Source organism: Chiloscyllium plagiosum, chromosome 19, assembly GCF_004010195.1.
Source record: "Chiloscyllium plagiosum isolate BGI_BamShark_2017 chromosome 19, ASM401019v2, whole genome shotgun sequence".
Classification (NCBI taxonomy): Eukaryota; Metazoa; Chordata; class Chondrichthyes; order Orectolobiformes; family Hemiscylliidae; genus Chiloscyllium; species Chiloscyllium plagiosum.
In genome coordinates, this window is record NC_057728.1 from 63,971,640 (window position 1) to 64,043,728 (window position 72,089).

The 72,089-nt window shown below is 41.4% G+C and overlaps 2 protein-coding genes across 4 annotated transcripts in view; one reads left to right on the top strand and one right to left on the bottom strand.

Annotated features, from left to right (window-relative positions):
- The first annotated feature begins 5,329 nt into the window (after positions 1-5,329).
- LOC122559338 (cholinephosphotransferase 1-like) lies at positions 5,330-33,147 on the top strand. Of its 2 annotated transcripts, none has more exons than XM_043708743.1 (9): positions 5,330-5,688; positions 18,689-18,836; positions 19,257-19,398; positions 21,135-21,219; positions 23,678-23,809; positions 24,140-24,298; positions 27,178-27,303; positions 29,342-29,449; positions 32,598-33,147. In XM_043708743.1, exons 1-9 carry the CDS (start codon positions 5,455-5,457, stop codon positions 32,640-32,642), a joined length of 1,179 nt encoding a protein of 392 aa, XP_043564678.1. In that variant the 5' UTR covers positions 5,330-5,454; the 3' UTR covers positions 32,643-33,147. The 2 variants fall into 2 exon arrangements, with proteins under 2 accessions (XP_043564678.1, XP_043564680.1); XM_043708745.1 differs by having other exon boundaries at positions 32,602-33,147.
- Positions 33,148-38,458: 5,311 nt separating this feature from the next.
- The window catches only part of gnptab (N-acetylglucosamine-1-phosphate transferase subunits alpha and beta), an 88,272-nt gene continuing 54,641 nt past the window's right edge, over positions 38,459-72,089 (bottom strand). For both annotated transcript variants that reach the window (XM_043708746.1, XM_043708747.1), the window contains 9 exons: positions 68,789-69,954; positions 67,768-67,967; positions 66,871-67,090; positions 62,937-63,050; positions 61,774-61,859; positions 60,900-60,998; positions 53,505-53,672; positions 45,841-45,931; positions 38,459-40,494 (listed from right to left, as the gene is read on the bottom strand). In XM_043708746.1, the coding sequence (XP_043564681.1) occupies positions 40,417-40,494; positions 45,841-45,931; positions 53,505-53,672; positions 60,900-60,998; positions 61,774-61,859; positions 62,937-63,050; positions 66,871-67,090; positions 67,768-67,967; positions 68,789-69,954 (2,222 nt within the window). In that variant the 3' untranslated portion in view covers positions 38,459-40,416. The remainder of the gene's footprint in view (positions 40,495-45,840; positions 45,932-53,504; positions 53,673-60,899; positions 60,999-61,773; positions 61,860-62,936; positions 63,051-66,870; positions 67,091-67,767; positions 67,968-68,788; positions 69,955-72,089) is intronic.

Sequence of the window (72,089 nt, forward strand, 5' to 3'; positions counted from 1 at the left end):
CATGGACTTCAGTAATGCCCTTGATAAGGTTCCATATGGTAGGCTTTTGGAGAAAATGCAGAGGCATGGGATGGAGGGTGATTTAGCAGTTTGAATTAGAAACTGGCTTTCTGTAAGAAGGCAGTGAGTGGTGATTGATGGAAAATATTCAGCCTGGAGTCCGGTTACTAGTGTTGCGCCACAAGGATCTGTTTTGGGACCACTGCTGTTTGTCATTTTTATAAGTGACTTGGACACAGGCATAAGTGGATGGGTTAGTAAGTTTGTAGATGACACTAAAGTCGGTGGAGTGGTGCACAGTGTGGAAGAATGTTGCAGGTTGCAGGGAGACTTGGATAAACTGCAGAATTGGGCTGAGAGGTGGCAAATGGAGTTCAATGCAGCTAAATGTGAGGTGATTCACTTTGGGAAGAATAACAGAAAGGCAGAGTACTGGGTCAATGGAAAGATTCTTGGCAGTGTGGATGTGCAGAGGGATCTTGTGTTCCACGTACATAGATCCCTGAAAGTTGCCACCCAGGTTGATAGTACTATTAAGAAGGCATACGGTGTGTTAGGTTTTATTGGTAGAGGGATTGAGTTCCAGAGCCATTGATGTCATGCTGCAACTATATAAAATGCTAGTGCGGCCTCAGTTGGAATATTATTTACAGTTCTGGTCGCCCCATTACAGGAAGGATGTGGAAGTATTAGAAAAGGTTTAGAGGAGATTTACCAGGAATGTTGTCTGGTCTGGAGGGAGGGTCTTATGAGGAAAGGCTGAGGGACTTCAGTCTGTTCTCGTTGGAGAGAAGAAGGCTAAGAGGGGATTTGATAGGGACACACAAGATGATCAGAGGGATTAGATAGGGTGGACAGTGAGAGTCTTTTTCCCAGGATGATGACATTGGCTTGTATGAGGGGCATTGCTGCAAATTGAGGGGTGATAGATTTAAGACAGGAGTCAGAGGCAGGTTCTTTAGTCAGAAAGTGGTAAGAACGTGGAATGCCCTACCTGCCAATGTAGTTAACTCAGCCACATTCAGGGCATTTAAACAGTCCTTGGATAAGCACATGGATGATGACAGGGTGTAGGGTGATGGGCTTAGATTAGTCACAGGTCTGCACAACATCGAGCTTTGAAGAGCCTGTTCTGCGCTCTATTGTTCGTGAGAGGAGAGAGATTTAAACAAGACATTGGGGCAATTTTATTACACAGAGATGGTTCGCATTTGGAATGAACTTCCTGAGGAAGTGGTGGATGTAGGTACAGTTACAATATTTAAAAGACATTTGGAGTAGTCCATGAAAAGGAAATGTTTGGAGGAATATTGGCCAGGAGCAGGAGTGGAACTAGTTTAGTTTGGGAACATGGTCAGCATGGACTGGTTTGGACCTGGTCTGTTTCCCTGCTGTATGACTCTGTGACCCAGCCCCCAGGGGCCTGTCTCTTCCCAAGCAGTGCCCTCACTCCAGGCACCGCCCCCTCCGACTAGCCCCACCCATCACACCTGGACCTGTCCTCTCCACCTCAGAGCCCCGCCACATGACACCTGGCCCCCCCCACTCCTTCTGGGCCACGCCCCATCACACCAGGTCCCGCCCTCTCCCACAGCACACCCCTTCACACCAGGCCCCCCCACTCATTCCCAGGACACGCCCATTTCCCCAGACACAGCCCTTCACACCTATCGGGTAAAAACAATGACTGCGGATGCTGGAAACCAGATTCTGGATTAGAGGTGCTGGAAGAGCACAGCAGTTCAGGCAGCATCCGAGGAGCATTAAAATCGACGTTTTGGGCAAAAGCCCTTCATCAGGAATACAGGCAGAGAGCCCGAAGCGTGGAGAGATAAGTGAGAGGAGGGTGGGGGTGGGGAGAAAGTAGCATGGAGTACAATTGGTGAGTGGGGGTGGGGATGAAGGTGAAAGATCGGGGGGAGGGTGGAGTGGCTAGGTGGGAAAGAAGATAGGCAGGTAGGACAAGTCATGGGGACAGTGCTGAGCTGGAAGTTTGGAACTAGGGTGAGGTGGAGGAAGGGGAAATGAGGAAACTGTTGAAGTCCACATTGATGCCCTGGGGTTGAAGTGTTCCGAGGCGGAAGATGAGGCATTCTTCCTCCAGGTGGCTGGTGGTGAGGGAGCGGCAGTGAAGGAGGCTCAGGACCTCCATGTCCTCGGCAGAGTGGGAGGGGGAGTTGAAATGTTGGGCCACAGGGCGGTGTGGTTGATTGGTGCGGGTGTCCCGGAGATGTTCCCTAAAGCGCTCTGCTAGGAGGCGCCCAGTCTCCCCAATGTAGAGGAGACCGCATCGGGAGCAACAGGAGCGCTGGTTATGGAGGTGGGTGGATAAAAGTTTGTTGTACTTACAGTTTTTGATGTTTGAGATGGAGTTGAAATTCTGTTTGTTGAGAGTATGAATTCTCCTTAGGATGTAGTACAGAGTGGGTCCTTTGCAATTCTGAGAGAGTGTGTCCCTCAGCTGAGGCAGGGCTGACTGTAGAGAGGTTAGGTGCCGGCGCATTGCTGCGAGCGTGGAGCGGAGGATCTTGAAGGAGAACTGTTGCTGGTGTTTTTGAATCTGTAGTCTGTACTGTTTGTCCTGTTCAGTTCCGAACTCTGCTGGTTTAAAGGTGGTCCGGAGTCCGTGTGGGGTGAGTTGGTTACGGAGACAGGCACTGAGGAAGCAAATGTGGCTGTAGTAGCGGGTTTGTTTCAGGACATGGTTGAAGAGCTTCAGGGCAGAGGAAATGATCTGGGAGTTGCAGTGGGAGAGGGACTCCCTGAGATTCTTGTAGAGAGAGGAGGAAAACTTCTTCAAGGCAGGCATCCTTGCAAGAGGATTCGCAGTAGGGTTAAAATCAATGAGGTAAAAACAAGGACTGCAGATGCTGGAAACCAGAGTTTAGATCAGAGTGGTGCTGGAAAAGCACAGCAGTTCAGGCAGCATCCAAAGAGCAGGAAATTGACGTTTTGGGCAAAAGCCCTTCATCAGGAATAAAGGCAGAGAGCCTGAAGGGTGGAGTCTGCCTTTATTCCTGATGAATTGGAGATGCCGGTGTTACACACTGGGTGTACAAGTTAAAAATCACACAACACCAGGTTATAGTCCAACAGGTGATCACCATTGCACTACACACACACAGATATTCCTACACACACACACTCTCATATACACACGGACACAGGTACACACAGACACACACACACACCCACACACACACATGCATCCCCTCACAGACTTAAGACACTCTGCACTCACTACACACACACACACTTTCTCACACTTACAACCCCCACCCCAGACAGACACACAGACAAAGACCCACATGCACACATATATTTTGTGTGGTGAATTTGTACTTGCAGAGTTACATTGCATTTTGCTCAAAAACTGCACGCATTCATGTAGAACTCTGAGCCCAAAAACTGCATAAATTTATGTAAAACTCTGTTATCTTACTTTTTCGATTAGAATCAATCTAAACATCAGGTCATAGACAGAGAACACAGGGGGCCAGCACCTTCAACATATTGTCTAGCGATCACCGTTGTTAACAGCTAACCCGAGAATGCAACTTTTAAAAAAAAGGGTTTTGTGATTTACACATGAAAGGAGTGAAACTATGAGAACACAGGGGGCCAGCACCTTCAACATATTGTCTAGCTATCACCGTTGAGTATTGGTGGTTATTTGGCTCATCATGATATGCAGAGGTATGGGAAAAGACAGAGGATAATGGAACCACCATGGAAATTGATTAGCTCAGTTGGCTGGATGGCTAGAGTGATTCCAACAGCATGGGTTCAATTCCCACATCAGCTGAGGTAACCGTGAAGGACTCTCCTCCTTAACTTCTCCCCTCGCCTGATGCATGCTGACCCTCAGGTTAAACCATCACCAATGTGTCTCTCTCTAATGAGAGAGCAGCATGACGATGGGAACTTTGCCTTTCTATTGGAGCCAGTGCCCAGTGCAGACACAATGGGCTCAATGGCCTGCTTCTACAACAGAATGAGTCTGTAAAGAGATGCTGAGAAACATGAAACAGAAGTTTAGCCAAAGAGGTAGTTTTTCAAATATAACTTAAAAAAGGGAACGTGGGGAGAGGTTTAAGGAGGGAATTCCAGAATTGAGGTTCTTTTCAGCTGATGGTACAGCCAGCAGGAATGTGCAAGGGGCCAGAGAGACAGGAGATGGCACAGAACCATGGGACTGAAAGGCGATCAGGATAGAGAGAGGGCGAGGTCATACAGGGATCAGAAACTGAATTTGGAACTTTTCCATCTCGGTGAGGGATCAGTGACCAGGGAGCACAGATTGAAGGGGAAAGGGCAGGAGGGTGCGAGGGGATGTGAGGGAAAACATTTTCACTCAGAGGGGAATCTGGAACCCGCTGCCTGTGAGGGTGGGAAAAGCAGGAACCCTCATCACATTGAAGAAAGATTTCAATGTGTAGTTGTAATGTCAAGGCAATGGGCCAAGTGCTGGGAAATGGGATGAGAATAGGGAGGTGGCTGTTTTTGACCAGCATGAATGAGATTGGCCAAATAGCCTTTGTGTCTGTGCTGTAGCAGTCTGTGACTCAATGAGTGTAATGAAGTGACCTTATCCATAACACAGTGCGCACACAGGAGACATGGTCAATTATTACACTCAAAATGGATGAAATTCGGATTGGTTTTAGACACTGATGCATTTGGAGATTCTACCAGTGTCACCCTGACCCAGCCTGAGAGGCAGCATTCGATGGACTTAAGAAAGTAACTTATCGTTTTATAGATTCTGTTATAACAGGTTAAACTTCAACACTTCCTGAATTCTCAGCTTTCCACGTGCAGTGGATTTGGAAATCCTTTAGAAGGTTCTGGAATCACAAAACAAGACAGTTGTCCAATGCCTGTACTTATGTATGGGGACGGCAAACACGAGGGGACACAACTCTAAAGTGAGGGGGGATAGGTATAAGACAGATGTCAGAGGTAGTTTCTTTACTCAGAGAGTAGTAAGGGTATGGAATACTTTGCCTGCAATGGTAGTAGATTCGCCAAGTTTAAGTGCATTTAAAGTCGTCATTGGACAGGCAAATGGGCATACATGGAATAGTGTAGGTGGGATGGATTTCAGATTAGTATGACAGGGCGGCGCAACATCGAGGGCCGAAGGGGCTGCTCGCTCCAGGCCTCGCCCATTCCCCAGGCCTCGCCCCTGGCCTCTGCCCACTCAGGCCCCGCTCTTCAGCCCAGAACCCGCCCCTTCGTCATAGTCCCGCCCATTCCCTAGGCCCCGCCCCTGGCCTCCGCCCACTCAGGTCCCGGCCTTCAGCCCAGGCCCCGCCCCCGCCCCGCCCGCCTCCTCCCCCCACCCCGGGCCTAACCGCTCCCCTGGGCCGTGCCTATCGGAGCCCGGAGCCGGGAGCCGGGAGCCGGGATTGGCGGGCGGTGGGGCCGGGAGCCGGGAGCCGGGTCCGGGCGATGGCGCGGCTGCTGCAGCCGCTGAGCGAGGCGCAGTTGAAGCGGTTGTCGGATCACCGGTACCGGGCGGCGGGCCGTTCCCTGCTCGAGCCGCCCCTGCAGCGGTACTGGGCCTGGCTCCTGGACAGAGTACCGCCCTGGGTGGCCCCGAACAGCATCACCCTCCTCGGGCTCGCCTGTAACATCCTGAGCTGCCTCCTGCTGATCTCCTACTGCCCCCGGGCAACCGAGCAGGTCAGAGCGGGGCGGGGCTGGGGGGGTGTCTGATCCCGGTCTGATCCCGGTCCCTGGGTTTGATCCCGGTCTGATCTCGGTCCCAGAGTCTGATCCCGGTCCCAGAGTCTGATCCCGGTCCCAGAGTCTGATCCCGGTCCCTAGTCTGATCCCGGTCCCAGAGTCTGATCCCGGTCCCTGAGTCTAATCCCGGTCCCAGAGTCTGATCCCGGTCTGATCCCGGTCCCTGAGTCTGATCCCGGTCTGATCTCGGTCCCAGAGTCTGATCCCGGTCCCTGGGTCTGATCCCGGTCCCAGAGTCTGATCCCGGTCCCAGAGTCTGATCCCGGTCCCTGAGTCTAATCCCGGTCTGATCCCGGTCCCAGAGTCTAATCCCGGTCCCAGAATCTGATCCCGGTCTAAACCCGGTCCCTGAGTCTGATCCCGGTTTGATCCCGGTCCCTGGCTCTGATCCCGGTCTAAACCCGGTCCCTGAGTCTGATCCCGGTTTGATCCCGGTCCCTGGGTCTGATCCCGGTCTAAACCCAGTCCCTGAGTCTGATCCCGGTCTAAACCCGGTCCCTGGGTCTGATCCCGGTCCCTGGGTCTGATCCCGGTCCCTGAGTCTGATCCCGGTCCCTGGGTCTGATCCCGGTCCCTGGGTCTGATCCCGGTCCCTGGGTCTGTCCCGATCTGATCCCGGTCCCTGGGTCTGATCCCGGTCCCAGGGTCTGATCCCGGTCCCTGAGTCTGATCCCGGTCCCAGGGTCTGATCCCGGTCCCTGAGTCTGATCTCCGTCCCTGGATCTGATCCCGGTCTAAACCCGGTCCCTGAGTCTGATCCAGGTCCCTGAGTCTGATCCCAGTCTAATCCCGGTCCCTGGGTCTGAACCCGGTCCCTGGGTCTGATCCCGGTCCCTGGGTCTGATCCCGGTCCCTGAGTCTGATCTCGGTCCCTGGGTCTGATCCCGGTCTAAACCCGGTCCCTGAGTCTGATCCAGGTCCCTGAGTCTGATCCCAGTCTAATCCCGGTCCCTGAGTCTGATCCCGGTCTCTGGGTCTGATCCCGATGTGATCCCAGTCTGATTGATGTATCTAATGATGTTTAATATCCAGTGGGAGAAAGTGAGGACTGCACATGCTGGAGATCAGAGTTGAGAGTGTAATGCTGGAAAAGCACAGCAGGTCAGGCAGCATCCAAGGAGCAGGAGAATCAACACATTCCTGATGAAGGGTTTATGCTCGAAACATTGAATTTCCTGCTCCTCGGATTCTGCCTGACCTGCTGTACTTTTGACTTTAATATCCAGTGTCCAAGCTGCTCAATTGGCTGGGCTCTGAATTTATTTTAATCTCACTCATCCATTTGTTTTCAGTTGTTGAAGCCTGAGTCTCTTTATTTGGTGTGCTTTTTGAGCATTCAGTCCATTTCCTGTGAAATTTGTCTTGGTCGCTCAGTCCTGCCTGACTCCATCACTAAGCTGCCCTCCATCAGGAGCAATGGGAGTGGGTCAGAGACAGTGTAATGTTTGGACCTAGTTTGAAATTGGGGATTTGATTATGTTGACGTGAAGTGCTTTAGGATATCTTTGGGTGTTAAATGTTCCTTAAAAATGCATGTTGTTGTTTCTAGATTGACAGTGTTTTTCCCTTGGGTGGAGGCACAGTCAGAATTACCAGACAGGGAGTAGTGGGTTCTGTTTCTCGTGCAGTTTGTTTGGAAAATCTCTGTGTTTGTTAGCTAGTTGATATTTATGCAGACGGTGATTTGTCAAGTGCAGTCAATATTCTGAGAATGTCATTGACAGGAGCTTGTAATCCTGCCCCATCACTCCATGTTTGATGAAAGGATATAACCAGTGGGTCAGGGTAATTTTCTACAGGTAGTCTGGTGCAAGGGATAAGTAGTTACCCCTGGGGAAGAAGCGCATGGTTTAATTGCCACTCCAGGGTTTGTTGGGCCATAGAAAGTACATTCATAAGTGGCCAACCAAGTTGTTGATCAATCATAGACAGCATTGCTACAGTGTGGAAGCAGGCCATTCAGCCCATCGAGTCCAGACCAAGCCTCCAAAGGGCATCCCACCCAGACCACCACCCCATCCTCCAATCTAACCCTGTATTTCCTATGGCTAATCCACCTAAACCACATATCCATGGACACGCTGGGCAATTTAGCATGGCCAATCCAGCTAACCTCCGCATCTTTGGACTGTGGGAGGAAATCCATGCAGACACAGGGAGAATGTGTGCAAACTCCACCCAGTCAGTCACCCAAGGGTGGAATCAAACCCGGGTCCCTGGCGCTGTGTGGCAGCAATTCTCACCACTGAGCCACCGTGCCACCCCTCCTGGCAGTCAGAGCAGGAGAGTCTACTCATCAGCCATCCAGACAACATCAAATCCCCTGCAGTATTTTATCTATAAAGGTGGGTCAGTTCAAGTCCATGGCTGAACACTGTGAAATGAGAACAGGAGGAAACACATACAATTGACATGTTCACACAGATCTTGGTGGCAGGCTTGGGGGTGAGGGACTGACAGAGGAGTGACTATGCAGCAGTTTGGTCTTGGGTAGTGGCCCATTCTGTGGTAAGTTTGGTTGAAGTAAGATTTTGCATGGAAAAATGTAATACTTTGTCTCGTAGGAGAACGCTAAAGGACTAACAGAATGATTAAACATTTACGCAGATTATGTACAGTGGTGGGGTGTATTTATTACTCTTCTGTGATCACTCATGTGTCTTTCATTCGAGCAGGGATTGACTTTTTCAAATCTCTAATCCCACCCTTCTTTCTGAATGGGGTAGAAGGTTCAGAAACCAGATAGCTTCACGTGCTTTATGGTAATAATTGGCCAGTCATAGATAAGATTGAATGTTATCTACACTCTGCTAACTGGAAAAGGTTTAAAAATATCTGCAGGTCAGGTTGTAAGGGAGCATTTTAGCTGTAATCAGCAGGTTACTGGACTGGGAATCACATCTTCACGTGATATGAGACCAAGCTGACTTTGTTCATTAACACTCTCTCAATCTAACTACATGCAATAGCAACTTTGCTCTAACATCATAAGAAATAGGAACAGGAGAAGGCCACTCGGCCCATTCAATAGGAACGTGGCTGATCTGACACTTCTCACATCCACTTTCCTGCTCTTTCCCTGTAACCCTTGATTTCCCGACTGAACAAGAATCTATCGATCTCGGCCTTAAATCTACACCTGGACTCTACCCCCACAGCTCTCTGTGGCAAGGAGTTCCAAAAATTCCAAACTCCAGTCTTCAGTTGGTGTCCCTTAATTCTGAGACTGCGATGTGCTCCCACACAAGTGCATTCCTCTTGCTGTTTGATCTTTTTTATGAAATCAGTTGTGTATGAACTGGATTGCAGAATTTTAAAATCAGACCAAAAGCTGATTAACTCCAGGTGCACACCCCGATTCTAGAACTTTCTTTGTTACATGCCAGCTGTTCAGTAAAGTCAACACCTATTTCCTGCAGTGGTTTTTCTGTCACACCTTAATCCTGTCCTGTCTGTCAGCAAACGTACCTCTTGTCAAAGTCTACCCAGTTCTCTCTCCCAGATAACTCACATTCTGCTATCTTGTGCAGACCTGATTATAATTTCTACACCCAAAGTCTGGGAGTCTCTTGCTAAATCTCTCCAACTCTCTCCACCATTCAGACTCTCCTTAAAATTTGCTTCTTTGACCAAACATTTGGCCATTTTAAATAAAAAAAGTTTGTAAATGGTGTATGTTGGATGGACCAGCAGCTCTTATCCATCCCTAGTTGCCCCTTGAGAAGGTGGGGGTGAGCTGCCTTCTTGAACCGCTGCAGTCCATGTGCTGTGGGTAGACCCACAATGTCCTTAGGGAGGGAATTCCAGGATTGTTGCGCAGTGAAGGAATGCTGATACATTTCTGCCCTGGTCTTACTAACCTACCCCATCCAGTTCAGTTTCTGGTCAATAAAAGTATCAGTAAGAGCTCAGCAAGGAGGAGGGCAAGGCAGGAAGATTGAGATGTCTCTTTTTTGAGATGTTAGTTAGATATCATGTTTTCTAGATCCCGGTCAGTCTGGTAGGAGCAGCGAATGGTGCTGAACGTTATGAAATCAGTCTCATTCCTGACTTCTTTATTCACTCATGGGATGTGGACATTAGTCAACTTTCAAGCCGACCATGTCCTCGAAGGTGGTGCTGAGCTGTCTTTTTGAACTGCTGCAGTCCATGTGGGGTCGATAGGCCAACAATGCCTTCACAGAGGGAGTTTCAGTATATTGACCCAGCAACACTAAAGGAGTGGCGATATATTTCCAAGTCAGGATGGTGAGTGGCTTGTGGGGGAGCTTGAAGGGGCTGGTGGTCCCATGTCTGCCCTGGTCGTTCTAGATGGAAATGATCATGGGTTTGGAAGATGCTGTCTGAGGATCTTTGGTGAACTTTTGCCTTGCATCTTGTAGACAGTATTTATTGCTGCTACTGAGCGTCGGTGGTGGAGGGAGTGGATGTTTGTGGGTGTGGAGCTAATCAAGTGGCTGCTTTGTCCTGAATGGTATCAAGCTTCTTGAGTGTTGTTGGAGCTGCACCCATCCAGGCAAGTGGGGAGTATTCCATCACACTCCTGACTTGTGCCTTGTAGATGAGGGACAGGCTTTGAGGAGGTGGAATGCTGGGTTGCTGTAAGATCCCTAGTCTCTGACCTGCTCTTGTAGTCACAGTATCTATATGACTAGTCCAGTTCAGTTTCTGATCAATGGTAACCCTGAGAAGATTGATGGAAGTGTCAGGAATGAAAACACCATTGAATGTCAAAGGATGATGGTTAAGTTCTTTCTCATTCAAAATTGACATGGCTGGCATGTATTTTATTTATCACCTGTCAGCCCAAACCTGGATATTGTCCAGATAATGTTGCATTTGAATATGGACTGCTTCAGTACCAGAGGAGTCGCGAATGGTGATGAGCATTGTGCAGTCATCCCCACTTCTGTGCTTATGATGGAGGGAAGGTCGTTGATGAAGTAGCTGAAGGGGTTTGGGTCTAGGTCCATGCCCTGAGGGACTCCTGCAGAGATGTCCTGAAGCTGAGATGACTGACATCCAACAACCACACCATCTTCCTATGTGCCAGATATGATCCAGCAACAAGTATTTCCCTGATTCCCAGTGATTCCAGTTTTGCTAGGACTCTTCGATGCCACACTTGGTCAAATGCAGCAACTATGTCAGGGACAGTCACTCTCAGCTCACCTCTGGAATTCAGCTCTTTTGTCCATATTGGCTGTAACCATGCCTTGGTTTCTCATCCTTTAACCTTCTTATCCTTTTCGTTCATATCGCTGCATGAACCTGACACTGGATCAGGATCCTTACTTTGGGAATGTTCTGGGAGACGTCTGGAAGAATCCAGAGCGCTTGCTGTTTATATTTAACAGTTTGGATGAATTCAAAGACAGTATGGACTCTTCCTGACCATCAGAAATACAGAATCTTACTTCATGTGCACTGATCCTGAATACTGGTGTGAAGTATCTGACATTGTGTACTGTTTAATCCAACACAAACTGCTCCCAGGATGTTCAGTGCTAGTGACCAGCTGCCCTGCTCCATTCCATTTATTGGAAATGGCTGAGATCAGTGTCTGGGCAGAAATCCTGGGATTTGTTGGGAGAGGCAAAAATTGATTAAGGATAGTCCCCATAGTTTTGTGCGAGGAAAATTATCTCTCTGAAACTTGATTGAGTTTTTTGAGCAAATTACCAAAAAGATTGATGAGGGCAGAGCAATAGACATTGTTTATTTGAATTTTAGTAAAGCCTTTGTCAAGATTCTGCATGGCAGACTAATTAGTAAAGTTAGGTCACATGGGATTCAGGGTGAGTTTGTCAATTGAATACATAATTGGCTTAACAGCAGGAGACAGAGAGTGGTGGTGGAGGGTTGCTTTCCAGGCTGGAGGCCTGTGGCCAGCGATGTTCCACAGGGATCGGTGCTGGATCCTCTTTTGTTGGTCATTGATGTAAATGATTTGGATGTGAACATAGAAAGCATGGTTAGTACGTTTGCGGATGTCACCAGAATTCATGGCATAGCAGACAGTGAAGCAGGTTTTCAAAGATGACAAAGGGATCTTGATCAAATGGATCAATGGGCTGAAAAATGGCAGATGGAGTTTTTAGATTAGATTAGATTAGATTCCCGACAGTGTGGAAACAGGCCCTTCAGCCCAACATGTCCACACCGGCCCTCCGAAGAGTAACCCACCCAGTCCCACTTCCCTCTGGCTAATGCACCTAACACTAAGGGAAATTTAGCACAGCCAATTTATCTGACCTGCACACCTTTGGACTGTGGGAGGAAACTGGAGCACCTGGAGGAAACCCACGCAAACACGGGGAGAATGTGCAAACTCCACACAGACAGTCGCCCGAGGCTGGAATTGAAATTCAATCTGGATAAATTGATCAGCATGGACTAGTTGGATGAAGAGTCTGTTTCCGTGCTGTATTACTGTATGATCGTAACCCTGATTTTCAGTATTCCCCTTCTGTCATCAGAGAGCTTGCTGAGCTTCCAATTCTGGCCTTTTGGACCACTCAAGCTTTCCCCATCTCAGCACTGCCTCTGTAACCCTCTCTCTACCTCCCTTTGCTGCTTAAAGCCTGCCTCTTTGACCACGTTTTTGTCGTCAGCTATCTACAATATCTCATTATGTGATCTGCTGTTTAATTTTAAGTTACCCTGAGTGAAATACCTTGGAATGCTTTACTACGTTAAGAACAAAGAACCTTACAGCACAGGAACAGGCCCTTCGTCCTTCCAGGCCTGGGTCGATCCAGATCCTCTATCTAAACCTGCTGCCTGTTTTCTGAGGATCTGTATCCCCATGCCCATTCATGTATCTGTCTAGATACATCTTAAATGACGCTAACATTCCTGCCTCTACCACCTCCGCTGGCAAAGCGTTCCATGCACCCAGCACCCTCTGCGTAAAGAACTTTCCACGCATATCTCCCCTAAACATTTCCCCTCTCACTTTGAACTCGTGACCCCTAGTAATTGAGTCCTCCATTCTGGGAAAAAGTTTCTTGCTATCCACTCTGTCTAACTCTATCATGATTTTGATCAATTAGGTTTCCCCCCTCAACTGCCTTCTTTCCAATGAAAATAATCCTAATCTACTCAACCTCTCTTCATAGCTAGTGCCCTCCATACATCCTCAGGAACTGCCACTGCACGCAGTATTCCAAATGTGGCTGAACCAAAGTCTTATACATGTTACAATATGACCTGCCAACTCTTGTACCCCGTCTGATGAAGAAAAGCATGCCGTATGCATGCTTGACCACTCTACTGACCTGCATTGCTAATCTGAAAACTTGCTAATGAGGCAAACTACACCTTCGTCCAAATCATTTACGTCTATCACAAGATGTAAAGGTAATGAATATGATGCCAGGTCATAATATTATGACAAAGTAAATTAGGAATTGTAAGGAACAAAAATAGAAATTGCTGGAAAAGCTCAGCAGTCTGGCAGCATCTTTGGAGAGAAATCATAGTTAATGTTTTGGGTCCAGTGGCCCTTCCTCAGAGCTGGTAAGGAATTGTAAGGCATAGGTAGACTGTAATTTGCGTAAGCCATGGGTAGACTAATTGAAAGGTGGCATAGAGTAAACACTGAGCTCTGAGAAAGACTTCACTTAGTGGTACCGATACATAGTTTTAAATATTTAACCACAATGCCTTGGACGTAAAACTCCATTAGTAAATGAAACTTGCAAAGAAATATTAGCTATTTGCTTTGTGTGTAATTCTTTTCAACGCTAATGGATTATGTGTGAACAAATTCACATCAGTAAGCAAATTGAGGTCAATGTAGCAATTTGTAATCAGCTTAGATCAGCGATAAGACAATTGCTGTGTGAAACCGAAATCCTTGTCTGCCTTGACAGGTGGGCACTGGGTTTTACCAGCTGATGCTGACCAGTCGGTAGCTGCTGATCAGTAAAGCTAAGCATGAACAAACAAATAATGTGGCTATGCAATTTCCCATTACTGTCAATATTTATCCCTCAAAAACATTACCTTAAGCAGATTGTCTGGTCACTAATATATCATTGCTTTGTGATCTTACAAATTGACAAGCTGCCATTGCTACTTTACAACAGTAACAACACAACAGAAGTGCTTCATACCACTTGGAGTTGTGAAAGGTGATGTATCAATGCACGTCTTGCTTGGAGGTGCAGGCTCTAGCATAGTGATTGTAATATTCCTCCATATGTGAAACTTTATTGCTGGAACAGCACAGCAGGTCAGGCAGCATCCAGGGAACAGGAGATTCGACGTTTCGGGCACAGGCCCTTAGGGCCTGTGCCCGAAACGTCGAATCTCCTGTTCCCTGGATGCTGCCTGACCTGCTGTGCTGTTCCAGCAATAAAGTTTCAACTTTGATCTCCAGCATCTGCAGACCTCACTTTCTCCTCCATATGTGAACCTTTTATTGCAATCTGCATGCTTACGAAGCAATTCAGTTTAAAGATAAGTGTCCTATTTCAGATCACTGATCCATCAATCAGACGCTTAAGTTTGTTAATGGTACTCAAAGGGTTAATGGTATAACTGGTCAATCTCTTGAGATCATGACTGAGACCGGGGTTCAATTCCCGACTCAGGCGACTCTCTGTGTGGAGTTTGCACATTCCCCCCGTGTCTGCGTGGGTTTCCTCCGGGTGCTCCGGTTTCCTCCCACAGTCCAAAAATGTGCAGGTTAGGTGAATTGGCCATGCTAAATTGCCCAAAGTGTTAGGTGAAGGGGTAAATGTAGGAGAATGGGTCTGGGTGGGTTATGCTTCGGCGGGTCAGTGTGGACTTGTTGGGCCGAAGGGCCTGTTTCCACACTGTAAGTAATCTAATCTAATCTAAATAACTAAGGAAGGCGAGGCAGGCTTAGAGGGTGTGGAAGTAATTGTACAAGGGCATACAGACGTTATTGAAATTGGTCATCAAACTAATGAAGGAAGTGATACAGTACTGGAGCAGACCTTCATGCCTCTACTAGGTCTGAATGAATCAAACAATTGGCCCCAAGTAACCACTCTTCCCTGTAGTCTTTCAGATTTTCTCACCAAAAAGTGTTTCATAAACTATCTTCTGAAAGTCAGTTTAAAACCTGCTGCTGTCACTACCATCAACAGTGGGGTCTGATCATGTAACTCACTGCATTAAAACACAATATCACCTCTCTCTCTGGGTCTTTTGTCATTTGTCCAATATCTGACTCCCTCTGGTTACTGACCTCCTGCCACCGTAAACAGTTCCTCACAATTTACTCTTAGCAGTGCTCTTCAGATATTAATTGCTGTAGACTCCAACCTTCCCACATTTTGATGATAGATTTATATTTAGCTTCCATATCTCAGTACATTCCTTGCTGATAATATTCCTTCCATGTCCATCTGAAATTTCAAGATATTTTCAAAAAATCTCTTTCAAGAGCTGTGGATGTTACTAACTAGGCTGGCTTTAATTATCCAGGGGGCAGTTAAGAGTCAGTCACATTACTGTGGGTCTGGAGTCAGATGTAGGCCATACCAGGTAAGGATGGCAGATTTCCTTCCCTATAAACAACAATTGATGACAGTTTTGTGTATTTTATTAAGACCAGCTTTCATTTCACTTCCAGACTGCTTTATTCATGGAAAAAGAAATAACAGCACAAAGCAAAAGGGGATGGGAATAGGACAAGTAAAGAAATGAAAGAAGGGTGGTGAGGAAGTGGGAGTGGCAGCAACAGAATTGTTGCTAACTGTTGTTTGGAACATGGGGCCCTCTAACTACATTCATGCCTTTCTCCCTATCCCTTAACACCTTTGATTAACAAAATACCTTTCAGTCTCAACATTTTGAAATTGACATTTGATCCAGCATCAATCACTTTTCTCAGAAGAAAGTTCCAAACTTTGACCCACCCTTTGTGAGTGGATGTGTTTCCTCGTTTCACTTCTGCAATATTAGGCCATCTCTCCAGTCCGACCTTCCTGAACCAGTAGAAATATCTTCAGTCCGTTGTCTGAGAAACTGGGAGTGGTGACTCAGAGAGGAAGTTTTGAACAGTGTTGAGACCGAGAGGTTGTATACTGCTGAAGAGGAGGTGCTGTTCCTTGAGTTGAGCTTCATGAAAGGATGAGTTGTCCAACAGGAATTAAAAATAATACACGCTGGTTTCAGGAAGGGGAGTGCCAGACTAGCCCAGTTTAATACTGTAATATTGAAACAGATACACTGAGAACCTCTGCAAGAGTCCTGGCCCAAGAGTAGACTGTCCAGGTCAGAGTATGGTTTGATTTGATGCGTAATTCAGAATGCAGGGAGACCTTGCATTTGTTATTTCCCCAAATATTCAGCAAGCTCTGTCAATAGGTCTTGCAAAACAGGCTGTTGTTTGCTGTTTTGAGCTTTTCATTACTTTGTTGAAAGCCACGCCCATACCCCTGTTAACTTCTATGGCTCAATGTTTCCAAATCTCTCCTGTTTCCTATTCTCAACCATCTGAACATATTCAAAACTTTGCCTGATTCTAACATGCTCTGAGTCGGGGGTTCCGCAGGGATCGGTTGGGTCCACTTTTGTCATTTATGTAAATGATTTGAATGCGAATTTAGCAGTAATGGTGGATAAGTTTGCAGATGACACCAAAATTGGTGGTGTAGTGGACAGTGAAGAAGGTTGTCTAAGATTATAACAGGATTGTGATCAATTGGGTCAATGGGCGAAGGAGAGGCCAATGGCGTTTAATTTGGATAAATGTAAGGTGTTGCATTTTGTTAAAACAAAATAAAAAAACTTATATGATTAATAGATAGGGCCCTGGGTAGAGTTATAGAACAGAGAGACGTAGGGGTTCAGGTACATAATTCCTTGAAATTTGCATCACGGGTAAACTAGGGGGTTAAGAAGATGTTTAGCAAGCTTGCCTTCATTGCTCAGATCTCTGAGTAAAGAGGTTGGGACATCATGTTGAGGTTGTACAGGACATTGGTGAGGCTTCTTCTGGAGAACTGTGTGCACTTCTGATCACCCTGCTACAGGAGAAATACTACTAATTTGAAGAGGGTTCAGAAAAGATATACCAGGATGTTGCTGGGAATGGAGAGTTTGAGTTGTAAAGACAGGCTGGGGCTTTTTTTCACTGGAGTATAGGAGGTTTATAAAAGCATAAAGGGCATTGATAACAGGTGATGTGGAGGTGCCAGTGTTGGACTGGGATGGACAAAGTTAAAAATCACACAACACCAGGTTATAGTCCAACAGGTTTCAAATAAACTTTGACAAGGTGAATAGCAAGGATCTTTTCCCTAGAAAGGGGGGGGGGGGCAGTTCAACACTAGGGGGCATACTTTGAAGGTGAGCAAAAAGGACATGAGGGGCAACTCTTTTACACAGAGAGTGGGTCTTCTATTGAATGAACTGCCAGAGGAAGTTGCCTGACCTCAGTCATTGGTAAGATTTTAGAGTCCATTATTATTGGTGGAATTGCAGCGTACTTGGAAGCGCATGGTCAAATAGGGCTGAGTCAGCACAGTTTTGTTGGGGGAGGGCATGCCTGACAAATCTGTTAGAATTCTTTTGAGGAGGTGATGAGCAATTAGACAAAGAGCGAGTGGATTTTATCTGTGTAGATTTCCAGAAGACCTTTGACAGGGTGCGGCACAGGGGGCTGCTAAATAAGGTATGAGCCCATGGTGTTAGGGGGAAGGTATGAGCCCATGGTGTTAGGGGGAAGGTATGAGCCCATGGTGTTAGGGGGAAGGTATGAGCCCTTGGTGATAGGGGGAAGGTATGAGCCCTTGGTGATAGGGGGAAGGTATTGGCATAGATAGTCGATTGGCAGAAGGTAGAGTACGGATAAAGGAATCTTTCTCAGGTTGGCACACGGTGACTAGTGGAGTTCCATACAGATCAATGTTGGGTCCACAACTATTCATAGTATACATTAACAGTCTGGCATTTCTGCTACGTTTGCAGATGACACAAAGATAGGTGGAGGGACAGGTATTGTTGAGGACATGGGGAGGCTGCGGAAGGACTTGGGACAGTGAGCAGATGGAATACAATGTAGGAGAGTGTGAGATTACACACTTTGGTAGGAAGAATAGAGACGTAGACTGTTTTCTAAATGGGGAAAGGTTTTGGAAATCTGAGGCACAAAGGGACTTGGGAAACCTAGTTCAAAATTCTCTTCAGGTCGACATGCAGGTTCAGTTGACAGTTAGAAAGACAAATGCAGTGTTAGCATTTATTTCGAGACGGCTAGAATACAAGAGCGGAAATGTACTGCTGAGGCTGTAGAAGCTCTGGTCAGACCGCATTTGAAATATTGTGAGCAATTTTGGGCTCTGTTTCTAAGGAAAGATGTGTTGGCGTTGGAAAGGGTCGAGCTGGGATATATAAGAATGATCCTGGGATGAAGGGCTTGTCATAGGAGGAGTCGTTGAGGACTCTGGGTCTGTACTCGATGGAATTTTGAAAGATGAGGAGGGGATTGGATTGAAACTTACAGCAGCCTCGGTAGAGTGGACATGAAGATGTTTCCATTGGTAGGAGAGACAAGGACCTGAGGACACCACCTCGGAGTGAAGGGATGACCCTATGGAACTGAGATGAGGAGGCATTTCTTCAGCCAGAGGGTGGGGACTCTGTGGAACTCATTGCTGCAGAGGACTGTGGTGGCCAAGTCACTGAGTGTCTTTGAGACAAAGATAGATTTTTGATTAGTAAGGGGATCGAGGATTGTGTGGAGAAGGTGGGTGAATTGAGTTTGGAAACCTATTAGCCATGGTGGAGCAGACTTGATGGGCCGAACGGCCTAATGCTGCTCTGATGCCTTATGGTCTATTTCTATAGTCAGGAGATAATTCGATCTGATCAGTGCTATTCACTGTATTTAAAAAGACAAGTCAGTTTGTGCTGGACCATTTAATCTATGACCTGGTCTCCTTTCTTTTGACAGGCACCAGCCTATGTCTATGTTCTGTGTGCTGTAGGATTATTTATATATCAATCTTTGGATGCGATTGATGGGAAACAGGCTCGAAGGACCAACAGCAGCTCTCCCCTTGGGGAACTTTTTGACCACGGCTGTGATTCCTTTTCCACAGGTATGAGAGAGAGAGAAACCTGAGGTGGTACATATCAGCAGATGTCATGTCGCAGGTTAACACATCCATCAGAATAGCAAACCGACAACTGGGGGAGAATTGATCCGTGGCTGGATTACACTTGAGATTTGTGTGAAGCTTTGGTTAGATCACACACGGAGGACTGAGCAGAGTTCTGCTCTCGACATGGTACAGAAATTAAAGCAGCACTGATGAACGTGCAATAAATTATTGTCTAGAAGCAAGAGCTGAGAATTCCTAATGATCAGGGAAGATTGAACAGACTAGGGCTGATCAAAACCTTTAAAATTATGGTAGCATTTACTAAGGCAGACATTGAACACTTAACACTAACATTAGAGAGATGTTTATCTCTGTCTTGTGTTTTAACTCTGTTGCTCTTTTACTTTATTTGTGTAGTTGTGGTTGGCTTGGGTACCTGCCTGGCCGTTCACCTGGGAACAGACCCCGACCTGATGTTTTTCTGTTGTTTCATTGGCATCTTCATGTTCTATTGTGCACACTGGCAAACCTACGTTTCAGGGTCTCTTCGATTTGGCAAGTAAGTCCTTGTGCTTTGTTCCATCACCCCACTTCTTCCCCCCGTCCCCGACCTTTATTCCTCATGCAGGATCTGGTCCTTCGTTGTGTCTTGTCTCTGAAATTTGGGGAAGGCTGCATTTTAAGAATGTAGAACCGTGGCCAACCACGCATAATGAGAGCTGAGCGTGAGAATGCAGCGCTAGTCATTACTGACAGATCCACTCAGTGGAAAACAGAAGTGAAGTTCTGTGTTGGTCCCAGTCTCCCGATGGAAACACAACTTTTCTGGTTCAGTCCTGGAATATGTCCTCTGCCAGTCCAAAAGGTTCACATTGCACGCGTGGAAAATGCACATCGACAATCATGGTGCACAGTCAATATGAACATTGATTGAAATGACATCACTGGCAAGGTGTTGCACGTGCACATTTTGCACATTTGGCAGTGCTTTGGGCTGACATTGTTTACTGGTTCAAAAACATTACCACTGTGCGTGTGTTTTCCAAACCTTCTCCAATGTGACCCCATTTTGAGACTCGAAAATTGTCAGAACCTACCAAATGAGAACTGTGAAGGGATGGGAGGAGGGAGGTCTGTGAGAGTGAGGGGCAGTCCTGCGTAAGTTGGGATATTGTCTTTTAGGATAGGGCACAGCTCAGATAGAGGCCCATGGTGGGTATTTCTGCTCTCAACATCAACATTTCAGCTCACAACACCATCCAGTGGGGAAGCTCTTCATTGGTATTGTATGATAGCGTGCTTTCATGACCTCAGTTTTCAATATTATACAGTCCAAAAGTGGAAATATGAAATTGGGTTAATTTTGTAAGGCAAGTTATTGCAGATTTTTGGGGAAGGAACAGGGAGTGGGACTAATTGGATAACTCTTTCAAAGTGGGGTAGTCAATCTGTGGAATTGTATACTGTAGAGGGCTGTCGAGGCTGGATCATTAACTATACCCAAGGCTGAGAAAGACAGATTTTGAAATAATAACAGAATCAAGGGTCATGGGGAAAAGTCAGCAAGTAGGAGTTGAGGAGGATCAAATCAGCCATGATCTCATTGAATGGTGGAACAGACACGATGGGCTGAATGGCCTACTGTTCCTATGTCTTATGCCTTGCTATGGTCAAAGAGGCATTGCAGCTTTGTTTGGTTAACTCATTTAAATGTGTTGATAAAGCCTACTTAAAAATAAGACAAATTGAGAATTTAGTGCATGTGTGTGAATGGAATTGCTACTCTGCTTTCTAACTGTGAACTCCCAACTGGGTACAAGATCAGTTTCAAGGCAGACTGTATCAACCCAGAGCATGCCTGTTACTAAAGTGCAGCTTCCACATCTAATATCAGAAAGAGCTGATTCTAACTCATTGGAAGCCTCACATCCAACTCTCTGCCAACTCCACTCAGCCAAATCGTGAACTAACAGTCAACTGGAACATAGCAGTGAGAGAGTCGTGGGCAGCTCACTTGAGATTTCCCACTTCATGTGCATTAGGAAATGAGGCATCATTTGGTGACAGGAAGCTGGGAGTCCTGCCATTGAAAAGGATTGCGGCTGGCCTGTGACTTGACACCAAATTCCTGCCTTCACTCCTTTTCCCTTAGTGCTGTTTATTCATAAACATCTAACAATCTCACAGTTAAAATTACTGTTGTAGTATCAGCTGCTAATTATTTGGTTCAGTGTCTGATTAACTATACATTAACTCTTGGTAGTTTTAACCACTGATCTCTCTATATCCGATTAGAATTGATGTAACTGAAGTTCAAATCTGCATAATGCTCATCTTTTTCTTATCTGCCATTGGAGGAGCTACTTTTTGGGAATACCAGGTGAGTTGTAGTTTAGTTTAATGATCTATATATGTTGATGAGCAACAGGAATAACCTATAAATAATTTTTATAAAGAAAGAACAAGCATTTATTTGTGTTGGTATTTGAAATCTGCGGTCCAGTGAATTTAATCTGAAGTGCAGTCATTGCCTTGACGCAGAGACATGTGGCAATCAATCTCTGCAAAGCAAGTTCCCACAAAGGCAACTTCATGCTACATTAGTCCCAAGTCCAGCCCTCCCTTTCATTAAATAAAATCCAGCGGAACTGTGAATGCTGTTAATCAGAAACAAAAACAGAAATTGCTAGAAAAGCTTAGTAGGTCCTCCATCTCTCCTGCCCGTCGACCCATGACACTTTGAAGAGAGGGTACTGACGGGGTGGGGTGGGTGCAGTTCCTCTCAATATCTTCCAGTCTACCTCCACATCTCGTTCTGGTTTGCCTCTGCCCGGTGATTGTGATTATAACACCATCAGGGACAGTGACTAAAACTCAACTTTACCACACTTCCCTGGATTACATTCCCCACACATTCAAAACCGTTTCAGATCTCTCAATCCCTGACCCCATTCTGAACCATCATCCTGACTCCTCCTGGTCTGCCCCCTGTCTCTGGGCAGTGGTATGTACAGCTTCAGCAATGGACCTTGGAGCAAACAGTGCCAGAGCAGGCCTGCTTCATGTAGATTAACTTCCTGCCCTCGTGAGTCCAATCGCTCCCATCTCTGACCTATTGCAGAAAAGGTTTGGGTTACTCTGAGGCAGTCCCCTTCCCATTTTACAAGCCCAAATGTACTATCAGTGCAACCTGTGTTGCTTTGTGTTAGTAGTTGGCCTGACATAATTGTTGGAATTAATGATTTGGGGATAAATATACTATTGTTGTGGCTTGCTTGGTCTGTGGGTTAGTAATGTCCTACATCAAAAATATGTTCAAAATGTGCGCATTAATAAGGTGTGCTGAGGTTGTGTATCTAGACTTTGAAAACTTGCTGTAACTGTATCGTGGATATGCAGTCACTGGTCTACTTTCAAATCCTCTCTGCACATTGATCAGAGAGAAAGTCACTGGGGGGAGCTCACGGGAAATCAGTCGTTTACCCACTGCCCAGGTTATCATAAAGAACAATATTCATCTTCAGGTATGTCAGTTCTGGGAATTAACCTTCTTCCCTTCACCAACAACATTAGCCAATCATTTGGCTCATTGCTGTTTTGTGGGATCTTGCTGTACATTAATATTGCTGCCATGTCCCTGTGGCATGGTGGCTCAGTAGTTAGCACTGCTGCCTCACAGCCCCAGGGTTCCGGGTTTGTTTCCACCCTCGGACGACTGTCTGTGTGGGTTTCCTCCAGATGCTCCGGTTTCCTCCCACAATCCAAAGATGTGCAGGTTAGGTGAATTGGCCACGCTAAATTGCTCATAGTGTTAGGTGCATTAGTTAGAGGGAAATGAGTCTGGGTGGGTTACTCTTCGGTGGGCTGGTGTGGACTGGTTGGGCTGAAGGGCCTGTTTCCACACTGTTGGGAATTTAAATCTAAATCCACCTCCTTGACCAAGCTTCTAATTGTATTTCTTGGTTTCTCTTCACTTGGCTCAGTGTCAAATTTTGTTCACATTTTATTGTTTTTAAGACATGAGATGAGTATAAGATGTAGTCAGCCAATCTTCAGAGTAACTCACTGTGCCTGAAGTGCTTAGAAGGCTTTCACATGTCAAAAAGTGCTATATAAATATAAAATTGTTCCCCCTTCCAACCTAATGTCTTGTTCCTCTTCCTCTATTGAAGAGTTAATTAGCCTTGCACGTTTTACATTGTACTATGTTGTATATCTCAGTTACCTGCTTACCGGTGACCCTTAAGAATAATTTGTTTTCTGTCTCAAAGGAGTATCTTGGAGTAGGGAAGAAGTTATGTATTATTTTTAAAGATTATTCCACAGCTCTGTAAACTCCTGGGTGTGTGATGGAGAGTACATTATACCACAGCGAAGATTGCCTTCCTGTCAATCATTGTTATTGTCTAAGCAGCTTTGCCTACCCAAGGGATGTTGGGTTTATTCCTGTATTCAGCCCAGCTTGCATTGGTTCCTTTCTGTCAGGGGAAGTCCGTGTTACAAACTGTTAATTACCCATAGTGGAACACAATGAGCTCTTTACAATGACATTTCATTTACATGCGGTACTGACGCAGATTTTGTGTTGCTTACTTTTTTTTATTATATTCTGCTGCTTCCGGACATCCCCTTTAAACCTTTGCGTGGGATGGCTAAAGAAAGGTAACAAATCTCTTTCCATCGTAATGATATTGATTGGACGAGATTCAGAATGTAAAGACAGTCACAATACTTCAGTTATTGATACTGCAGACAGATATTGGCTCTGTTACAAGAAGTTTGCCAATATTGCTTTTGATGTCACACGCAGCTCCTGTTTATTTTTACCTCTGATACAGATTCCTGTACTAGGACTGAGAATGAAAATCCTGCCTGTGTTTGGAATAATTGGAGGAGCAATATATTCCTGTACCAATTACTTTCGGGTCATCTTTACTGGTGGAACAGGAAAGAATGGTTCCACAATAGCGGTATGTAACTACATGAATAATACCAGTCTAGATTAGAGTGGTGCTGGAAAAGCACAGCAGGTCAGGCAGCATCCGAGGAGCAGGAAAATCAACGTTTCGGGCAAAGGCCCTTCAGCAGGAATGAAGGGTTTTTGCCCAAAACGTTGATTTTCCTGCTCCTCGGATACTGCCTGACCTGCTGTGCTTTTCCAGCACCACTCTAATCTAGACTGTGGTTTCCAGCATCTGCAGTCCTCACTTTTGCCTACATGAATAATAACAAAAGTTCCAAAAGGCATTGCCAGTCTGTAGCTGTAGATGTTCACTGTTGTGTTCTTATGTTTTTTTCAGGGTACCAGTGTTCTGTCACCTGCCTTGCACATTGGGCTGGTCATCGTAATGGCGACAGTGATCTACAAAAAATCCACCACACGTCTGTTTGAGGACCATCCTTGTCTCTATATTTTAGCATTTGGATGTGTGGCTTCAAAAATTACAAACAAATTAGTGGTATGTTATTGCCATCACACCAAGTTGAAAGTATTGCCTCTTTTGATTGTTTAGTTTTAACACCAAAAAGCTATTAGAAATCCAACTCCCACAGACAAAACTGGCTAGGCCCAGCATTTATTGCCTGCCCGGGTAGCCCCTTGAGAAGGTAGTGGCCAGCCAAAACAAAAACCAAAGGCAAGACAGAGACTAGGAATACTGTAGCGAGTAACTCACCTCCTGACTCCCCAAAGTCTGCCACCATCTACAAGGCACAAGTCAGGAATGTGATGGTATACTCCCCACTTGCCTGGATGGGGGCAGCTCCAACAACACCCAAGAAGCTTAAGGCCATCCAGGTCAAAGCAACCCACTTGATTGGCAACACATCCTCAAACATCCTCTCCCTCTACCATCAATGCTCAGTAGCAGCAGTGTGTACTGTCTACAAGATGCACTGCAGAAATTCACCAGACATCCTCAGACAGCACCTTCCAAGGCAGCCAATATGTGGGAACACCACCCTCTGCAAGTTCCCCTCCAAGCCACTCACCATCCTGACTTGGAAATATATTGCTGTTCCTTCACTGTCACTGGGCCAAAATCCTGGAATTCCTGTCCTAAGGGCATTGTGGGTCTACCTACAGCACATGGACTGCAGCGGTTCAAGAAGGCAGCTCACCCCCATCTTCTCAAGGGGCAACTAGGGACAGACAATAAATACTAGCCCAGCCAGCAATACCCATATCCTGTGATGAATTTTAACATACCGTTTGTGACCTGATGAAACATTTTTATTCCGAAGTTGTGCTAACCATTAATTTCTGTACTGCTGCCTTTCACAAGTCTGCTGTACTAATGAGGTCTATTCTGATGTGTTTTCATACAGGCTAATTCCGATTGGTAAATGAACCAGAGGGGGAGATGAGAATTTTTTTTCTTTCTTTAAAAAAAGTGGTTGTTATGATCTAGAATAAGCTGTTGTGAGTGTAGTAGAGACAGATTCAGTCGTAACTTTCAAGAGGGGAATAGAATAAACACTCAAAGGGGGAATAATGTGCTCTAGGGAAGGAACAAGGGGGTGTGAGGCTAATTGGATAGGTTGTTCAGAGAGTTAGTACAATGTGCTGAATGGCCTGTGCTCTGTGATGCTACACTGACACTGTTCTTCTCAGAGACACTGGAGCAGCTGTTAACTCACAAGTAATGGCTGCTGCCTCCCGAAGGATTGTCCAAATGGTGCATTTGCTCCAGTGCCACTGGTTTGTTTTCTTCATTGTTTGTTTGTGCGGAACACTGCTCCTAATTTACAGCTAAGCCAGCTGCTGCAAACCCCCGTGTCAGGCAGCTGCAGCTTTTCAATTGTCATGGAACTTAATCCCCAGAGAAAGGGCGATGATCTTCACAATCATTTGATGCATTTGGAAAAGGAACCGGATCATTATATGTTGGGAACTTCAGAACAGGAGACTTTTCAACCTCTCTAGGAGATCACAGTTCATCTGTGCCATCTGAGTTGGATACCATTTTTGATAGACAAGAGAGTCCAGAGTTATAGTGGAACAGGCTTGAAAGACTAAATGGCCTACCCCAATTTCAAGTCCAGTGTCCTCCCCACTTCTCCATGTTTCTGTCACTCTTTATTTGTCTAATATCCCTAACAAAAGCCTATTGATCTCAAATTTTAAATTCACCATTGATCCAGTATCAACTGTCGTTCCACATTTCTGTCACCTTTACCCAGATAAGAGCTCCTTAATTACACCCCTGAAACCTCTTGATCTGATTTTCGGACCATTTTCCCACATCTTAGGGAGCATGTAGAAATAATTTCTAAAATAATTGCGAGATGGGGGTTGTGGGATATGATGGTAACACTGCTTTGGTTTCTTTTGGAGAAATTGGAGCAGCAGTAGACCACTCAGCTCCTCAGGAATAAAATCAAGGCTGATCTACTTCAGTGTCGTTTTCTCACACAATGTAGCAGGTGTGTGTTGAACACAGTCAACAACTGAGCATCCGCAGTCATCTCATAGAGAATTCTAAAGAGGCACTGCCCTGTGAGTGAAGATTTTCCTCCTCATCTCAGACCCTTGTCCTCAGACTGTGTCCTCTGGATCTCAAAGTCCAGTCAGGGTGAAGCACTCATTCGACACGATCTCTTTGAGTATGTGAGAACTTTGTAAATTGGATTAATATCACCTCTCATTCTTTTAAACTCCAGAGAATATAATCTTTCCTTGTTTAGTGAATCTCTGTTGACCTAGCTCGATGGCACGTCTACCTTTCCGTAGGTAAGGAGACCAAAACTGAGAGTGTGGCCTCACCAGCGCAGTATAGAATAGCCATGATGTGCAGGTGGAGGTGTTGAACTGGGGTGGATAAAGTTAGACGTCACACAACACCAGGTTATAGTCCAACAGGTTTATTTGAAACCATAAGCTTTCAGAGCATTGCTCCTTTCTCAGGTGCTTTGAAAGCTTGTGATTTCAAATAAACCTGTTGGACCATAACCTGGTGTCATGTAACTCCAGACTTTATAGCATAACCGCCGGGACACCTTTACTCTTTTATTTAAAACCCTTTGCAATAAAGATCAACATGCCATTTGCCTTTTTAATTGCTTACTGTATCACGTTTTTCAACACCCTCAGAGGTCCAGAGGATTACTACTAAGTCCCTTTAGTTTCCCAGTAGTTTGTTTTTATTGCGATTAATACCTTAAAGGCAGCTTATCATCACTTTCTCAAGCTCTTTTGAATGGCCTCCTGTCTGTAAGAGTTTTCAAAGGAGATACCAAGTATGGATGTGACAGTGTTCGGTATACTGTACAGGAGTATTGTACATCACTGTTTCACCTATAATTATTAAATCAAGATATACCCCTTTTGATTTCATAGGTAGCACATATGACCAAAAGTAAGATGAAACTCCAAGACACGGCATTCATTGGGCCTGGGCTGCTGTTTCTGAACCAGTATTTCAATAGTTTCATTAACGAGTACTTTGTACTGTGGGCAGCAATGGTAAGTATGTCTCTTGATCTCTTTGAAGGGGCTTGGATTTATATATTCAAAACATTTTAAGAATTAAATGCTATCCATTCCCAAACTAATTACCTCAAATGTTACAAACAAAATAGAACTGTAGATGCTGGGGGTCTAGAAAGTTCAGAAGAAACTCAGTGGGTCTGGCAGCATCTATGGACAGAGATAGTGTTTCATATGAACAGAAGAAATAAGATCAGGAGTATCCACAGTATTTTGGTTTTATAGGACAATTTTAAAACTTAAAAGCATTGCTGAAATGAGAGCCAGTGTTGATTAATGTAAAACATGGAACTGCGGATGTTAGAGATCTAGAGTCATAGAGTCATACAGCACCAAAACAGTCCAGCTCGTCTATGCCAACCAAATATCCTAAATTTGGTCCATATCCCTCTAAACCCCTTCTATTCATGTCCCCATCCAGATGCCTTTTAAATGCTGTAATTGTACCAGCCTCCACCACCTCCTCTGGCAGCTCATTCCATAAACACACCACTCTCTGAGAAAATTTGGCCTCTAGGGTTCCTTTTAAATCTTTCTCCTCTCACCCTAAACCTATGCCCTTTGGTTCTGGCCCCTACTGTGGAAAAAAGACCTTGTTTATTTACTCTTTTCATGCCCCTCTATAAGGTAATCCCTCAGTCCGAATCTCCAGGGAAAATAGCCTCAGCCTCTCCCTGTAGCTCAATCCTTCCAACCCCAGCAACATCCTTGTAGATCTTTTCTGAATCCTTTCAATTTTAACATCTTTTCAATGCAGAGAGATCAGAACTGAACGTAATATTCCAAAAGTGGCCTCACCAATGTCCTATACAGCCGCAACATGACCTCCCGACTCCTATACTCAATGTTAGGAGCAAGTGAGGACTGCAGATGCTGAAGAGAAGAATCGAAAAGTGTGGTGCTGGAACAGCACGGCAAGTCAGGCAGCCTCCAAGAAAAACATTGATTCTCCTGCTGTTCAGATGCTGCCTGACCTGCTGTGCTTTTCCAGCGCCACACTTTTCGACTCCTATACTCAATACACTGACCACTAAAAGCAAGCATACCAAACATCATTTTCACTGCCCTGTCAACCTGCGAATCCATCTTCAAGGAATTATGAACCTGCACTCCAAGGATTCTTTGTCCGGTAACACTGAAACATTTTGAACACTGAGAAAGATATCACTGAGAGAAGGTCAGAAATGCTGACCAAAGGTTTAGTCAAGAGGGTTCATTGGAGAAGCACAGATACTTAGTAATGTCCTTTAGTTCGATGCATCACAGGAACAGAGAGAAAATATATCAAATAAATTGGTTGGTGGGGAGAGCTCATCTCTATAAAGTTGTGGAGACCAGACTTATATTGCATTAAGTGAGGAAGGTGAAGGCAGCTAATCTGGTAAATCAGGGCAGTACTTATACATTTAATAGAGTCATAAGAGATGTACAGCACAGAAAGACCTTTCAGTCCAACCCGTCCATGCCGACCAGATATCCTAAGCTAATCTAATCCCATTTCCCAGCACTTGGCCCGATTCCCTGTAAACCAGTCCCATTCTTATACAAAATAAAAAACAAAATATTGTGGAGGAAGACTCCAGAGATGCTGCCAGACCTGAGAGAAACCAAGTTAACATTTTGAGTCTGATTCAACTTAGTCAGGACTGAGTTCATCCAGCATTTTCTGCATCAATCCTAAATTTTCTGACTTGTTTTCAGTTCTCTTCAGTGCTTCACCTCTCTGTCTTGCTTTAGCCTCAGCCCTTGGCAATCTCTCTGCTTCTGAGATCTTGGTCAATTAAGTGTCCTCATGCTAACCTTTCAGTTAATGGAGATTGTGCCTTCCTCCACCTCAGCTCTGAAACAGAACAGCTTCTAGACGCCTATTGCAACTTGCCAATCCGTGGCTGAATGTCCAATCTGTTTGATAAGCTTCGGACATTTTCCCAGTGTTTGACATTGCTGTTTAAATGCTTGTTGTTGTTGAATGTCACATGAGATGAAAATGAGTCATGTTTTAATTTTTTTCCAGGTTTTCTCCCTGTGCGATTTGTTGGTTTACTGCACTGCAGTCTGCATTCAGATTGCATCACACCTCCACATTGAAGTCTTCCGAATTCCATACCAAGCTTCTGAACAGGTTCAGAACCATCATGACTGACAATTTGCCCAAAGGGAGGAGGAAGATATGGAGAGGGACCACACAACTGAAAACAGGCCTTTATCTAGTGCCACAAATCCTAACCAACTACTAAACCCAACAGACCTTATTAATCTAGAGGACCCTGTAATTATTACTTAAACAATTTCATTGTGATTTCATGTGAAGTGTGGATCATCAAATTGGCCAAACCTGCACTTGTGTTTGTTTAATTAAACTTAAAATCTTTTCCACTGTTACCGTTCATTGTAAAACCGTGCGATTGGGATCTCTGTTTGAAGATCTATGCAGCCAGGTGCTGGGACAGTCTCAGTGAGAGACACCTACCATTGCCATGAAGCACCCAGTCTCAGACAGGGATATGCTGAAATAATTAAAACCCAGAAACTGGCTTGTCTTGGGGAAAGCTGGTATGAGGCGAGAGGAAATCAGTCAAAATCTGATTTTTCCTAAATTGCTGTCCAGTGATCATATTTATGCAATTGGGTATAATGGAAATAAACTGAGGGACCAACATTTATCTGTGGATAACCTCCTTCCCTAGAACTGTAGGGCACCATCACTCATGTAGGAAGGAGAGTATCATATTGACTCAGATGAACATTGAATGCTAATGGTGTCTTGTGTATAATGAATTTCCTCCTCCTGATGGGCAAATCTCTCTTTGAATCATTGTAAGCTACTGCTGTGAGGCTCCCTATCTATTTTAACTTTGTTGTTTGTTCTGCAAGGCAGTTTTAGACAAATGGTTAAAACAGGATAAAGTGAGTAAAGATTGCATATGGGTAATGAAGCAGTTTCTCAACGTAGAGATATTAACTTTTTTTTAACATGTTTTGTTATACAATCATAACCTGAAGTCTTGTTCTGTGCAATACAATTAAACTGAGAATGCAAACAATGCATCATGTTGTCTGAACTCCAAACTCCCAACAGCTCACTACCACCTTCTGCCAAGGCAGTGAGGATGGGCGATAAATGCTGGCTGAGCCAATGAAATCCACAGCCTGTGAATGAATTTTTTAAAAACCTGATAGTTCAATTGTTAGGCATTCAAATTAACATGGAGCAGTAAGAGAAGTGGGAAATTGGGGAGGTTAGGGGTTTGGAGATAAATTTCATCGCCAAAGCATCCAAGAATTTTGTTGTTACATTCCACTGTAGTTCTGTGAGTTGGTGGTGGTTGATTTACTGACGGACAGAAGGTTTACACTATATAATCATTGTTTTTCCATGATCACTGGGTTTAAACCCTGAACACTCTTCCTAACATTACTGTATCTACACCATATGGTCTATAACGATTCAGGAAGGCGGCTCACCACCATCTTCTTGAGGGGAACTGGCAATAGGGAATAAATGCTGGCCTCAGCAGCAGTGCCAGGTGACTTGAATGTGCATGTTTTAAAAATGAAATAAGCGATGTAAACCATCTGTTCACTAATTGAGCAAGCTGCCAAATTTTCCTAATAATTTTAGCTCTACCATTGGTTTTTGATATCATAGAATCTCTAGTGTGGAAACAGGCTATTTGGCCCAACAAGTCCACACCAACCGTATGTAGTGCTGTCTAATAGTGATACAGACTAAATAATGGAGCAATGATTACTCTTAATACAAATAAAGGAACATTCAGATTACTAGATTGCTACGAGACTATGTTACTTGCTAAAATTTTCCAACTGTAAAATTGGATGTTAAAAGTGGAGCTCCTCAGGTTATCTATATATACTGCAATTGTTTTTTTTCTTTTAGGGTGGGAAAGTTACTTAATTTAGCTCTTAGCAAACACTTTTGTCTCTTGTATTGTCTTTCTACGTTTTCCAATTAAACTAAAAATCAAATCGACATAAACTGTTTTGTCTCATTAACTTTGCATCATCCAGAAATAGAATGAAGTAGCTTTTGAAGGGCTTAGTTTTGAACAACAGCATCTTGCAGTTATATTGTGCCTTGTGTTTAGAATAAACATACACAGGTTTCAGAACAGGACAAGGCCATCAACCCCATCATTTCCATTCCAGCATTCACTGAGATTGTGGCTATCGTGTATCTTGGTCCCACTTACCACCTTGGTTTTGTATTTCACAATAATTTCGGCCTCACAAACATGGCTCTGTCTCAACTTGAAAATTTCAATTGACCCTCAGCCATTTCAGGCTAAAGATCCTAGATTCTCCAGGTACTCTGAAGAAATAGTTTGTGACATCATTCTGTGACTGGTCTGGATCCAAGTTTAAGGTTGCTCCCTTAGCACCAGAAGGAGCTCCTTCAGTTATCTCTTCACTGATCATGAATAGCTTGGGCATAACTTGTTTTTATCTTCTAAGTACAAGCAAATACAATCCAACAATTCAACTCAAATAGTCCTGCTAACACTCGACAAAGTCATACATTTGGAAGTTTGACAGGACACTTCACCTGGTGAGAAGCCTTGATATAGGTTCACTATCAAGCCTGTTGCTACACCTGGCAGAAACTTGGGATAGCTTTGGAGAGGGGGACCGTTAATTTAAGGGCGGCATTTTAATATTAAAGGATGAGTTTAAAATATTACTCTGGGTGGGATTTTCATGAGTGGTATAAAACAAGGTGAGTTGTAACTAGAGTTAGATTTCCACACTGCTTCAGACTGCATGTTACTTTCATCATGTCTTATATTTAAGATGCTTAAGCTGCTAACAAGTGTACTTGTTGGTTTTTGGGTAGGTGAATTAATTTGTTATTTTGTTAGATAGGTTAATCATACCTTTACAAATTCCCAATTTTGTGATACGTTGGTTTAAGTCTTACCATGATTGAGAAATTCTAATATGAAAATGCTTTAAGTCATTGATTTTTTAAAATGTTTGACAGTAACTATGCAATATTTTATCAAATAAAGCATTGCTTACAAGCTTATTATCTCAATGTTTTGTGGCAACCTTAACAAAAGCTTATATTGCCTCTTTGTAGCATCATTTCTGCACAGTGCATAAGTGGCCTGGTTAACTCAACTAATCCAAAGCCCTCAAATTAAATACTAACAACCTGAAGGGGTATCTTTGGGCTTTGTTAAAAACTGCAGCTAATGTGCATTGAGCAATTTGTTATAACTTTAATAAATTAACTGTATTATGTTGCATAGGTAGACAGTCCAGCTCCTGTCTCCCCTCAGAACAACATGAGTTGAAGAGACTTGCAAACATTCGGCGTCTGTTCTCGTTGCTGTCACATGAAGGGGAGAATTGTTAGACGTGGACAACCTATAGGTTTACATATACTTCATTGCAAAAAACAAATCTGATCTTTATAATATGATAATTACTATTGGGTAAATTGATTTTTTTGTATTAAATTGTTGCTGGCAATTTTTTTAAAAAACAAATCTTTAAACAATGAAATCACATTTATGCTGTGCTTCATTTGATGTATTTTCTGTGTACACTCTTTCAATTTGGCAAGCTACAAGGTAAATGTTATTGACTACCTCTATCATAATCCTGTTCTGTAATCTTTTCTCTTCTGAATTTCTTGCTGCAATCTAGTGAAAAGGATTGTGTTGCTTCTTTTCGGGTAAGTTAAATTACTTTAATTATGAAATTCACACAGAGGGTGGTGCGTGTATGGAATGAGCTACCAGCGGAAGTGAAGGAAGCTAGTATAATTACAGCATTTAAAAGGCATCGGGATGGGTATGGAGGCCAAGTGCTGGCAAATGGGACTAGATTAGGGTGGGATATCTGATCAGCATAGAAGAGTTGGACCAAAGGGTCTGTTTCCGTGCTATGACTTCGTGCTATCTCTATGACTCTATAATGGAGAAACTCAGTAGGTCTGGCAGTTTCTGTGGATAGAAAGCAGAGTTGCTGTTTTGAGTCAAGGGTCACAGAATTCTCACCAACTCTGCTTTCTCTTCACGGATGCTGCCAGACCTGCTGAATTTCTCCAAATATTTCTGTTTTTGTTTCAGATCTTCAGTAGCTACAGTTTTGTTTAACTTATGAATTGTTCCATTATTTATGCAAACTTTACTCTAAAATTGTCAATCAATAATATTTTGACAACAGTTTTCACATACTTCAGAGCCAACAATAGTCAATAAAATCTGTAATTTCCTCCTCCTGTGTGTCGCTGTTCCCTTCTTCCACTGTTTCAGACTTTTGTTCACGGAGCTCTAACGAGGAAACATAATGTCCACAAAATCAAATGTCACATTTTGGTCCATCATGAGTGTTCCAACAGAGCTATTCAATTATTTCCAGCACCTCCTGCGTTTTCCCCCAGAGCCCTAATAACTTTTGCCTTTTGAAGTATTTATCCAAATCTCTTTCAGAAGTTACAAGTTACAATTTGATCTGCTTCCAAGATCTTACAGGCAGCGCGTTCTGGATTGTAGGAACTCAGTGTTTAAGAATGGTCTATTTATTAATGGGAATCAATTAGTATTTACTGCCCATCTCTTGCAGTGTTAGTTGTGAGCCATCTGCTTCAGTTGCTACATTCCGTGTGGTGTACTATCTTATAGTACGTTGGGAGTTCCAGGATTTCATCTTACGATTCTTCTGTCACTCTCCTCAAATCTACGCGTTGATTACCTGCCAATTTCTCCTTATTTCATCAGCATCCTTCCAACCCTCCAAGACATGAGGGTCATGGATTGGGTGAATAGTCAAGGTGTTTCCCCAGGGTACGGGAGTCTAAAACTAGAGGGCATAGATTTATGGTGGCGAGGGGAAAGATTTAAAAGGGACCCAAGGGTCAACTATTCACACAGAGTGTGAAGCATGTATGGAACGAACTGTCAGAGGATGTGGCCGACATAAATATAATTACATTTAAAAGTCATCTGGATGGGTACATGAATAGGAAGGGTTCAGAGGGATATGGGCCAAATACTGGCAGATAGGACTAGATTAATTTAGGATATCTGGATAAGTTGGATCAAGTGATCACATACACCTCCAATTTTTGAAGAGGACAGTGAAGTTACCTCAGAGGACAATGGGATTTTGATCGGATGGGCCAATGAGCAGCAAATGGAGTTTAATTTAGATAAATGTGAGGTGCTGCATTTTGGAAAGACAAATCAGAGCATGACTTATATACTTAATGGCAAGGTCCTGGGGAGTGTTGTCGAACGAAGAGACCTTGATGTGCAGGTTCATAGGTCCTTGAAAGTAGACTTGCAGGTCGATAGGATAGTAAAGAAGGTGCATGGAATGCTTTCCTTTATTGGTCAGAGCACTGAGTGTAGAATTTGGGAGGTCTTGTTGTGACTGTACAGGACAGTGGTTCGGCCACTTTTGGAGTATTGCATGTTAATGCTCTGATTCTACCAGCTTTCAAGTGTGGCTTATGGGACACAGTCAACCTTTGGCAACTTTTTGTTTTGGGGGGGTTGCACACAGCTAACAACATGCCCTCACCATCCTACAAGGGGTTCAGAGGTTCAGGATAAGGGACCTTTTAGGAGAAGTCTCATCCGGTAGAATGTTCTGAATCTTCAAAATGTTCATGAAAATATTATCAAGCATGTTCAAGACTGAGGCTGCGAGATTTTGCAAACTTATAGGAATCACTGGTGGCAAAAACTCATCATGCAATGAGTAGTAATGACCTGAAAGTCAATCTCCATGAGAGTTGTGGAAGCGAAGAATATCAATAATTTTGAAACAAAAAATTGTATGAGCATAAAGGACTCTGGGACAGAACAGTGTAATGGGACTTTGTTGTACAGAGAGCCAGTAAAAACTTGATATACACAGGGGCCTCTTCCTTCTATGCTGTAAATGGAACTGACTTTAGGTAGATCTGCCATGTCCTTGACTGCGTGATCATTTGGCCAACTCCAATTTCTCACAATAACTGCTTAAAATAATAGAAAGTCGTAACTTACATTTCCAGAGCACTTTTCATGCCTTCATATGTTCCAAAGCACTTTATGGTCATTTGAATACTTCAAAAATATTCCTAACGTGTGGCTATTAAATCCGAGTGCTAATCTAGACATGCCTCCTAACCGCATGTTCTGACCATAGGAATTTACCTGGTTGTTGGATGGTGCAATCTTGCAGACCTCAAAGCCTGGAGTATGCTGGGAGTGAATTTGAACTGAATCAGATGGACATAAAAAAAACTGGAGAAGTTGGATGCAGTTATGTCTCCAGCCGATTGAAAAGGACTGTAAACTGATTTGAATAAACATTAACTCTGCTTGCATAGAGGAAGTTTGAAATTTAATTATAACAAAGAAGACTTATTAGTAAAATAACATATTGAAAATGTACAGTTTCAAATGTTACCATTCACTATGTGAATAACCTTGCTTTAAATACTGCCTGCTGACCTGTAAAAGACTAAAAACCATTTGCTTTTGGTCTGGCGTCATCCAAAGTGCACACAAAGGCAATTCTTGTTTGTGGGAGTAAATGGTAAAAGCAAAAACAAGCTGATGAAAGAAGGGATTCAAACATTAAAAAACAGCAAAGATCAAACAACTGTAGACTGTCAAATCAGCAAATATGCATGTTTAGCTTCTCCCATGAACATTCAACTAGCATACAAGGCCCTTTGTGAAGCAAAGGTCAATATTTACAATATCAATGTTTATGGCTCATACATATTCCAGTGTTGTTTACAAGTTTAGAACAACTTTAGTGTACAATTGTACAGCACTGCAAACTGTACAGAGCAGCCACAGCAGAAGTGGAGGTCCTATAACAATGATATGCTGATAGATGAGATGATGAGGAATGAGGTGCTACCAGTATGGACCAGTTTAGATCAAATGGCCTGTTTTTGTGCTGTTGATTCAACATAATAGAAAATAGTAGGCAATTCAGCCCATCAAACCTGCTCCACTATTCAACACAATAATGTCTGATTCTCTAACTTAATGCTATACTCCTATTTCCCCATACCCTTTAACTACCTTTCGCTTCCAAAAATCTATTTTTTTCTTAAATGTTTAAAGTGATATAGCTCTATAGCCTTCTGCCGCTTACAGAATTACCCAAGTTCTTCACCCTCTGAGTGAAGAAATCGTTCCTTGTTTCAGTCTAAAGCAGCCTGCCACATATAAGGAGACTCAGCCATTGGTCTGGACCCCCTTGCCAGGGGGAGCTTCAATCCTGCATCAAATCATAACATTTGGGAACTAAGTTACTAAGAGTTAAAATGATTTCATATTTAGTAATATTTTGCAAATTGTGTTGAAAGATTGTGGAGATACCTGGGATTTAAAAAGTCATTAGAAAGACATTGGAACAGTTTTAAAGTTTACTTTTGGTTCCCGGTAACTGTTGGTCTTTATTTTTAATCTCATTCAACGAAAACACCTGTTTTTATATCTGGACTTCTGTTCAGCAGTTTTCGGGCATGGAGCTAGTTGGTTTTTAGTTAGGAAAGCTTGCTGAAACTGACTCAGCTTGTATTTCCTGTTCATGAAGCACTTTTGTAATGAATCCAGTGAAACCTGACCAGCCTCATGAAGCTGGATCATGAAGGCCTCCTCTAGCTTATCTCTCCACGCTTCAGGCTCTCTGCCTTTATTCCTGATGAAGGGCTTTTGCCCGAAACGTCGATCTTGCCTGTCCTCGGATGCTGCCTGAATTGCTGTGCTCTTCCAGAACCACTGATCCAGAATCTGGTTTCCAGCATCTGCAGTCATTGTTTTTACCAGCCTCATGAAGGACAACTGGAAGATGTTTTGATAGTGTTTCCTGAGCAAGCTGTGTCTGCCAAGACCCCAGAGACACAGCCTGTTTGGTGACAATTATACTCACATGGCAAGATGTCAGACTGACAGCTATCTGAACATCTCAAACCTAATCCTTTGTTTTCAAGATGGATTTTTCGGAAGGTTTTCTTTCTTTCAAAGTGAACCTCTGCCAACAGAATTGTTCTTTCATCCCCTTCACCCAGTCTGTGCATGTGGGGTTTTGGATTATTTAGTGGGGGAAACAATGTTATTTTCATTTTGCAAACTAAATGTGCTAACCAGTTTTGGATCTTCATTTAACAAATTTTGTTCTAAAATAAACAAACTTTGTTTATTTAAAAATCCTTGATGAATTTTTAAGAATATCTAATATAAAGAAAACAAACAATTGGCCATTTTGGGAACCAGATATAATAATTAAAATGATGTGACCTGTGGAGTAGTGGAACTAGGGAAAGAAAAAGAGACATTGCACTCCTATCATCTCAGTCATAAGGTTAAAGTCAAGATCATTTAAACTGTATAGGTGTAACTTTATATTTTAAATTAGATTTATGACTACCTGTACTCAATATTACTTAATTGTGATCCTCAGATTTGTAAACAAGACAAATAATCTGGTGTTTAACGTTTTGATGTTGGATGGTAAAATACATTAACGAATTAAGTCATGTAAACTTTAAGGACCAAATGGCCCCAAACACGGTGTGTGGGGGGTAGAACACTGAAGCATGTTAAAGATCGGCTCCCTCCAACACTGACGCTCAGTTGCAGCAGTGTAGTAAAGAATCTGCAAGATGCACTACAGTAACTCACCAATGCTGCTACGACAGCATTTTCCAAACACACAACTTTGGTCATTTTCAAGGATGCATAAGAATCTCAACACTTGCAAGTGCCTTTTGCGAAGGCAGCTTGTCACCTCTTCTCAAGAGTGAATTAGGACTAGCAATAAGGGCTGGCCCCGTGAGTGATGCCTGCATCTCATAACTGATTTAAAAAAAACATTCTCTCCACATCACATCCTGTCCCAAACTAGAAATCTATCATCCCACTATCATCACTGAGTATAAATCCTGGAACACTCTCCCTGACATTGGGAGTCTCTCCACCACACATCTATAATAGCTTAAGGTAGGTCACGACTATATTGTGGAATGAAATTAGGTGAGCAGTACATGGTGGCTCTGTCAAAAATGCCCAGACCTGGGAATGAATAAACATTGAAGTCAGAGCCAGATATAGCAGTGAAGAAAATGTGGCTATAAAACCGATCAAACACAAAGTAACATTTCCAACATTTTGTATTTATTTCAGATTTCCAGAATCTGTAATATTCCACTTTTGTCCGAAGAGTGCATTTCAGTTTTTGTGCAGGCACAAGACAGATTCCTTCTAATTTTGCAACAGTGTAGCATACATTTTTACACAACCGAAGATTTCATCATTCAAATACTCAAGACATCACATTTGTTCAGTGATACTTTGAATCTAAACTTAATTCTGCAAAATTCAATAAGCTTTTTTCACAAATTCCCTATTTACAGAGTGACATTTCTACCTTTAAAATGTGCAACAGTTCTTTTAAAAAGAACTCACACAGCATGACCTTCACAAAAAGGAAAAGACTAGATTTACAAACAGCTGCACTACATTCTGTCAAAGCTGTGTGATTGCAGCTAGTCTGCTCTGATCAGATTTATGACAAGGCTGAATGGGTTATGATTGGTTCAAAGGATGTCAAATGGGTTAATCTGATGAATTGCCACAAATGGCAGTAAGACCTTCTCCACATTTTCAAACCAATGAAGGCATCGTTACTAAAAATAACAAATGACTAAAGGGTCATGTTGGAGAGATATTCTGGGTATCTTTTACTGCTTTAAAACAGCTATTTAAGGATTTGTGTCAATTTCAAGAATTTATGTAGAAAAAGAATGACATCCTACCAAGCAAAATGATAAAAGGAGAGAAAAGTTATCCTAGTTAAGTGCCGTCTGTGACTTAGAGATCAAAGACTGCTATGTGCTCCTGATGATTCTAATCAAATATGTTTTTTTAAATTTCTTGTTGTCAAAACCTGATTTTAAATCCAAGACCAAAAGTTTAAAGAATTGTGCATTTTCTTACATTTCAATGGGATTGGTCTCTGCTACTTAAGGGATAAAACATTTCCCCTTGAAAAATGGATTAACTTAAACAAACATGAATAAATTTATTTTTAGCCAATTCATAAAAGTTGAAACCACCTTCTCTAAAATAAATAAATATCTAATACTAAGACAGGCACTTGGGAATTTCTGTGAGGTGTGGTGAATGAGTAACTAATGGGAAGATTAGATTCTTCTTTTATACTCAATAAGTACTACCTAATGACTGTTAAAATATATTTAGTGACATTTTATGTAAAAATTGGAGGGACAGCAACAAAAACGCTGTTATAGCAGGTCAGCATGTGTGCTGCATTCAAAGGGCACAGTGCAGTGTCGACAATTCAGTTGGATAGAATTCTAATATCATAAAGGACCTATAATACAACACATCTTGTACATCTGCAGGAGTGTGATAAAATATATTGTTTCCCCACAGTTACTGGAGTGTACACTGCAAATACCAAGCCAGCATCATTAATGCATGTTTCCATCTTGCTCTTTGTAACCTTTGTGGTCACTGCAAAGAAATGCCACAATATTTTTCTTTCACAACTTAACACATGGAGAAAAGGTATTTGTGTTCTTTTATAGTGCAGTCGCCCAACCCACCACCCACAATATTATTCCATGAAGGATGTCAGTTCATTTGGCATGGAATGGCACTTGAATAACTGATTTAGAAAGTAGGTCCACCAATTTCCTTTGCAAGCTCAGGTTTGACCGTTGTTTCCTGGTGACATGTTCTTTTGACTTATCGGCTTGCTTCCAATAACTTTTGGTTCAGGTTAAAATGTCAAGGGTCTAAATACTGCTAAACCCAGACAGCCGACAACCAACAACGGAGATCTCACCACCTCTGTTCTGCAAAGATCCTCATTTTCTGGAGCTGTACATTTCAGGTTAATAACATGGTGATTAGTGAAGAATTCTTCCCCTTTGGTACATTCACAGATTCTTGTTGATTTCCTTCATTCAATTGTTCAGATTTATTTTCATTCGGTGAATAATCGCCCCCAGAATGTTTTTCATTGTTGCTGGCCAGCTGTCCGAATTCTATATTAGGATCTGAGGGACATCTGTGTTCTCATTTTCTACACACTGCTTCGATCTGGAGCAACATTCATGTACACCCGTCTCCTTGGAAAAACTTTTCGCTTTAGTGCAATCAACTGAAACGAAAGCAATTGATGACAGACCACATTAAACAATCCCATTGCATGAAAGTGGACCTTTTGGACATGGTATGATACTAATTTACAATTCGTTTTCACAGCACAACTAGTTATGCATAAAGTATCTGCTTTTAATGGTATGACAGGAGCTAGCGTAAGAATTTATTTGAGCCATCAAGTTCATGCCAGCTCCCTACAGAACAATCCAGCCATCCCACCACCAAACTTGTAATGCTGTGGGAATCAAGTGTATTTCCTTCAAGTGTCTATTCAATTTCATTTTGAAATCTGTGTGTCTGCATTCAGCTCCCCTCTGAGCAGTGACTTCCTTTGTCTCTTTCACTTTTAAAGTCCATTGAATGCTTAATTTCTTTGCCCCGCAAAAGATAGCCTCTTCCTGATCCTACACAGCTTTCCCTCCTTAGTATTGCCACATTATTGTCCTTCTTTATCTAAATTGTTCCTCAATAGTTCAGATCCTTGGAGTTCTTACCATCTTTAAACCACATTTCCGTTACTCCCATTGCAGGTATCCCACACTGGTATTTGTGCTTGTAGCTCAGTAACTTTATGTATGTGCACTGTAATCTGTTTTTGCATTCCTCATGTCGCTTCTATCTAACATGGCTTCACTTCCTTCCTATTTTGCAATACTCTTCCTTTATGCACCTTGTTCTTCTTTTCTACTTCTTTATGGTCAGTCCCATTGCTCTACTAATCTCCCCAACCACAATAGCAACTCTCTCCATAAGGTAATGTCTCTTTTTGAATAAGTGCCTTGTCATAAAACTGATCCTAATGCCCTCAGAGTTTGGAGCTCTCCCTTCAGCATCTGGTACTCCAATGATCCTGGTTAAAGTGCCATCAGGTTCCAGACTACAAGACAATTACAGACCAGGACCATTGGTAAAAGTCTAGCTGGTGAAACATAGCTATAACTGAAGTTTAAACTCTGGACATGCAATTCACCAAACATCATTGTGGCTAAGATCAGTTACATGTCCGAAATCACTGGTTTACAAAGAATTAAATATGGAAACCAAGTCTGAATTCCCAAGCAGAGTAAAACTTTTAAGCTTAAAGTAAACCATAGACTGCAGAATGTTAACTTAATGCCACAAGTGCCCACTTGTCCCTTCGGTTACATAAAGATTAAACCCATGTTTCCATTGCTAAGCTACAAGGCAAGGATACTAATAATCTTAGCGTTGCCATTTTTCAACCAACCAAGTCTAGCACAAGCCTTCAATTGGGCCCATGTGATTTGCTACAAGGGTATTACAAGTTAATACATTATCTGTATATAAAATGCACATTATTAAAAAACATGATTTTAAAACCTCCACCAGCTGCATTGGGAGCAGGTCGAGGAGTTGGAAACAAAGATGACCTGCATGAAATACCTGCGTGCTAGTACTGAGCTACAACTACTCTCATTTCTCTTTCAAAGAATGTACAGCACAAGTAAAAGAATTTGTTAAATTTCTAAACAGTCAAATTTTCTAAGCAGCAAAACAAAATAAATAGCATTGCCACACGTTTCTCTACAATAAAATCAGTAAGCCAATTGTTAACTGATTCCTAGATAGGAAATTCCAAGCCAGAATTATCAATAAAAACTAACCACCTCCAGCAATAATTCATACACAAACCATTTCCTGCACAAGCAAGGCAAGAGACTGAAAGGCAATTGTACAAAGTGGGTTAAAGACATGAGGTGAGTGGGAGGAGACAGGTAGGAGGGAAGCACTGGGGACAGCACAGAGTGAAGAGGAATTCCAGAGGTTTAAACATCTGTGCTAGGAACAATGAGGAGGGGCTGAGAGAATCAAGAGTTCATAGGGAATTGAATTCACTCAATATGTCAACCAGGATGGGTGTCTGGCCTTCAAACCTTTTACTGAATATACACTAAAATAACTTCACAGGATGGGAAAGACAAAAATGCTACACAATTACAAGGGCATAAAAAAACAAAATTACTGCAAGTATTCAGCATCTGGGTAGGAACACAATGGTAATTGATTAATGATCTTTCATCTGCTGAACATTTCTGGCATTTTGTTTTTATTTCCAATTTCCACCATGTAAAATATTTTGCAAGGGCAAGGTATACCCAGAAGAGACCGCTGGGCCTGGATCTGACGGCTGAATAGGAAAAAACATGGAGAGAGACATATTTTTCCATCAGGGCAGTTTGCCCAAGGTTGAAAATTTAAAACTGACAATAACCAGACCACCCACAATAAATCCAATTTCAGGAATTTAAAATAAAAATTTGTTTACATGATGTGAATGTTGCTGGCTAGATGGTCAGCTGCATACACCCACAGTACTGTTAAGGAGGGAGTTCCAAGATCTTGACCCAGCAACGGAGAAGAGACAGTGAAATAGTAAGGAGTCAGAACGACATGTGGATTGGAGAGGAACTTGCAGGTGATGGCGAGCCTTTGCATCTGCTGCCCCTGACATTCCAGGCGGGATAGGTTGCTGATTTGAGAAGTGCAATCCAAGGAGCCTTGGTAAATTGCTGCAATGCATCTTGTAGATGGTACACACTGTGGCTACTGTATGTTGCTGATGGAGGGAGTGGTTGTTGAAGATGATGGATGGATTGTCAATCAAGTAGGTTCCTTTGTCTTGATGGTGTCAAGCTTCTTGAAAGTTGCTGGAGCCTCACTTACTCATGCAAGTGGGGAGTATTCCATCACACTCTTGACTTGGCCAGACATTGTGGAGTCTTGAAGAGAGTTACTCACCACAACGTTCAAAGGCCCTGATCTGTATTTGTAGCCACAGTATTTGTATGCCTAGTCCAGGTAAGTTCCTAGTGAATAGTAACCATCCAAGATATTGATGGTTGGGGATTCAACAACAGTAATGCCATTAATGTCAAGTGGCAATGGTTTAATCCTCTTTTGCTGGAGATGGTCATTTACTGGCACATGCATGACACACACCTTACTTGCCATCTGTCAGCCCAAAACCTGGATATTGCACAAGACTTGCTGCACATGGACATGGAGTGCTTCATCATCAGAGGAATCATGAATCGTGTTGAACATTGTGCAATTATGACAGAGGGAAGGTCATTGATGAAGCAGCTGAAGACAACTGTGTGTAGGATGCTTTCCTGTGGTGATATCTTGGAACTGAGATGACTGAGCTCTAACAACCGCAAGCATCTTCTTTTGTGTTAGGTACAACTTTAATCAGTGGAGAGCCCCCTCCCAGTAATTCATACCGACTCCAGTTTTGCTAGGGTTCCTCAATGCCATTCTCGGTCAAATAATGCCTTAATGTCAAGGGCAATAATGCTGAACTCCTACCCCAAGTTGAGCACTTCTGCCTATGTTTGGATCAAGGCTGTAATGGGGCAGGAGTTAAGTGGCCCTGGCAGAACCCAAATGGAGCAGGTTATTGTTGAGGAAGAACCACTTGACCATGTTATCAATCAGCATCCTCTTTCACTGAGATGATGACAGAGTAGAGATGTAGCAGCAATTGTCTTCCTATTTGTTATTATTGTCTGCACCATCCCTCCCTGAGCCTTTTGGCTTATTGCCAATCTCCTGCCCTTTTTCCTGTAACCATGCACAATGCTTCTAACTTAAATAATCAGTTAATGCCCTTTGTAATGCATCAATTGAAACTGCCTGCCCCACACTTCCAAACAGACCCTAACTACTCACTGTGTGAAAAAGTTTCTCCTCATCTTCCATTTGCTTCTTTTGCTAAACGCTTTAAATACCTGCTTTCTGGTTCCCAATCTGCTTGTCTTCCATCCACTCTGACCAGATCCCTTATGATTTTGAAAACTTATATCAAATTTCCACTGCCACCTCTTCAAAAAACAAAGAGTAAAAAGACGCTCTCAGCCAATTCAAAGACAGAGTCTTCTTTTTTGCCAATTGAATTTCTCTCATTGAAGCCTAAAGCATTTGCAACAATATTCTGCCAGAAATATAAATGTTATCTATCTCTGTCTCCTCCGCAGGTCCCCAGTATCAAGGAGCCAGTCTTCCGCCAATTTGATTCACTCCATGTAATATCAAGAAATGGCTGAAGGTAATAGATATCGCAAAGACTCTGGACCCTGACTACATTCAGGCAACAACACTGAATTTGTGCTCCTGAACTTACCAACACTGAATCCTCCATAACAACATCCTTGGGGTTACCACTGACCAGAAACTCAACTGAACTTGCCACATAAACACAGTTCAAATACTAGGAACTCTGAAGCAAGTAATTCACCTCCTGACACCCCAAAACCTGATCACCATCTACAAGGCACAAGTCAGGAGTGTAATGGAATATACCCCACTTGCCTGGATGGGTGCAGCTCCTACAACACTCCAAAACCTCAACATCCAGGACAAAACAGCCCGCTTTGCTGGCACAACAACATTCACTCTCTCCACCATCAAGTCACAGATGGTACGCAGAAGTGTGTACCATCTACAATTAAGCACCAAAGCTCCTTAAGACAGCATCTTCCATGAAGGACAAATGCAGCAGATGGATAGGAACACCACCAATCCTTCCAAGTTCCCCTCCAAGCCACTCACCATTTGACTTGTAAATATATTGCTATTCATTCAGTGTCACTCAGTCAACACCCTGGAATGCCCTCCCTAATGGCACTGTGGTTTTATCAACAGCAAATGGACTGCAGCAGCTGAAGAATATAGCTCACACTACCTTCTCAAGGGAACTTAAGGATGTACAATAAATGCTGGCCCAGCCAACAACACAAAGATCCCATGAATTAGAAAAAAAAACAACGCAGTATTTGTCTTTTTTTAGGTTTATCCTGTAGCCCCAGTCAAACAGGCTGATTACATTTAACTAGAAGTGCATCAAACAAAGTTACTTCAGCTGCAAGATGAGACTCCTGAAACAATTCTTGGAGACAGAACAGAAAGCATGTCTGTTGAGCAAACAGCTATATAAAAATGACAAAATTTCCAATACCTTAATGAGCGCCAACCCAGGGACATTTTTTTAAAAATCGCTGAGCAGTGATTCTACTTTTAACATCCATGAAGGAGAAATGAAAAATAATTTGAAATCTAGAACCACAGATACAGCATAGCAGGCAACCATTTAGCAAATGTCCATGCCAAATCTTTGTTCAAATTATCTCAATGCTAGTACACTTACTGTAGTCTTGTATGCTCCTCACTGACTCTTAACACCATCAAACTGCTTAATCATCTTAAAAATATTGATGAGAATATTGACTGCTCTGCTCCAGTGGAAATAATCCTGCTAGCTACACTGAAGGTATTTCATGAAGATCAGTTTTAATAAAAGACTAAAAATTCAAGATTAACAAACCTGTTCAGCAAAGAAAGAAGAAACTGTGAAGATAATTAGTGTCACCAGCACACAGTGTGTCCAAAACTTCAACTTATCTCTGTAAGCCCTCCTGTAATAAAAAAGAAGTTATAATTCAGTTGGAACCATTGGCAGTAAATTGTAATAGTGCTAGCAGACATGAAACTGTACCTGTCAGCTGGGAACGCAGGCTAGACCACAAATGAAATTCAGTATATGCCACCATAACACTACAGTAGGGAGGAAATGAATAGTGTTCGTATAGGTGCACAGAAAGAGGACAGAGAAATAAAAAAAAAACAAATGAAGTCTTTGAGGGGTCACTTATTTCCCAGCTGCTAACAGAAAGTTTTATAGAACCACTTATAACAGACTGATCTTCCTCACTATTGACTGTACACACCCATGGGAAAGTGTGGAGGGGACAACTGGTTTACAAACAAGGAACATAAACAAGGAAGCTAAAAGCTAGGACAGACAGAGTCGTCATCTCTGGGTTGTTGCCGGTGCCACGTGACAGTGAGGCAAAGAATAGGGAGAGAGTGCACCTGTTCTGTGCTGTATTGTTCTATGTTCTATGTTCTCAAAGTCTGGATATCTGACCATCAAACATGTAAAACATGTCCTCAAATTAGCTGAAGTTGAGTAACTTTGATAATTTTAAGCAAGTGCCTTTTTAATCTGTAAAAACAGAATTGATGACAAAGCCACAAGTCTCTTGGAATGGACTAGTTTCAATTACTTCAGCTTAAAACTTTGCATGAGAAACATTTTGCTCTCTAGAATGCAACAAGAGATCTTTGCTTTAAGTTCATAAGTCTTTTGCTTCTCTTACATAACAAATAGTTCAAACTGCTGTAAAGAAAACAATGACCCTCTGAAATGTCATCATACAGGATTCAAAACTGAACTCTGTTTCTCTCCCCAGTGAAGATCCACACTTCCTTGTCAATTGAGATAATAGGATTCTTAAGGGGCTTGACAGAATAAATGCTGAGACAATATTTCCCCTGACGGGAAAGGCTAAGGCACCAGGGCATGGTCTCAGAATAAAGGGATACCAACTTAAGAGTCTTTGGAACTCATTGCCACAGAGAACTGTGCGGTCACAGTCCTGCATATTTAAGGCGGAGATAGTTAGATTCTTGATCAGTCAGGGAATCAGATGTTATGGAGAAAATGCAGGAAAGTGGATGTGAGGAATATTGGATCATCCATGATCCTAATGAATTGCACAGCAGCCAATTCTTGTTCCTATTTCCTAAGGTCTTACCAGCAGCGAGAGATATTTGTGTGTCATTTTCTGGGCCTCATTTGAGCCAAAGTTCTACTGGTGAAATGCCAGTGCCTCATCCATTACACACAGTTCAAGAATTATCTTTTTAAAAAGTTCCAAGTTCCATCAGCACCACACATCTATAGGGCTTGAGATAATTTATTAGCAGAAAGCTTATACTAAGTCAGGTAGGTAACTCAGGAATTCTGGATGAACATGAGATGAGGGAAAGATTTGTATAGGAAGTAGAGTGTTGTGGTGTCGAGAGCTTACCTGGTCAATGCTTGGGATGTGGACAAGGTAATAAGTGCAAATCAAGGACATTTCCCAAAGATCAAAATAGTTCAAACATCTGGCTGGGACTAATAGCTGTTCTCAAATGTAAGGCAATCAATTACAAACGATGGAGATACTAAACTATTTGTAAGTCAGTAAGTCTGCGAGAAAAATTGTGTGTAATTGTTTCAAGAGTATGTAGACTACATTAAACAAAGAAAATCTGTATTCAAATGTAAACAAGCTTAAACACTAGCAAAGTTCAATTTATTATCAAGTAGTTTGAATTATAAAACATATAATTTATAAATTCTACTTTCCCAGGATCAGACTTCTACCTTTGCCAGAGGGCAATTTCAATTTTCACAATGCACAACAACCTTCATCTCAAATAAATGTTTACCAACAATTCAGTTCAAATCGCTTGATTCCTTGAAAAAAATGATATTGTCCCTTTCTACAAATGTTTACTTGGATCTGTCCAGGTCCCTCACACAAAATTCTCAGTAAAAAACATGTTCATTAGGACTTAGATGTAAATTGCCACATTTTCAACATTCACCCACCTCATCACCAAGACACAGACACAGCAGTGTGTGCCATCTACAAGGCTCACTGTACCTCCCAAATCAGCAACTTCTACAACCTACAACGAAAAGGGCATCAGATTCATGGGAACTGCAAGTTTCTCTCCAAGCCATACACCATTCTCACTTGGAACTATATTGCCACTCCTTTAGCATCATTGGATGCCAGTCCTAGAACTCCATTCCTAGCAGCACTGGCGATGTGCCGACACTACGAACTGCAGTGGCTCACTACTACTTCTGCTGGGCTAAATACAGACGGGCAATAAATGGGCTAACCAGAGGCACTTACAATCTATGAACAAGAAAAATTGAAAGTTGGCTTCTTTTTTAAAAAAAGGATTAGTTGCCAACCGAATGGGATTCTGAGCAAGGCAGGAAGGTAAGGAATCCATTCAGGTAGGATAACCTTGCTTTAACCTGTGGAAAGCAGGTGCTACATTTTCTTCTGAATCATCATCTTTAGAGGGAACCCCTTCTCCAATTAAGATTGGGACCACTTAATTAGGAATGAGACAGATCAGAATCTACAATATTACCAAGTCGCTTTTTGCAGAGATTTCTGACGTAATGATATGAACTCACTACTTACAAGGTTGAAAGAAATGGAAACTAGGAGATTTCAGAAGGAATAGGACAGGTACTGCAAGGAAATAAATTTGCATTGACATAGTAATAGAACAAGGCAATGAGGCTGACTGGGTTGCTCTACAGAGAATCAGCAAGGACTCAACAAAACCAATATGTTAATTCTATGTGGAACCATGGTTATATTTAGTTGAATTGACAACAACTTTAATCAAGAAACTGCTTTATAAAAAAGGTAGCATATTTTGACACCAATATCACTGTGTCATTACTAAAGCTGAAGATAGTTTAGAATTAGGAATACTGCTTAATGAACCTCAACACTACATCATTCAAGACTTGTATATAAACAGTAGCTGTTTGGCTGGTTGTAATTAAAGGCTGTTAAATGATAAGTGTAAATAAGCTGGCAAATCTAACCTACAAGGATAGACAGTGAACAATTTCTACTGTTAAATGGGGAGTTATGATTTCTTTTGTGAAACAATGCAGGGGAAATACTATCTCATGGAATGGCCTATCAGAAGCAATGAAGGAAACCAAATCCATAAAAGATTTTTAAAATATATAAATACTTTGAGAAACGAAAAGTTTTAAAAACGGGAAAACAACATGGGAGTAGAACAAAGAGCACTCCTTTTTCAGAGGACTGGAAAAGATATCATGTGCCAAACATTCTTGCCTAGGACGGGATAAAAATCATCAAATTGCATCAATCATTTCCTCAGAGCAAATCAGCAACCTGGTAACATTTATGGAAAAGATAGCTATGAAAGTTACTAGGTGGCACTAATTAATTTGTCCGACAACATGGGAGAGGCTTATAAGGTTTTCAATAGCCACTCAATAGTTTGGGGGTCACTGAAGAGGATTTCAAAGATTACAGGTACTGAGCAGGTGGAAGAGACAGAAAGAGATGTAGACTCCATGTTAGGAGTACTGCAGTTAGCTGTGCTGCTGGGAAGGTGACTGCTCTACACTGATTCAGCACTTGAAGAGGCAAGATGGTTCTTGCCTAAATTCAGAAGGCGAGGACTCCAAAAGCATTCTGGGAGCTCAGGAAGTTGGAAGATCACTGGCTTAGTTGGGGGAAGCTCTGAGGAGTTCATAAATAGTCTGAGTGTATTAAGACTTCACAGCAGCTGACAGAAACATAGCAGCTAAAAGCAGGGGTAGGCCATTCAACCCTTTGAGCCTGTTCTGCCATCCAATAAGGTCATGACTGATCCTCTATTGCAATGCCATATTCCTGCTTTCTCCCCATACTCCTTGATGCCTTTAAAATCTAAAAATTGCTCTCTCACTTTCTTGAATGCATTCAATGCCTTGGCCTCCAAAGCCTTATGGTAAAGAATTCCATAAGTTCACTATCCTCTGAGTGAAGAAATCTTTTTAATCTTTATCCTAAATGGTCAGTCCCATTTCCAGAGAATACCCCCGGTTCTAGATTTTCCAGCCAGGGAAAACAACTTCCCTTCATTTTGTTTGTCCAGCATTGCCAGAATGTTATATGTTCCAATCTGATCCCCTCTCATTCTTCCAAACTTGAGCGAATTCAGGCACAGACAAACAAATCTCTCTTCATAGGACAGCCTTGCTTTCCCTCATGAACCTTGGTTACTATCTACCTTATCCTTAGGGAGAACAGAACTGCAGGCAATGCTCCAGGTGCGGTTTCACCAAGGCCAAGTATAACAATTAATCATCCCAATTTTTGAGCTCAAATCTTCTTTTAATGAAAGCTAACATCCCATTTACCAATTGCTTGCTGCACCTGCCTAACTACTTTCACTTGAGTACTACACAAGTACACCCAGATCCCTTAGTATGCCACACTTACCAATATATCACAACTTAAATAATACTCTACCTTTTTGTTTTTCACACTGAAGTGTATAATTTTACATTTAGCCACATCTGCCATGTGTTTGCCCACTTACTCAATATATCTAAATCACCTAGAAGCCTCTTGTATCCTCTTCAACTCTTAATCCCACTCAATTTTGTGTCTTAGCAAATTTGAAAACATTACATTTGGTTCTATCACCCAGATGAATAGCTGGGGCCCAAGCACTGATCCTTGAGGTAAACCCATTCATCACCATCTGCCACTGGGAGAAAGACCCATTTATTACCCCTCTGCTTCCTGTCGACAACCAATGCTTGATCCATGCCCTTAACCTGCCTCTTTACCCGCTAACATCTTATCTGCGACCTTATCAAATGCTTTCCGAAAATCCAGTACACCACATCCAATTCTCCCCTATCTTTTTTTATTAATTACGTCCTCAAAAAGACTCTATTTTTAAAACATGATTTGCTTTTCATAAACTCTTGCTGGCTTTGTCCAACACCATTAATTTTTCCAAATGTTCTGATATCATGTCTTTTATAATAGTTCTCTAGTATTTTCCCCCACTACTGATGGTAGGTTAACTTGTCTGTAACTATATTTATTCTCTCCCTTGCTTTTTAAAAAGTGAGGTTACATTTACCACCTTCCAATGTGTAGCAGTTGCCCGGAGTCTACAGAATTTAGGAAGACAATTACCAATGTATCCAATATTTCCAGGACCACTTCCCTCAGGAATCTGGGATATAAATTAATCAGCCCCAGGTGATATGTCAGACTTTAACCCCATTAATATCTCCCAGTGCAATTTCCTTCAATCCTACCCTCGCTCTAGACTTTTGGTTGTCTAACATTTCTGGGAAGTTATTTGTGCCCTGTTTAGTGAAGTCAGAACCAAACAGCATGTTCAATTCTTCTGCTATTGTTTTGTTCCCCATTGTAATTTTCCCAACTTTTTACTTTAGGGGACCTACATTTATCTTTGCTATATTTATAAAAGAATTGACGGTCAGTTTCTGGATTTTCTGCAATTTTACCTATACTCTATTTTCCCCTCTCTTGATCAAACTTTCTGTCCTCTTGTGAATTATAAAATGTTTTCAAACCTCAGGCTTACTGCTTTTTCTGGCAATTTTATGCATCTCTTCTTTGAATTTGATACTAACACTAACTTATTTTGCAAGTCTTGGTTAAGCCACCTTCTTTCTTTTACTTTTGCGCCAAACAGGAATCAATATTTGTTGTAATTCATGCACATGTTGTTTAAACAATAACTGTTGCCTATCTATCGACAAATGTTTTAGAAAGATTCCCCAATCCATCTTTGCCTATTTGTGCCTCATAGTTCCCTTTACTTAGATTCAGGACCCTAGATTTGCATTGGAGTTATACCCCCCCCATCTTAATGAAGAATTTTCCTATGTTACGATCACACTTCCCCATGGGACATGCACAACAAGACTTAATCCTTTCTCAGTGCACAGTATCCAGTCTAGAATTGCCTCTTCTCTGGGTAGTTCCTTAATGTTTAGGTCTTAAAAAAGACCATCATGTACAAACTTCAGGAAATCCTTGTTCACAATTGTTAGTTTGATTTGTCCAATGTATGTGTAAATTAAAGTTACCCATGATTACAGTTGTATCTTTATTGCACACATCTCAGATTTCCCTTATATCCCCACTACTGTTTGGAGCCTATAGATAGCTCCCAACATTTCCTGCTTCTTGCTGTTCCTTATCCAACAGAATGGGGTTGTAAAGTTCACCAGAAGCATTTTGTGGACTGGTTGATTGAGCTAGCTATCAGTAAAGAAATGGAATTATGCTTCCGAATAATTACTCTAACGTAGCTCAAGAGTCCAGGGGAATCACTGACACAGCAATAGGGTGATCAACTAGAATGGGAGTGGCTGTTGAGACAGCGGCTATATCAAAGTGGCATATGGGAAAGATTTTTAAGGTTCAATCAGCAGAAGTGAAGAACTGTAATCCTTTGTGAAGTATAATGTATAATGAACCTACTGTTCATTAATGAATTTGCTGAGAGATCTATGGATCTGTTTTGATCATATTTGTCATTTGATATACACTTTGGGGAATCAGGCTATTGTTCACAATTGCCATGTTAATTGTGTGTTAGAAATAAGTTGTACATGCATTATAGATTGTATTACTGTTCCAATATTGTTCAGTAAAGTTTATTGTTATTTGCTCAAAACTGTGGAATCTTATGGCTTTGTCATCCTCCTAAGAGCCCCGGATTTCTCAATTTATCTGCTTTAAATATCAAAGTGACTGTCCACTAACAGGATCATGACAGAAATATGGCAGTCTGCCCAGGATCATAATAAGATCAACAATATGAATTAATCCATCATACAGAGCTTAAAGACTTTGGTCAAAGTACTGATTAATTGAAAAATGGGTACATTTATTTTACTGTTTCAGTCAATCATTTGGGGCAACACACCAGTTTATTTTTCCAAAGGAAATCCCAAATGTATTAAGATTCAATATAATTTCCAAATTTAGCTCTTAGCTTTGAAAATTAACTGGGTAGTATCAAAATTCAAACAGCCACCATTTATAAGAATAAAGTTTTAAGTTAAGAATTGCAGAGAAATAAAACAGGTTAATTTTGGTATTTTTTAAAATCACATTCCATACAATTTCTTACTAATCAGTATCTACAAAGGTGGCTTAAGGAAGAACACTTATTAGGCAATATTCACTCCCATTATAAATCCATGTATAAACCCAGATTTTATGTTACTGCAGATGGTTAAGCTGTCAGCACTCTCCACTTTTATGGAGTCTATCAGACAATAGTTTTTAGACTATGCTCATGTATCATTAAACACAGAAGCTGTTTGTGGTGGATGAGAATATTACTTGTCATCATCACTCGACTGGGAGGCCAGACTAAATATGGACTTCATCCAAGAAATAAAATTGATGCTTTTATATAAGCATGTGGAAATTTAAACAGATATTAATTTCTTATACAATAGGGAAGTACCTTCAATAAAAAGCCACTTCCTAGACATAGCACATCCTTTAAAGAAGGGCTTAAAGCTTCACTTACCATTCCCGAAGCTCGTGCATATGGAGAAATCTGTTACGGTACTCCCTTGGTAATTCAAACTGGGATGGCACAGGGAATAATGACTCATAGAAATCTCGAAGAACAGCCTTCACTGTAGCGCCATCCTTATGATTGTGGTCAATGTTGTCATTTAAACAAATAAACTTCCTTCAGGAATACAGGGAAACATATTTAGAACAATGGTGCTACTGAATTCATTATTTCAAATATATTATTAATCTATCAGAAAAATTAAATGGATGCAGTCAGTAACAAAGCAGAGATATGCGCTGACTTTTAATAAAACAGTGCTGAAAAATCTAATATTGAGAACCTTAACTCTTGAGCCTCATAACTGAGCAGAGTTGCTTAACTGAGATTTCCAGTCTTGAGTTGCAGTAATATCATCAAGACACCCAAGGAGCTAATCACATTAAAGAATTCACCCTAATGTTCAATGAATGGGAAAAAAAACACTAATAACAAATCACTTTTAAAATATTAGACAGTAAGATAAAGATTGATGTAGACACTGAGGGTTAAGATTGAAGTTGAAAATGTTATGGACAATTTTTAAAACGTTTATAAAATCTGGTGCTTAGTTACAATGGAGACAGTTAACAACAATTTTTTTTTAAGGACTGGATCAATTGTTCAGCAGCAGTTACTTAAACAATCGATTGTATAATATGAAAATTAAGGCTCTTGTAACAGAGTTTCAGCATTGTTTTCTTAAAGGTCAGTGTATGCCTATGCTTCACCATTGACACTAAAATGTCAAATGGATTGCCACTAACTACATTCAATACTATGTCCTCGACTACCTAAAATCTTTAACTAGGAGCTGAATGGCAGGAAATAGAAGGTAGCTAAAATTGTGATAATGGATTGTAAAGAGAAGGTAGGGAGTTTGCAAAAGGATATCGTTAAGTGAGCAAACAAAAACTTGGCAGAAAGAATATTACATGGATAATTATGAACCGGCTTATCTTGGCAGGCAGAGTAGTGAAGCTGTATCCTATTTAAATGGAGAGGGATCTGGATCCCTAGTACATCAATCATGTAAAATTAATGTACAGGTACAGCAAGTGACTTTGAAGGCAAATGGAATGTTGGTGTTCACTGCAAGGTAATAAGGAAAACAAAACATATTTCAAATAAGCAGCTAGGCAGTGGGAAGGTCACATACAATTTTACAAGTCGCAACATCTTTAAACCCATTGGACAGGGGCCATAAAACCAGCCTAAGTTTCCTACATCAAGCAGCTGTACTGAGCCAATAACAATGGCAATTTTACAAAGATCCAACAAGAAAACTAATCAGGACTAATTTGATTTTCATCACCTTCACTGAATAGTCATTTGGCTGATACCAGGTACAGAGGGATTTTCTTACGAGGAGAGGTTGAGTAGGTTGGACCTGTACTCAATGGAATTTTAAAAAATGACAGGTGACTTTATTAAAACATGAAGAATCCTAGGGGATTTGACAGAGTACATGTAGAAAGGTTGGTTTCCCCTGATGAGTGAGTCTAGGACCAGGGAGCATAATCTCAGATTGGACATTTCAGACAGAGATGCGGAGGAATTTCTTCTCTCAGAGGATAGTGAATCTGTGGAATTCTTTACTGGAGACAGCTGTCACAACTTGGTCGTTAAGTATATTCAAGGTTGAGATAAACAGATTTTTAGTCAGTAAGGGAATCAGGGGTTATAAGGAAAAAGGCTGGAAAGTGGAGTTGAGGATTGTCAGATCAGCATGATGTGACTGAATGGCAGAGCAGACTCGATGGGCTGAATGGTCTATTTCTGTTCCTACGTTTCATGATCTTAATTTGTTCTTAGGACATGACTTAAAAGAAAAATCACAGCACTAGGTACAACCACTGTTATGATCCCAGCTGTTGCTAATACTGGCAAGTTAAATTCCAGAATGAAACCTAAATTATTAGATACTAAATGATTCTCTTTAGAAGCACGGAGGTCAGATACATTCACATGACGCTACAAGACTATAAAGCATAAGGCAATTACTAGACAAAGGAGAAACCATGAATTATATTACATTGAACAAAAAGGTTGAAAAGACTTCACTTCAAATTCACATTATTCCTTTTATCCCAACAACACCATTACAAACACTCAAACCACTAGTTGCATGCCAAAAATGTTCACTCAGGCTCATATGTTGTAAGCGATTTATTTTCAGAAAATTTCTGTGCATTCATGAGATACTTTCTTCCCCCCATCTGGTATCTAGGTGGCATCCAGCATCTGCAGTCATTGTTTTTACCTCATTGATTTTAACCCTACTGCGAATCCTCTTGCAAGGATGCCTGCCTTGAAGAAGTTTTCCTCCTGTCTCCACAAGAATCTCAGGGAGTCCCTCTCCCACTGCAACTCCCAGGTCATTTCCTCTGCCCTGAAGCTCTTCAACCATGTCCTGAAACAAGCTCAGCACTGTCCCCATGACTTGTCCGGACTTGATCTACCTGCCTACCTCCTTTTCCACCTATCCACTCCACCCTCTCCTCCCTGACCTATCACCTTCATCCCCTCCCCCACTCACCCATTGTACTCTATGATACTTTCTCCCCACCCCCACCTTCCTCTAGCTTATCTCTCCACGCTTCAGGCTCACTGCCTTTATTCCTGATGAAGGGCTTTTGCCCGAAATGTCGATTTCGAAGCTCCTTGGATGCTGCCTGAACTGCTGTGCTCTTCCAGCACCACTAATCCAGAACCTGGTTTCCAGCATCTGCAGTCATTGTTTTTACCTTAGTGGTTAGCACTGCTGCCTCACAGCGCCAGGGACCTGGGTTCGATCCCAATCTTAGGTGATTGACTGCGTGGAGTTTGCAATTCTCCTTGCGTCTGCATGGGTTTCCTCCCACAATCCAAAGATGTGCAGGTCAGGTGAATTGGCCATGCTAAATTGCCCATAGTGTTAGGTGCATTAGTCAGGGATAAATATGGATCGGGTGGGTTACTCTTCAGCGCGTCGGTGTGGATTTGTTGGGCCGAAGGGCCTGTTTCCATACCATAGGGAATCTAATCTAATCTCTCCCAGCGAAAACCAAACAATTGCCAACTACATTAGCTGGCATAGTCTTGAGGCACAGGAAAGTATCACAACCTGGTACAAATGTGCATTATAACATATCTGAACAGGATAATTACAAAAAAAAACCTTGAACTTCAGAGTAAATGCACAGAGTAAGTTCCCTAAACTCCGCTTCTGGATTTCTTGCTAGAAAGCTTAACACTTCAACTTAACACTTCAGCTTCCACTCTCCAACAGACACATGCACTGACTGACCTTCTAGATTGTTCTCTGTTGGGCACTGGACCCATCACAAGACCACAGCACAGTAGTTTGTTTTCTATCTTTTTGTTCAATGTTCTGAACTATCCGCCCCCAGCTCTTCACTTCAGGATGGAGAACCACATAAAAATGCATGTAAATGGATGTAGGTTTGCTCGCTGAACTGGAAGGTTCATTTTCAGGCATTTCGTCACCATACTAGGTAACATCTTCAGTGAGCTCCAAATGAAGCACTGCTGGTTCAGCCCGCTTTCTATTTATATGCTTGAGTTTCCTAGGGTTGGTGATATCATTTCCTGTGGTGACACCATTTCCTATGGTGATGTCATTTCCTGTTCTTTTTCTCAGGGGGTGGTAAATGGGATCCAAGTCAATATGTTTGTTGACAGAGTTCCGTTTGGAATTCTATGCTTCTAGGAATTCTCGTGTGTGTCTCTGTTTGGCTTGTCCTAGGATGGATGTGTTGTCCCAGTCGAAGTGGTGTCCTTCCTCATCCGGTATGTAAGGATACTAGTGAGAGTGGGTCATGTCCTTTTGTGGATAGTTGATGTTCATGTATCCTGGTGGCTAAATTTCTGCCTGTTTGTCCAATGTAGTGTTTGTTACAGTTCTTGCAAGGTATTTTGTCAATGATGTGTAAAGGACCTATGCCTTACCATCCACTTCACCTTCAACTACAAAACCTACAGACAAACCAACGGAACATCCACGGGATCTCGAATATCAGGGTTTCTTAGCAGAGGCAGTAATGCAGAAACTTGAACAAACAGCTCTGCCAAATATCCAACTCAAATTCTGGGTCCACTACGTGGATGATACCTTCGTCATCACTAAAATGAAATAATTTAGAGGAAATCTTCAAGACTATCAATAATATCCTTACTGACATAAAATTCACTAAAGAGGGGGAAAACAACAACAAATTGCCATTCCTAGATGTCACATCGAGCAAACAGCCGATGGGGAACTTCAAATCAGCATCTACAGGAAAACGACACATACGGACCAAATACTGAACTACAGAAGCAATCTTCCCAACGCCCACAAATGAAGCTGCATTAGAACATTATTTCAACAAGCCACCACACACTGCAGCACAGAGGAACTGCACAGAGCAGAGGAAAATCACTGATACTGTATATTCAAAAAGAATGGGTACCCAATGAACACAGTCCACCAATTTCTCAGCAATAAACTCAAACAAGCAGACAAAACACATCCAGAAACCCTAGTCACTCTCCCCTACATCAAAGACATCTCTGAAATGACTGCCAGACTACTCAGACCGCTTGGCATTATGGTAGCCCATAAACTCATTAAAACAGCAGCTAATGAACTTGAAAGACCCTATACAGACAACAAGCAAAACTAATGTCATTTACAAAGTACCTTGCAAGAACTGTAACAAACACTACATTGGAGAAACAGGCAGAAATCTAGCCACCAGGATACATGAACATCAACTAGCCACAAAAAGACATGACCCACTCTCACTAGTATTTTTACATACAGATGAAGAATGACACTACTTTGACTGGGACAACACATCTATCCTAGGACAAACCAAACAGAGACACACACAAGAATTCCTAGAAGCATTCCAACCGGAACTCTTCGAGGAGAAAGTGAGGTCTGCAGACGCTGGAGATCAAAGCTGAAACTTTATTGCTGGAACAGCACAGCAGGTCAGGCAGCATCTAGGGAACAGAAGATTCGACGTTTCGGGCACATGCCCTGAAGAAGGGCATGTGCCCGAAACGTCGAATCTTCTGTTCCCTAGATGCTGCCTGACCTGCTGTGCTGTTCCAGCAATAAAGTTTCAGCAACCGGAACTCTATCAACAAACACATTGACTTGGATCCCATTTACCACCCCCTGAGAAAAAAAACAGGAAATGACATTACCAACCAAAAGAAACTCAAACATACAAAAAGACAGTGGGCTGCACCAGCAGTACTTCATTCAGAGGCTCACTGAAGATTTTACCCAGTATGGTGACGAAACCTCTGAAAATGAACCTTCCAGCTCAGCGAGCAAACCTACATCCAGAACCTCAACCTGAGCTACAAATCTTCTCAAAACTTGCTAACACATGTAAATACATAGGCTTCCAGACTCTTCAGTAGCAAGCTCTCAAGTCTGAAAGCTAGGTTTTCTCCTCAGTGCACGAAATACAAAAATATGAAATAAATTAATGTTAAATGTCCTTAGTGCTTCTCTAAATGACGATCTGGAACATTGGATACATATCGGTAAATTCAAGGTTCAGAATAAGCAGCTCTTAAAATGTGAAATCAATAAAGCAACCATTCCCCATGGCTTTTGCTCCTAACCATGCCAGTAATACAGAGATTGAGATAAATTCAATAGCTTCATTTCTTGCATTAGATGCATTGCAGACTACTGTCAAAATTCTGAAATTGCACATAATTCTATTAAACTCCTGAAAAATTGTACACTGATTTAAGTGAATAGAAAGAAATGAGTCATTAATCATGACAAATACTGATCTTGGGAATCAGACTTTATAATTAGCTTACAACTAGTAAATGAGTCATCACACAAATTGTTTGGGCAGTTAAAAAAAACCCATTGTGCCAATTCACTGCAGTTTTAGTGGGTCCTAATGGTTGACAGTCAAACTTAGTGCAGACATTTTCACATTTGGTATCACAATGTACAAGAATGCAGGAGCTTCCACCTCAAATGTTCAAATGTTTTATCCGCTTTGAACTTAAGATTTAGTTCCTCTGGTCCCATACAGTACAACGGGCAGCAAGACTCCGACACTGGCCCCCTTCCATTACAATCATCTTCGCTCCAGGCCAAGTATTAGGCAACTCAAAGGTCCTCCTTAAAGGTACTGCCCCAGATGTGCTTTGATCAGCCCCTTCTTTTCCCATCTGATGGCATCCATTACAGTGCCACTCTGCTGCAACATATGCCCAGAAAACAAAATGAGTATTCTGCCAGACTCAGCTGTCACTCCATCAGGATATTCCACAGGTGTTCCTGGCTATTTCAGAACAAAGCTTCTTCATTGGTGATTCTGTCTCTCCACTGATGCCCAGAATCCAATGTAGGAAAAGCAGATGAAGATGTTCAACATATGTGTCACCTTAGGTATTCTCTTCCATGCCTTGCTGGCAGAGATCTTGGTTGCTACTACTATGGACCTGGTATTGCAGCTTAACATCTTCAAAGGCTTATACCACAACTCCATCTGCTGTGTCAAGACCAGCAAGGACATCACAGATTCCAACATCACTACAAGAGCACAGCAAGCTGCACATACTCTCCACTTCTTTTCCTCTGGGTTACTGATCTTTCAATGAAGGTAGTGATGCTGGGCACAGCCTTTGGCATCCCAAGCCAACATGTCCAGTTGAATGATCTTGATTTTGTAAACGACTGTGCTTTGCTGGTTGAAGTATCACATACAAATTCCGCGATGTGAGCCATCAATTTTGAGAGCAGCAGTAGCAAGGTTGGTCTACACACCAGCCGTGAGAAGGCAATAACGGCCTGTACACCAGCTGTGAGAAGGCAATAACAGCCTGTACACCAGCTGTTATGCAATAACAGCCTGTACACCAGATGTGTGAAGGCAATAATGAGAGGCAACAACAACAAAGCACCTCCCCAATCACCATCAAACAACAGAACATCAAGCATATCAACCACTTCGTACCTAGAGGACATCCCAAGGAGGCTATGTTTCTAAGGAGCCAGTAAAGGATGATCTGCCAACCAGCAGTTTGAGACAGCCTGGGTACCTAACACCATCTCCAAGAACTTCGTATAATTAAAAATAGCATAGTTTTCCAAAAACCTTTTTAGCAATTCATATTTTCTTCACAGAATTTTACAGCACAAGAGATGCAGGAGTCAGCAATTACTATCATATATATGGAGGATATAATGGTGCTGCATGATAATATCAGACTAATTCATTGTGCAACCTATGTTGAGATATTCCAAAATAAAGAATGTACACAAAGAACAATATCAGATATAACAATCCAGTCACTGAAATGATTTTTATTATAATAATACTTCCACAAACATACCTTGGGTTTCTTCTGATGTCATCCAGTTGACCAACAACATGAGAAACATTAGTACGAATCATTTTAAAGGCAATCTCCTCTTCTCCCATGATTTCAAATCTGATTATTGAAAAATTGAAAATTAATCCATGTTTTGTAAATTAAAACGTTTTTAAAAAATGACCCTTTCCATATTCATTTCCAGAATGTGAATATCAGTATGGTTGTATGGTCTGTTAGCAAAACATATCAATTTATAAAACCTACATGGTAAAAAAGGCGTGAGAACAGTCTGTTTCACCAAGCTCTCATTAATGTTCAGTGTTTCTGCCTGATGACAAGGCATAAGAGGTCAGCCAAGACAGGAGCTGACAAAAATTAACAGAAGAGGAATTCTGGTTTATGCATCTGAATCCAACCTAAACTGACGGAATAAAAACTCCTCTCTGTAAGCTACAACAATTCTAGATAGAGTTAATATTGCTGTATCGGTACAGCTTTCAGTGGGATCAAATACCACAACAAGCCTCTGTAGAAATTGACATGCTTGCAGTGAAATTATGAGCCTGGCTGATATGACAAATGGTGTAAAAGTTCACAATGTACCAGAGATAGGTGAACAGGCACATTGCAGGACATTGTTTTTCTGTTGACAGGGGTGGGGTGCCTTGCAGCAAACATAGCTGCCCCTGATCAAGAACTGCCTGATGCTGGCAGCAATATTTGAAATGGAAATACAAAGTTTTAGTTCCCCATAGAAATATCCTCCACAACAAAAGATTATGCAAAGAAACAATACTATTGGGAATCTTACAAGACAAAAAGACAGTGCACAGCTATTTGCTAACCATGTTGATGGAAAAAAAAGTAGCATTCCATTAATTACTCCACATACTTGTACTTATTTTTATCCTTGTAAGCTTTGCGAATACGGTCAGTAATGGGTTTGCAGTTCATTACAAGTCCTTTGGTCACTGGCGGCTACAATAAACAAGATTTACAAAGTTAGTCAGATGTTCCTTGGAGTATTTGCAAACTTAGTTTACCATATTAAAATTAAATACAAATCTGAACAAGATTCCCTCTCATCGATAAATTAAATTTAAATGCTCTGTAATTCTCTCCCTAAACCTCTTCACCTCTCTTTCCTTGAAGGCCCTGCTTATAACTCATGATCTCTCCTTTGGCTTGGCACGTGTTACTGTTTATGCTTTTATACATTAAAGCTGTTTAGCTGTTAGAAATAATATCCTAATAGGTGTACAATCTCAAAGGTAGAAGTTCCCAATTTAATATCTGGGACATCCATTTGAAAATTGATTTATCCAGTTAATACTTAAGAGTAATTACACAAATCACTGCCAGGGAATTAACTTCTTTTAGTCTTCCTGTGCTGAATGTTATTTACCACAGACCTGGTTAACATCAAGAAGTTACCCAGTATTTAAGATGTTAACACATTATGTGCCTTCATTTTATTTCCACCATTTCTGCAGTTAGAATTACATTTACACGTCAGAAACATAGTCTAATGGTCATCAAGTCACAACTGGATTCTTCCAAATATTCTGCTCTAGTAGAAAATGTTTGATGTAGCAACAGAAATATTTAATTTAAATAAAATGTTGGTCAAAATACAGTTATGTTATTTGATATTCAGAAGAAGTCTCAAATCATTTGCTTACTAACATTTTCAGCTAGTTCAGTTTTAACTGGGGCACTATGAAACATTTTAAAAATTGCTTTATAGTCAAAAAACCCTTGTCCATCAAGCGCACGGTTTGAGAGACTTAACCTGCTGCACTACACAGTGACAGAAATATAGTTCACAGTCCTGAGTTAACAAATGCATCGAGGAGAAATCAAATGCCCCACATGAAAAAAAGACGAAAGGACAGGTCGACCGAATTATTCTTGTTCTAACGTGTGCAATTCCTAGGCAAGGGCCACGATACAATAGTAAACCACAAAGTAAAGTACCCCTCCAATGAAAATAAAGTTTAAAGTTAGTACATTACATAAAGTAGGAAAGGTGAAGGTTATTTGCCAAGTACTTACCAGGTTTGGATCATAATATGCCTCCAGAGTGGGTGGTACTTTATCAATTTGAGTAGCATTTGTGGGAAGCATCTTGGAGCAATTGATCAGCATCTGTTCCAGACCAGTTAGGTCCTATATACAGTATATAAAAACAGTTAAACCAGAAAAAATGTGACTGATCACAAGAGAAAAGTATCCTCAATCCTGATCCAGTGATCCTAAAGGATACAAAAAAATCTCAACAAACATAATGATTGTGAGCAACATAAAAACATTAATACAACTACCATAAAATTTATACTTTTTATAGTTTGCAATGTTTTAGAAATAAGTAAACACATGAAGGAAGCATATGTCAGGTATATACAGGATAGATCGAGTGAATCCTTAGAAGAGTATAAAGGAAGTAGGAGTACACTTAAGAGGGCAATTAGGAGGGCAAAAAGGGACATGAGATAGTTTTGGCAAACAGAATTAAGGAGAATTCAAAGGGTTTTTACAAAATACATTAAGGACAAAAGGGTAACTAGGGAGAACATAGGGCCCCTCAAAGATCAGCAAGGCGGCCTTTGTGTGGAGCCACAGAAAATGGGGGAGATACTAAATAAGTATTTTGCATCAGTCTGTATTGTGGGAAAGGACATGGAAGATATAGAATGTAGGGAAATAAATGGTGACACCTTGAAAAATGTCCATATTACAGAGGAGGAATGCTGGATGTCTTGAAACAGGTAAAAGTAGATAAATCACCAGGACCTGATCAGGTGTACCCTGGAACTCTGTGGGAAGCTAGAGAAGTGATTGCTGGGCCTCTTGCTGAGATATTTGTATCATTAATAGTCATAGGTGAGGTGCCGGAAGACTGGAGTCTTTTCCCTGGGGTCGGGGAGTCCAGAATTAGAGGACATAGGTTTAGGGTGAGAGGGACAAGATATAAAAGAGACCTAAGGGGCAACTTTTTCACACATAGGGTGGTACATGTATGGAATAAGGTGTCAGTGGAAGTGGTGGAGGCTGGTACAATTGCAACATTTAAGAGGCATTTGGATGTGTATATGAATAGGAAGGATTTGGAGGGATATGGGCTGGGTCCTGGCAGGTGGGACTAGATTGGGTTGGGATATCTGGTCGGCTTGGACGGGTTGGATCGAAGGGTCTGTTTCCATATTGTACATCTCTATGACATGCTGGCATATTTCAATACAGAAATGTCAATGCTCATGCTAAAATTTAAGATACACTCTTCACAGACGCTGTCAGATATGCTGAGATTCCCTCGCAATTTCCGTTTTGGTGTATGAAATATCAATAGTTAATTGTTATCACTTTCAATTGTGATAACAATTTTCAATGGGATTTCCCACTTGAAAATGATTTTCGTAGAACCACTTCAAACTGGCTTCAAACAACTTTACAACAATACTACTTTTTGGCTGAGCAGTGCACCAAGTTATTAATTAATTTTTAAAAGAATTCTCCCCCACTAATCACAACACAACCTCTAGCCTTTTGAGTTTCAACTTCAGACCTTTGGCCAGATCATTGGTCTTCATTCTATCTCAATGTCTTTGATAACAACACATGTTAAGGCTTTCCATTATTTGCTTCCTAATACAACTCTTTTTAAAGATGCCGTCTTTCAATTTATTTTACAACATTACAAGTTCACAAGATATAGGAGCAGTATTAGGCCATTCATCCCAATGAGTCTGCTCCACTGTTTGATCATAGCTGATACACCCCTCACCCCCATTTTCCTGCCTTCAACCCATTACCAATAAAAATGTATAACTTCTCCCAGCATCCACCGCACTTTGGGGAGCAAGCAAATTCCACAGATTTTCAACCCTTTGGGAGAAGGAGTTTCTTCACAACTCTGTTTTAAATTTGCTATCCCTTATCCTAAGACTATAACCTCTCATCCTAGAATGCCCCACAAGAGGAAGCATCCACTCCACATCTATTTTATTCACACATTTTATTATCTTGAATACTTCAATTTGATCTCCTCCCATTCTTCTGAATTCCAGACAGTATACACTTTAAATCTCTCTTCATATGACAAACCCCTCACCTCTGGGATCAATCTAGTGAATCTCCTCTAAACTGCCTCCAATGCCACTTCATTGTTCCTCAAATAAGGGGACCAAAACTGTGCACAGTATCTGTACAGTCTCACCAATACCTTGTATAGTTGCAACAATATGTCCCTACCTTTATATTCTATTTCTTTAACTATAAAAGCCAACATTCCATTTGCTTTCTTTATTATCTGCCATACCTGCATGCTAGTTTTCTGTGACTCATGAACGGGAACACCTAGATCCTTCTGGACTGGAGCATTTCAAACTCTATGCCCATTTAGACAATAGGTTAGCTTCCCATTTTTTCCAACCCAAATGCATGACCTCGCACTTATGCATGTTAAACTTCATCTGCTATATTTCGGCGCACTCTCCTAACCTATCCATATCCATTTGTAAGGTTCTTATTTCCTCATTGCAATTTACCATCCCGCTGATTTTTGTGCTGTCCGCAAATTTGGCTATATAGCCTTCTACCCCATATCCAAGTTGTCAATGTAGATTATAAATAACAGGGTCCAAAGACTGAACCCTGTGGCACGCCACTAATTATATCTTGCCACCTAGGAAAAAAACCCAATTATCCCAACTGTCTATCTTTTGTCCATCAGTCAAACATCTACCCAGACTAATAAATTACCCCAATCCCATATAGTCCATCCTTGTGGATTAACCTTTTGTGCAGCACCTTGTCAAACCTTATTATGTTCCCTATTGATGGCAAAGACACAGATTTGGTTGCAATATAGTATCGACCCTTATTGATTTTAGAGTTATAGAGATATACAGCATAGAAAAAGGCTCTTTTTTCTTTATTTATTCACGGGATGAAGGTGTCACCGACTAAGCAGCATTTATGGCCCATCCCTAATTACCCAGATGGCAGTAAGAGTCAGCCACATTGCTGTTGCCTGGAGTCATATGTAGGCCAGACCAGGTAAGGGCCTTAGTGAACTAGAAGGGTTCTTCTGACAATCAATTCATGGTCACCATTAGAGTCTTAATTCCAGATATTTACTGAATTCAAATTCCACCATCTGCAGTGGCGGGATTTGAACCTGGGTCCCCAGAATGTTATCTGGGTCTCTGAATTAGCAGTACAGCAATAATACCACAATGCCATCGCCTCCCCAAGGCTTTTATTCTATGTTTTTATTGAAGTACAAGCATGCAAAGCTTGCTCACTATTTTCAATCTTCTGCTGTAAAATGTAAGATGGGAGTGTGCAGCAGGACCTGGGTGTCCTTGTGCACCAGTCGCTGAAGTCGAGCATACAGGTGCAGCAGGCGGTAAAGGCGGCAAATAATATGTTGGCCTTCATTGCGAGAGGTTTCGAATACAGGAGCAGGGATGTGTTGTTCCAGTTGTACAGGGCTTTGGCTCTAGAATACTGGGTGCAGTTTTGGTCTTCTTTTCTCATGAAGGATGCTCTTGCTTTCAAGGGAGTGCAGCGAAGGTTTACCAGGCTGGTTCCGGGGATGGCAAGGCTGACTAGTTCAGGATTGTTTTCACTGGAGTTCAGACAAATGAGGGGGATCTCAGATATACAAAATTCTAACAGGATGAGATAGGATAGATGCAGGGAGGATGTTCCCGATGGTGGGTGTGTCTAGAACTAGAAGTCACAGTCTGAGGATTCGGGGTAGAACATTTAGGACACAGATGAGGAGACATTTCTTCACAGGAAGTAGAGGTGGCTAGATATAGCACTTGGGGTGAATGGGATCAAAGGTTATGGAGAGAATGCAGGATTATATTACTGAGTTGAACGATCTGTCATGATCATGATGAATGGCATAGCAGGCTTGATGGGCCTCCTCCTCCTCCTACCTTCTATGTTTCTATGTGAATTGGTACAAAAGGTTTACCTGCAAGCTCAGTGGGAGCTCATGAATCCTAGTTGCTAGCGTTCGGATTTCTCGATCAGAAAGGATTCCCGATCGATCAGTGTCGACTTCATCAAAAACATCAGAAAGGTTTAACGGCTGCAGTGCACTCATTACATAATAAAAATATGAAAATGCAAACTGCATGTCTTCAGAATGACGCACTTTATGGTTAGAAGTCTTGTCAAATGCTTCTGGAAACCTACCAAGTAATAAAGCCATTTTAAGAAATGAACATAAATATCAGAAAACAAAAGAAAATGTCAGAAATACTCAGCAAGTCTACATCACTTGTGGACTTAGTTAAGATTCCAGATTATGACCTTTCTTTAGAATGAACAAATATTAAACTCCAAATTAAGTCTAATCTTTGACACAGACCTGGAATTGAATTGGCGATTTTCTTGGGTCTGTTGGACTCAGTTATAGCTTCTACATTATAACAGTGACAGCACTTCAAACATACTTCAATTGGTTATAAAACACTTTGAAACATTTGATGGTTATAAAAAGTGCCACAGAAATAGAAGTCTTTTCTTTCATCTGAATTCTAAGCTAATATTTTTAATATTTCAAACATAAGAACATATTTTCATGGAAATATAAGCCATGATGTAAATTGAAAAAAACTTTTGTTGGCTTTCATTCATTAGTTCAGATGTTTGACACTAAGTGTTGCATTGATTAGCATTCTAAAACCATACATTCTAGTAAGGTTTCACCAACATCATTTGCTATATTTTGAACATGTTTTTATCACATCTCTAATTAAAGTCAAGACATGCTGTAAATGAAAATTAGGGATCTATTAAAAATAGTTATTTTCTGTGGTTTCTATATTAACACTGTTTGAAAGCTAGAAAATTATCAGTATCTCACATAGCCTGAAGATCATCCATGATAATCCGGTCAATCATATGAGGCATATGGGCAGGAACTTTTCTAGAAGCAAATCCAAACTTAGTATTAAGAAGTTTATTTACATAGCGCAGTGAATCTGCAAATGTGTCTCTAAGTTTTCTTCCCACGTGCTTACTGTCAGTGTGGTATGCAAGTGCTTTTTCCAGTTTTGCATCCTCCTGAAGTAAAACAAAATGACTCGTGTAAGGTACGAAGGCTAAAAGTTTAGATGCTCATTTTCAAGTGAAACTGATTTCTAGATATAAAATATGCCTTATTCAAAGGAAATATTCATCAAAAGATTGCATTATTTAGTACAAAAGTCATTTATCAACAGCATAGCCTTAGAGTTCAGTCCAACATGAAGCAAAATCAATGAAAATATATGCAACCGATATTCTGATTAAATCTGAATTACACCAACGGATCAAAACGGGGGAGAAGTTGAATGAGGGGCTAGAGAATTAACCATTCTATATTTCTACTCAGGAATGTCGGAGTATATATAACATACACAGTCAAGCTCTCTACACACTGCTTCAACAGTGCGACTTCTTTGCTTCAACCTTGCAAAAGCCCTCCATATGACAGCATTTATGTAGGGCCTCCATCATAGAAATACATCCCAGGGTCAGAGAAGTATTATCAAAATTAAATGATGCATAAAGCAAATGAAAATTTTAAGAAAAATTATGAAAGGTATGTTCAAATGGTATGGTATAGGTCTGGCAGATTGCAAATAATATGCTCCTATTGGCACAAATGAGACCTTGTGCGATACAAAATATTAAAATGAATTCCCTCTAAACTGGCTCTCTTGTTTAAATATATGCAGTATTAACAATATTTTGCTGTGATAAACTAAAGCATACTTGATACCAGTTGAACAAGTCTTCACCATAAAATATTACAAATGCTTCAATTACTTCAATACAAACCCCACTCATTTCACAACTTTATACTATGCAAATGGGGGAATACATTTTTATGTATGACTTACTTCTACTAGATCCTGGAAATATCCTTGCTTTTCCCAAGGTAAAAAGCCAACATCACTCCCAGTGTAATACTGCAGCTTTCTATTGACATTTCCTGGGCTGCTTTTTATTTCTGTATTTGCAGTGTCAGGATTAGCTTCTCTTAGGAATCTTTGCTCTTGGGGCTTGAAGTTCTTTTCTATTGCCCTCACATTCTGATCTTGTTTTAACTTGCTGCTATCATTTGGTATAAGGATATTAAGTATTTTCTGTGATGTCATAGGTCTGACGTCAGATTTTTGGAGTTCTGGTGCATTTTTAGAAGGGCTTTTTAATAGATTGTTTATTTTCATTGAAAGCAAGGAATTTAGAGTCACTTGATCACTGGCTTGTTCATTTCTTCCAACCCGCCCATTCTCAATTTGTTTTTCTGTTAGGTGATTCTTAGCATCATCATCTTCAATATGTCCTTCACCAGCAACTTCTCTTTCCAACAAGCCTACATTCTTTTCCAAAGCAATATGTTTTGGATGTTGGACAATATATTTATTACCATTTTGTTGTGAAAAATGTGCAAGCTTTCTGAATGGTTCCAAAATCAACACCTTTGTTCGATTGTACCCTTTAAGTGTGATATCACCAGTTTCTAGTTTTGTATCCAATTCTTTTAATTCTTTCTGAACATCAACAGGCAGTAGAGATGTGTTAATAAACTGAAGATCCATTAGAAGACTGATATTCAACTCATCTAAAGTCCTTTCGCGGATTTTGGGAAATTGTAGCTCTTCAGCAATATCTTTGAATTGAATTTCCATTTCTAGCGGTGCTTCAGTGTAATTTATAGTCTTTTCTTGCTTCTTCGAATTGACAGTTTGGTTTGATTTCTGATCTTCTCTGGTATCAGCTTCTACAGTGAAGTGCATTTTAAACTCCTTGTCATTTTTATCCAGCAAAGTCAAATTGAAATGGATTGTAGTTGCATTCATTCCTCCGTGCATGATCAAGTGAATAGTCTTCCATTTGTTAGCCACAGAAGCATGGCGAACTACAACATTATCAGTAAACGAAGCCTCTGTAATTTTGTTTGCCAAGGCCCCAAAACGGAAATAAGGCAAGGCCTCACCTTTCGGAAGCACGTAATGAGTCTGATTAAGGTGGAGATTTACATCATACATCTGGTCAAAGTGTTCTGTGGATGAAGTAGGTGCAACAAAATTAATAACAAAGATATTAAAATAAAATAACCATATAAAAGTAGTGGTTGAGAACCAAGTTCACAATTCAGGATCAATTCCATTTTGGCGGACCATCAAAATTTTGTTTCTTCACCCATTTCAAATCAAATGCACGTTTTGAGACAAATGGAAAACATCTTCACAAAAAACTTAGAATTCGAAGAAAAATAAAACTGCTAGGAACAAATTCAATTTGATATCTAATAAGTTCTTACAACTGTTTTCAAACATCAACGTTAAAAGTTGACATGAATAACTTTTATTTAGTTTCTTCATAAATGACTGGAGTCCAGAAATCTCAAGTATTATTCCCTCTGAGCTGCATGGCACGTAGGAAACTAGGCCATAATTTGCAATGCAGGAAACAGGTTGGGCACAAACAATATTTTAAGATGCACAGCAACCATAAAGGGACTGCATAGTGCAACAAACAGACTGCGCACTAAGTAAACTCAGAGGGAACATGGCTAACTTTACGACTGAAGCCTTTATTTCTTTCAAACTCATGGTGTCTCTGCAGAGCTGTCTCGTCATATCTATGCACGAATGTGGGTGCTTGAGATTAAGGGGTTTGCTTCTGCATAGCAGCTTAGTTGATAACCAGTTTTGCCACTTGCCCAAAGAATACACTCATTTATCCAAATCATGACTCCAATTCATTTATTAAAACAGTTATTTTTGATTTTATTGAAGGAATCTGGTGAAAGCCTCCTTAGTTCCAGATGACAGTAATAAAGCGAAACAAATTGACCATTTTGGTGATTAAATAAAACATTTACACTTCTAGTACAGTTCATGATGCAATAAATGCATTTCTATCAGAGCCATAAATATCAGAATCTTGCTTTTATCATACTTGCTACAGTAATATTAATTATTTACAAACTGCAACATCTTCAATAAATGTTTATTCAATAAACAGATACTCAAAACCTACGAGCAAACAGGGCTAAGACCCAATCCATATAGTAATTACCAAATATTAGCAAGCAAGAAAAAATATTTGAGCCATTAAGAGGAGATATTTTTGAAAACTTCTCATTTGTTTATAACTAGAAACTGTTGTAAAACAAAATTTACACAAAGGTTGTCAATGTGCTTAAGTAAAAATCTTCTAGGAGAAAGATGCAGATGCTGGAGATCAGAGCTGAAAATGTATTGCTGAAAAAGCGCAGCAGGTCAGGCAGCATCCAAGGAGCAGGAGAATCGACGTTTCGGGCAGGGCTCATTCCAAAACGTAAATGCTCCTTGGATGCTGCCTGACCTGCTGTGCTTTTCCAGCAACACATTTTCAGCATTGTACTTAAAGGACAGGAAATAGTCATTCAATCTAACAAGTCAGTTCTATGCCACCTTTCCCCTTCTTCAACAGACATAATAAGCATATCTTTCTGTGCATTTGTTCCTCATCTGTTTATCTTGCTTCTCCTAACAACTGCATGCATTATTATTTTTACCCAGAGATTAGTGAGAATCTGGAACTACCACATAGACTGGGTGAAGAGGTTTCTCCTAAATTCCCTTTAGGGTTTATTTATTCATGACTACCTTCCATTTGTAGCATCTAGTTCTGGTATCCCATGCAAGTGGAAACATTTCCACTGTGCTGACCCAAACAAAATTTTCACAATGCCAAAAACCTCTATTAGGCAATTCATCAGTCTTCATTCTTCCAAACAAAAAGTGAACCGCCAGCATGGTCAATCTTTCTTGATATGTATAACCTTTAAGCTCTCGCATCATTCTAAAATCTCATCATGATTCTAACATTTTGAGACATGTGTAGATCAAAACTGTTCACAGCACTTCCAGGTCTGGTCTGATCAAGGATCTACACAAGTTTGTTCACCTCCCCACATTTTCAGTTTTACACCTCCAGAAATAAACCCCAGTACTTCTAGAAAGTAATGCACATTACTAAGATCATAATGATCCATTTCTCCAACTTACTTCAAAACGTCCCAAGCAAATGTACCCTCCCTCCTCTTCTCACCAAAAATGCATCACGTCATAAATATCTACATTGAAATTTATTTGCCAAATAGAGTACATACACATTCAGCAGGTTTATTAATGTCTTCCTTTATTT

Bases quoted from the DNA above. Each gene is read 5' to 3' on its own strand.
- LOC122559338 (XM_043708743.1), top strand. From the start codon at position 5,455: ATGGCGCGGCTGCTGCAGCCGCTGAGCGAGGCGCAGTTGAAGCGGTTG. The intron at 21,220-23,677 runs GTGAGTTGTAGT...CCTCTGATACAG, and splicing joins CTACTTTTTGGGAATACCAG to ATTCCTGTACTAGGACTGAG. The intron at 29,450-32,597 runs GTTCAGAACCAT...TATGTTGCATAG, and splicing joins CATACCAAGCTTCTGAACAG to GTAGACAGTCCAGCTCCTGT.